Consider the following 72,089-nt stretch of genomic DNA (forward strand, 5'->3'; position numbering starts at 1 on the left):
AGCTGTTGACAGGCGATGTTCGAAGTAAAGCTCCTGGATGGTCTGTGCTGTCACAAACATGTGAACCAAGTTTGTCCCAAGAAACCATCTTTGGCAGCTAACAGATTCAGCCCGTTTGCTTGTTCCCGGTTCACATGTGCCACAGCACGAAGCCATTGCCCAGGCTCCACCTCTGGTAGACACTTCGTTTTCCCTGCAGAGGGTGGTCTTCTAGTGCCCATCCCTGGGCCAACACCAATGGACATCTACCAGAGCATTCGGGACTCACAACTGTCAGAGGGCCCTGCTGACGCCATGGAAATCGACTCTGATGGCGAAATCAAGTACCGTATCTCTCATTCTCTTGCAGAGGAGGGATTCCATGTACCCAACGTTCACCTAAAGGTATCGGTAACCCTCAGACTGAAGCACCACCGCGCACCGCGTTGCTTTGCAGCCAGCTAGTTTGCTTTCAGTATGTGCTTTGGCAACGTCACTGGTGTTGAGTCCTGTTTCCCCACGTTCTTCCCGTAATTTACGGTGGTATTCGAGTATTATTTGCAGAACTTCGCTTTATCATACCCACCCATCTGTGCCAAGATCACAGTTCACCATAAGAATCCTTTATCCAAGTATTTATTGTTAAATGTTTATTTCAGTGAGCAATCCATGTGCTTCGCTTTTCGATAATAAACCTGACTGTTACAGTGACCGTTTGTTTCTGTCACAGATTATATGATGCCTCCTCTCATTAATATGTCTATTTGCATCGTGTGGTACTCATATTGTTATGTTATTTGTAATAGCGGCCCCTTATTAGTTAAAGGGCCCGCACAACCGACCCGCAAAGTGGGCTGCCGACCTCCTTGCAGGAGTGCGTAGAGAAACATCGCCAGCGGATATAAATAATAACAGAATTTCCAAATAAACACGAAACTACTTTGCCAGACAACATGTGACAGTGTTCCACCAATGGGAACTCATATGGCTCAAGTAGCAATCTGCCCAACCGGCTTTATAAGCACGCCGGACAGTCAGACCGGCAGCGGTTACCTACTTCTAGGAACAGCTCCAGCCAACACTTACGCCAACCCTAGTATTGTAGTAGCACGTTGTATTTTGTAATTGGTGGAGTAGATTTTGGTCAGTATTTTTTCTCCATTGCCTTGTTTCCTTATCTGGTTGCCACCGCAAGAATTGTGGGGTTTTCTTGTTGTTCTTGCGTTTAAAACTTAGTGTATGCCAAGAAGAAGTTTTTCTTTAATCATAATAAAGTGTGTTAAAGTTGATTGTTAGTTCTTTCCTGCCGACAGCAGGACACTAGATATTAACTACCATTCAGTCATTATTTCCTAACTAACCTGCATGATCATGTGAGCTGCTCTGTAGGTCGCCAGAGATCGGAATTTAGCGTCTAAGGATATGCAAAACAGCGCAACCAACACACCACAACGTCACAACGTTTGAAATGAGATTATGCTATCCTCCAAAATACAGATATTAGCGATATGGATCTGTAATTCAGTGCATCCGTTCTTTTAAGCTTTTTTACAAACAGGAATGATCTACACTGTTTCCCGGTCACACAAAACTATTCGCCATGCAAGACATACTCCATTATTACATATCAGAAAGACGGGCCACTTTCGTAGCGTATTTAATATAAAATGTAAAAGAAAATCCATCAGGGCCTAGTGTCTTGTTCACTTTGAATTGATTTACCGTCTTTCACTATCAGGGGCGCTAATATCAATATCTTCTCATTTATGAGTCTGCATGGCGGCTAAACTTTTTAATATCCTCATGTGTAAATACGTTTCTGAAGCTAGAATTTTATGTTTCGGCTCTCTATCTGCTGTCTTCAGTTTCAAGACAAGGTTGTTCCTCGAAAGATCGAATGAAAGATTTGACTCCGTTCACTGACTTATATGTCCAGTATTTTCGAGGATTTTCTGATATACACTCCTGGAAATGGAAAAAAGAACACATTGACACCGGTGTGTCAGACCCACCATACTTGCTCCGGACACTGCGAGAGGGCTGTACAAGCAATGATCACACGCACGGCACAGCGGACACACCAGGAACCGCGGTGTTGGCCGTCGAATGGCGCTAGCTGCGCAGCATTTGTGCACCGCCGCCGTCAGTGTCAGCCAGTTTGCCGTGGCATACGGAGCTCCATCGCAGTCTTTAACACTGGTAGCATGCCGCGACAGCGTGGACGTGAACCGTATGTGCAGTTGACGGACTTTGAGCGAGGGCGTATAGTGGGCATGCGGGAGGCCGGGTGGACGTACCGCCGAATTGCTCAACACGTGGGGCGTGAGGTCTCCACAGTACATCGATGTTGTCGCCAGTGGTCGGCGGAACGTGCACGTGCCCGTCGACCTGGGACCGGACCGCAGCGACGCACGGGTGCACGCCAAGACCGTAGGATGCTACGCAGTGCCGTAGGGGACCGCACCGCCACTTCCCAGCAAATTAGGGACACTGTTGCTCCTGGGGTATCGGCGAGGACCATTCGCAACCGTCTCCATGAAGCTGGGCTACGGTCCCGCACACCGTTAGGCCGTCTTCCGCTCACGCCCCAACATCGTGCAGCCCGCCTCCAGTGGTGTCGCGACAGGCGTGAATGGAGGGACGAATGGAGACGTGTCGTCTTCAGCGATGAGAGTCGCTTCTGCCTTGGTGCCAATGATGGTCGTATGCGTGTTTGGCGCCGTGCAGGTGAGCGCCACAATCAGGACTGCATACGACCGAGGCACACAGGGCCAACACCCGGCATCATGGTGTGGGGAGCGATCTCCTACACTGGCCGTACACCACTGCTGATCGTCGAGGGGACACTGAATAGTGCACGGTACATCCGAACCGTCATCGAACCCATCGTTCTACAATTCCTAGACCGGCAAGGGAACTTGCTGTTCCAACAGGACAATGCACGTCCGCATGTATCCCGTGCCACCAAACGTGCTCTAGAAGGTGTAAGTCAACTACCCTGGCCAGCAAGATCTCCGGATCTGTCCCCCATTGAGCATGTTTGGGACTGGATGAAGCGTCGTCTCACGCGGTCTGCATGTCCAGCACGAACGCTGGTCCAACTGAGGCGCCAGGTGGAAATGGCATGGCAAGCCGTTCCACAGGTCTACATCCAGCATCTCTACGATCGTCTCCATGGGAGAATAGCAGCCTGCATTGCTGCGAAAGGTGGATATACACTGTACTAGTGCCGACATTGTGCATGCTCTGTTGCCTGTGTCTAGGTGCCTGTGGTTCTGTCAGTGTGATCATGTGATGTATCTGACCCCAGGAATGTGTCAATAAAGTTTCCCCTTCCTGGGACAATGAATTCACGGTGTTCTTATTTCAATTTCCAGGAGTGTACCTTTCACAACCTTGTGGATATTTTTCTGGGCTTCACGCGTAGTTCATCTAACAGATGCACGAGTTGGTGTCAAGTTTTCTTCCAAAGTCTTTTCTAGCGATAGTTTATTAGTCTCTGTTGTCGCAGTAATCTTCGAATGGTACCATTACCTCAAGGTTGGTCTTTGCTGTCTCTTATTACTTTACTACATACATGCATAGCCAGCCCGTATTTTATGAAGTTTGCGCTTTAACATCAATGGTTCTAAGTTTAAGAGATTTGAAACAGATGTTTTGAGATCGTATTTTAATGTGGTTGTTAGAGACTTCGTCTCAGTTCTACCAATCTCAGTCACCTATGTTTCCTTAATAGCCCTTTCGCCTAAGGTGATTAACCTTCATGATCGTTAACCCTTTCTCAAAGGTGACACTCTAAACGATCAGGCCTATTTGTAGATAGAGGGTCTGAAACATTTCTTTTGCGTATACGTGTAGCTCTTTTTGTTAGAAACAACGTCCGAATAGTTTATCCATTAGTATCTCGCAATACTGTTTGTCTTTCCCACCGATAACGTAACCATAGTTTGTCTATCCGATACTGGACACGTTAAATCCATCACCTATTACTGTGGTGCTTACTCTTGTCTCCTGCTTTCTTGATTTTCTGGCTCAAATCGGATTCCTGTCTATGCACGGCAAGTAACTACCTCAATTACATGTTCACAAAAGGCTTTATTACAAATGTCCTAGAAGATAAAATAGAACGAATACCGGTCCGGTACACATGTTCGCTCGTCGTCGCTGATTCCGCATAATGTCCCGCTGCAGCTGATAGCAGTCATCCCCCTTCAATTTACATACAGTGTTTCACAGCTGCGGGGTCTGCGTGGTGCCTGGTCTTTCGAAGGAACAGACACCATGCATTCAAATTCAACAAATGTCTCCTACAAACGTTTCTTTCCTTGTCACTTAAATCCTATTACAATGTGAGGACGACTGCTTGGTGATGACAACAGCTGACTTTAATTTAAGGAAAGCTATGTTTGCTGTGTCATTCATTAGTAAATCGTATCACCCCTCTTCTGAGTGCTACGGTTTAATGTTTTGTATATTGTGTTTGTGTTTAGAGGGCGCTGATGAAAAATGAACACAGTATTCGCCTAAACGGATGTCATACGGTAGTGGTGAATTAAATTCGTATTTGCTTCACAAATCATTTTCGGCATTGACTAATAATATCAGAAAATACTAGAACTTAAATGGTCAACTAACAGTTGACAGGAAATGACAAACCATGGCTTAAAAATTCCTGTTCTTCGTCGCGATTCATGATGGTGCACTCCAATAATATACAGCCACCGACAGTCACACTCACGAAACTTTATGGACGTTATACACGTTCCACAGTTTCCCACAACTTGAAACATCAACTCCTTTCATAAATCAATAGAATAAACTCCGTTGCGACTTCAGTTCCACATCTACTGTATTAATCCTCTGTGTATCTTGTCAACAAGTCTTCTTTTTGAATGACAATCGAGTACTTCTTTATGTACACTTTCACTCGCCATTCGCTCTACGTGTTTCCACTGTTAGTTCACATAATCTACGATCTTATCCCCTGTTGGCTTGATATCCCGGCTCAAATAGAAATCGAATCCCTGTCTCTCTACGGAAAGCAACTACATGCATTAGTAGATGACACTAGCCCTCGTTGCACATATGCTAGAAGATTAAAAAACAATATTTGTCTTATGTTTCTCCCTTGTTCATTTACTACAGCCCCGAGAACTGCTGTCAATAATCTCATTATATCACTGAATCATGTAAGCACTGAGTAATGCAGCTCAGTTTACAGCTTAGAGAGCGTCAGCTGATTGGTATTCCTTTCTATAATATTCCAAATAGAAACAATGTGATATAGGAAAAAGAACGTATCTTCTACTGTGTAGATTTATATACTGACTTTGGTAAAAGAAACCTATGGCAGAGACACCACATAAAAGGGGTTTACTGCGTATAGTGAAGCGAATCAATGAAATATTTGGAGTAGGCAAGACCTAACCTTCAACTCTATGATTGCAAAACAAGATCCCTGTCTTTCATTATTCCAAATGAAACTATATGGTTACAGATACAATTTTAAGTCTCAAATAGCTATGATGTATTTGTGCATATTGAAGAAACGAATGAATATTTGTACCAAGGCCAAGATTCGAACCTAGGTCTCTGGTAACTAGGCAAATGCTTTAACCACTACGCCAAGCTGGCACTGTGGCTTTGCACAATTACACAGACTACCTTAGCATGTCTCTTCCTCAATCAAAATTCCCATTGACTCGTCAACCCACGTGGTGTTCCCCCTAAACTCAAATAGCATTGCAGAGGATATCCAGCTGTAGTGGAATAGCACATCAGCATCAAACGAAACAGGGAATCCTACCTGAAATTCAAGCATAGGTGCTTTAATCAAATGGAACTTTATGGTTCCAGAGACAATTAGCACCAAGGCTTCATCCTGTTTACAAATACTTTATTATTCCATTACCACTGATTGTGGAGTCATTTTCATGTTAACTTTACGAAAGCACAGTATATGACTACTACCTTCTTTGGGAGCTCTACCGCTTTCACCACACTAAGAGTGTTGTGGTTTTGTCGTAACTGCCCAAATAATAGTATTAATTTATTTCAATAAGAGAATATCTGTTTGTTTTCCTGTCTATTTCACATGCAAAAGTCATCCACCACATGTGCAAGGATCGTACCTAATTTTAAATTAACTAAAATGTTTAAGCCCTAGAGTATAATCTTTACTCACTAAAAGAAAATGCAACAGAAATGCATTTGATTTAGCATTATCATACGGAGTTGAACAATGTTAATTGATCTCTTGTTACTCATCTTTCTCCAAATGGTTCCTCATGCATTTCTAGCATCTGCTTTGTCTTTTGTTGAAGAATTCAAATGGCTAACTAAATACCATAGAAACAATCATTTATTACGTCTTCACTATCACATAATACCTTGGCATTGGGAATAATATTCTAACTACGCGTCCACCGCCAATGAATCAAGATGAAATGAAAGACCCAGCAACAGTGCCTCTCAATAGGATAGGGGATAAAATAATCAGTCATACTGGAAAACAGAAAATCAAAAGTCGAGCATGACCGTTAAAATCAGTTATGTCGTCAACGGCTGTATAGTGAAAGAAAAGGCCGCCAGTGTACATGTAAATCTGTTCTCAGTGGCTGGGAACATGCAGTCCAACAAAGTAGTGCAACATGTTAATGGAGAGATAGTCTAGCAAGGGCAAAGTGCGCTGAATTTGACTAGATAAGTCACAAAATGCGGAGACTGCCGATGTTGGCATTCATTGTACTCGAGAAATCGACCTCTGTCCGCAGCTCGTGGTCGTGCGGTAGCGTTCTCGCTTCCCGCGCCCGGGTTCCCGGGTTCGATTCCCGGCGGGGTCAGGAATTTTCTCTGCCTCGTGATGACTGAGTGCTGTGTGATGTCCTTAGGTTAGTTAGGTTTAAGTAGTTCTCAGTTCTAGGGGACTGATTACCATAGATGTTAAGTCCCATAGTGCTCAGAGCCATTTGAACCATTTGATCGACCTCTATCTAGTGAGACAGTTCGTAAATCAATAAGCACAACTTGGTTGTCAGGTATGCTTCAATACAACACAAAGAAAGTGAAGTGATCGTAGTAAATGTTACGTTTGTGGGAAAAAGCAACTTGCCATCCACACCAGAATTACTGTGGTAAGGCTCGCTGAAAGGCTATAAAAATAAAGAATAATAAACAGAAACCAAGATTACCAAGGACACATAAGGGACTGGTAGCCGTGAAAGTTTCCACGTTTACTCTACTGTTAAGTTTACTCTCCAATCAAGAGATTCGTTCGGATTACAGTCGGCTAAATGAACTACTACTGAACGTCTAACACAAGGCACGATACGAGAAAGTTATCATTAGTACACGTGACATCACCACACAGACAGGTACCGTTAAAGAACAAAGCCAGAACACGAGATCTATAATTATTAATCTTCACATGCAAGTGTTATCAAAAGGACGTAGTTAATTAACAACAATACATGAAAGTGGTGATACCTTCATTTCTAACGGTGGCCTGGCTCACTGACCACATCCTAACATTATATTTCCAAGGAACAGTCATACTCAACTACCAAGGCCTGAGGCACCGAATCTAGTCAAAAAATTTGCATTTGCTCTACCATTAGGACCGGCGATTGAGTTTTTTACCAGGAGTGCTGGTGGCACCATCGACTACCGAATTTAGTGGAAAAATAAATCCGCGAAGGGGTACTATTTGCTGCATGCTTTCTTTCTGGACAACTAGAAGGAACCATGATGGCTCATGATTCGCTATATGTTACTCAAGTACATGGAGTTAAAACGAAGAGGATAGAAGCGTGTATCTGAAAGTCCGTACCACTGCTTCAGGGCGGCAGGAACTTCTCTGGCCTCTATGGGACGTTCAAAAAATATTCAGCCATGCTTTCCTCTCAAATGGTCAAAGAAGGAAAGGAGACTATCATTGAACACAGGAAAGAGGCTGCTGGTTTAAAGTAAAAATAAAATAAAGCAACATGTATGATTGTGACCTTTCCCCAAGCATCAGTATTTGTTCCACATGATGAAAAAAAATTAGGGTAACAAATGGCTCTGAGCACTATGGGACTTAACTTCTGTGGTCATCAGTCCCCTAGAACTTAGAACTACTTAAACCTAACTAACCTAAGGACATCACACACATCCATGCCCGAGGCAGGATTCGAACCTGCGACCGTAGCAGTCGCGCGGTTCCGGACTGGGCGCCTAGAACCGCTAGACCACCGCGGCCGGCTAGGGTAACAAGATTGTGCCGTAACAAGTTATGAAATACACAGAATTGTGAAACGAGGGTGAAGCTGAATGACTGACCTCTTTCAGGATAACTTTAGAGTTCGAATAAATGAACTTAAATTTCACCCCAACCGCTTGTTTGCACTATGTTCCGTGTAGTATGGTTCTGTATTGCCTCAATTACCTTGTTATCCCGGAATCACATTGTTGTACAATCAATAGTTGACGTGTGGTGTTACACCAACTTTTAGTTCTAATTTTCCACTAATATGATGGCCTGACCGCCATTTTTTTGACTGAGAATATTATTGGTAAGTGCACAGAGTTCGGTCTTGGAGTTTCAGCGTCAGAGACATTGCAGATCGTTGCTGTAGTTAAGATTGCAGTTTCTGCACAGTACCCTGAACGTGGAACTTCCAAGAATGCTTTTCATCTACCCTCAGCGCCAAGAATTTAAAGTAATGGATTTCACAGCCTAAGGACCATCTTTGCAGAAATAGCTCCGAGTCAGAAACTGTATGCTTTCCGTTTTGTTGCAATTAAACGTCAACCAGAGCTCCGAAAGCCACGTGCTCATGTTACCGACTACCCTGTCAGCTAGATCATTGCATCATCTGGTCATCTGCAAGGACAAAATGTTTTGAATCATTTGTCAGTTCTTAGTGGGAGACCATTGATGTATACCAAGTACCAGCATTTCGCCCTCGGCTTTGTCCGTGTACACAGATTCCACATATATTTTAACATATTTCAGACACATTTGTACAGATATTTCCTCTTTATCTGTAGCGAATTTCACACTGTAGTTTCATCTTAATCCTGAGTATGCAGTAAGTTATCGACAATGGTTCAACATTTTTAGGTGTTAAAAACGGAAAAAAGTTTTTACGTTTTATCTCATTCCTAGCCTCATAACTAGTGCTAGTAGGGTTATATTAACTTGGGATGGTGGATGTTTAAAAGAAAAATTACATAACAACACCGTGGGTACAATTTAAATCTTTATTCGAAAGTAATCGCCAGAGCCGTGAGCACAGCTTTCTCACTGTTTCACGATCCGAAGGATTCCCTGTTCCCAGAATACCTGTGGCTGTGACAGGAGCCAATCCTCCATTGTGTCCTTCAGTTCGCCTTACGAGTTGAAGCGATACCCTCTGAGACGTTCTTTTTTTCAGCCGACCAAATATATGGAAGCCGCAGGGCGCCATATCCGAGCTATAGAGCGGATGCTCACGTTGCTCCCACATGAACTTGGCCAGTACAGTTCGTGTAACGCTGGAGACGTGTTCACGCGTGTTATCGTGGAATAGAATCACTCCATCACCCCAAGCTGTTTGCTTGGACTTGCGTAGGCAACGGAGTGTCTCACAGCACACGTCACTGTTAATGGTTCCTCCGCGCTCGAGGTTTTCGAAGAGTATCGCACCTCAGACGTTAGAAATGACGGTGAGCGTCACCTCGCCTGCTGAGGCCACAGCATTGAATCTTTGAGGGGACGCATACTTCCGTTGCCTAGATGCCTCACCAGTGGGCCATATACAAATTTCAGCCAGTTTGGTTATTATGACGTTTCGTATCTTTTCGACTGAACACTCCTCATACCAATAATGGATCATGTACACACCAAATTGAAATTTCTTCAGGCGATTCTGAGTTATGCTTCAGTGCGACTTCTTTTCACTCTCACGCTTAATTACAGCTGTGCTAGATGCGTCATACTGTCAGAAGAAGTTTTTCCAAAAAGCAAGTAAGAGGTGTACCACGTTATTCTTTTAATTGCTGCAGATATTCCTGAGTTTTGCTTTTATGTCACACCCTCTTCACTCCAACTCATATGAGAGATAGTGGCTCTTACCACCACAGTGCTTCTTCCCAGATAGTAAGTGGCGTGTGTAATACGCGTACCAAAGTTGGGTGAAATCGAGCAAGTGGTCAGGAAGGAGATGCGGAATGTACATATGTACATACAAAGATTTTTTTAAATATACAGAAAAATCAACAGATCGAAAGAAGAACTCCGTTCCACCTCGCAATGGAAAAAATGCTAATAAAAAATCGTTATAGTCTTAAAACTACGTTGAAATGTTTCATACTTCGACTATTTGTCTAGGCAAAAGTCTGAACGATGCAATGAAATGCATATGCTGTTGCGGCAGATCCAGTGAAGTTTAAGCACTTTACAACATTATTCAGCTGTAAATTCCTAGGACTTTTTTTAATTAAAAAGAAAGATGTATTACCGCACAGTACATCTGCATTTGCCGGCGACGCGTAATTTTTATGCGAAAAATATCTGCCCTCGCCTGTCTCCCATATATACAACCACGATACAAATTTACGTCAATTCTGATAAAAAAGAGTCAGCATTAAAAGCACCACTTAACGTTGCGTACGGTATTACGTCGATAGCCAGCCGTTAAACACGTGACAGTCCGGCCACGTGCCATATATCCGCAGTTAAGCAAGTCGGACAGGCAGAAAATTACTGGGCCCCGAGATAGATCTGTCGTTCGTTAAGAGGGGCGCTTAGCGTCGGATGCGCACCGCCTAATTGCGGCGCCGCTACAAATCTAGCTTTTTCGCAATGCAGTGCCGTGACGGCGGCGTATTGACTCATTACGCTAATGGCTTATCTCGCCGCATTCGGCCACAGTCAGCAGCGATCGGCGGGTTCCTACTGAGCGAGCGACGCCGGAGCGCCGCCGACGCGACGGCAGCGGCCGCTCTTGAAGCCGCCGCCCAAGCCGCGCACACAGCCGCGCGGGAGTTGTGAGGAGCTGCACGCTTCAACTACTTCAGCCCAGCGTCTCTTTGTGCCAAGCGAGTGGAGGCCTCTGAATACAGAAGTGACATTCCTCATAAACCAATAATTTATTGCACTGAATGTGACAACGCAGGAGACGTAGATATTACGTATGACTGTACGAGAGAAAGCAACAGGAAGGCACGCTGATCAGGCTACCAGGTGAACCGCGGTGCAGCTGTTGCAATGAGATCGTCTTACTGAAGGTAGGTTCAGCTATTATTTTCGTGACTTGTTGAATGTTAGTTAATGAAAATAAATAAAGTGAAGCAACCTGTATTTTTCCTTTTGAGACTTTTCCATATTCTGGAACAATAACCTGAGTGCGTCACTACGATCGTCATTGTATGAGGAAAAATATGTTTATACTGCATACCGGTTTCGAATCATTTTAATTCTAATTTCAGTGCAAACAATTTATGTCATTGATTTGCTGTTTACAAGTAGTTTACTAGCACCATGTCGCAATATCTTCCCTCTGGCCTTCAAAGCAGTATATGCATCACTGAAAAATGTGAATTAGAGTTCGCAAGGAAAGATATAGGTTTTCGTTTCTTTCCTGCGGGAGTAGAGTAGTAGCGAATTAGTGTCAAGATGGTTCGATGAACCATCTACGAGGCACTTTGCGATTTGCAAAGTAGCCATACAGATACAGATGTAAATGAAACTGTGTCCTTGCTCGGTGCACAAGACTTTAACTTTTGGGCACCACGAAGGTTTGTCGCGGATTTTCACTGACCAAAATCCTTCTACTGTCTTCATTAATTGTACCACTTAAGTGAAAACTCAACTAGTCACTCCTTTCAAGCAAATTCCGGGATGGTATCTTTGAAAGGACACGGCCGACTTCCTTCCCCATCCTACCCTAATCCGATTCCACCGATGACCTCGTTGTTTAGTCCCCTCCCCGAAATTGACCAACCAGCAAACTAGATATTAATGTTTCCAATGAAACGTTTCTCATAATCCAATCGCTGTGACATTATACCACAAAAGTTCTTAAGTGCAATCTTATCAGTGTATTTTAGCTCTTGCGCCTTTGTAAATTTGTACTGTATGAGATGCAAATGAACACGCGGCTAACAATCACTAGTGCAACGCCCAACTAGCGAGAACCACGCCGTGTAAATTTTGTAGACTGCTAACCAAGTTTTGATTCTCTTGCTCTACGACGTCGACAGACACATGTGGACGGCTTAAGGTGTTTTTTTTTTTTTTTTTTTTTCCGCATAGCTTACCGAGCACTCACTTTCAGTACAATACTTACGCCACTAATAAATAATAAATAGTAGGCCTACTGGGTGGCCGTTCTACGCACTCCATATGAAAATCATTTTGCACAGTTGTCACAGACTTTGATTCTTCAAACCGAAACACACAGCGAGCACTCTAGGGGTCTGTGGTGGTAGCCACCTTTAGTACAAGTGTTGCTTGCGCTTGCTTGGTGTAGTTCGAATTACTGTTATGTTATGTTATGTTAGCCGAGGACCTAGAAACGACGGAGAGGCTCCGTCCCCGTCGCAGCCGCAGTAGTCCGCAACCCCACGACGACTACCGCAGTCCACTTCACCCCTCCGCTGCTCCACACCGAACCCAGGGTTATTATGCGCTTCGGTCCCCGGTGGACCCCCCAGGGAACGTCTCACACCAGACGAGTGTAACCCCTATGTTTGCGTGGTAGAGTAACGGTGGTGTACGCGTACGTGGAGAACTTGTTTGAGCAGCAATCGCCGACATAGTGTAGGTGAGGCCAACCTCGAATTACTGTACGACGTGAGTCAAAGCTTGATCTACACTGCCTGACAAAAAAAGGGAAACACCCAGAAGACAAGGTCAGATGTCAATGCAACTTCATACGTGTACACACTATCAGTGGATATGTAGACTATTAGAGGCGCAATTGTCTGCGACAGATAGAACGGCCACTAGAGTGCATCGGTACTGGTTGTGTTCAGTGTTGTTGCCACGTGTGATTGGGTCTATAACGGGCGCGAGAAGGGTTAGATGTTAAGTGACCACTTTGGAGGACACGGAGATGCCAGGTATTCGTGTACACAGCGTTATCAGCACCTGAGAGAGTTTGAAAGGAGCCTTAATTCGTGTCTCCATTTTGACAGCTGGTCGAATCGTGCAATATTCAGATTTTCGGAGCATTCGGATATGATAGTGGCATGATTTTGCACTGTATATGAACGCGAACGAGAGGTATGGCATGCTCATCAAGGTTCTGGGTGACAGCGTCTGACCACAATAAGGAAGGATCGCCGTATCGTGCACCAAGGATATCGTAACTTGTTTACATGTGCGTCTGCCATCCCAGAACTAGTAATGAACTCCCTGCTCCATGCAGCATTCTGTGTCATCCCACACCATGGGTTGGAGACTAACAGCAGCTGGCCTAGGGAATTACCGTGTCATAAGGAAGCTGCCGTTTACGTCAAAAGACAAACTGCTGCGTTTCGAGACGTGCCGAGACCAGAAGGCATAGACTGCTAATGAATGGCGTCACATTGTGTTTAGCGATGAATTGCAGATCTTCACTACCCCAGTAGGGGCCTATAGCGACAAACTGCGAAGAGAGACGGTTGTTTTTGTGGTAAGTGGTAAGTGACTATGGGACCAAACTGCTGAGGTCATCGGTCCCTAGGCTTACACACTGCTTAATGTAACTTAAACTAACTTACGCTAAGGACAACACACACACCCATGTCCGAGAGAGGACTCGAACCTCCGACGGGGGAGCCGAGCGAACCATAGCAAGGCGCCTGAGACCACGCTGCTACCCCCCGCGTCAGAGACGGTTGTTCCAATGTTTTGGAGGGGCACGGCGTTGTTCTCAGTGCCGTGGTGTCGGGAGCTATAGAGTATGATATCGCATTATAGCTCGTAGTATTGATGAAACTCTGACAGCACTACAGTATGCCGTGGACATCCTGCGTCTTCACATGTTACCTCTAATGTGGCAGTACTGTGTTGCCATTCTGCAACAGACAATGGTTTTGGAGACAAGTCACGAATCTCTGTGAAATGTCTAGCTGATACTGAGGTACTCCCCTGCGGTCAGTAATATCCCTAAATCTTATGTTCGTGTATAATGACTTTTCTGGAGACTAGAAATCTACTCTGTAGGAATCAGCATGGGTTTCTAAAAAGACGGTCGTGTGAAACCCAGCTCGCGCTATTCGTCCACGAGACTCAGAGGGCCATAGACACGGGTTCACAGGTAGATGCCGTGTTTCTTGACTTCCGCAAGGCGTTCGATACAGTTCCCCACAGTCGTTTAATGATCAAAGTAAGAGCATATGGACTATCAGACCAATTGTGTGATTGGATTGAAGAGTTCCTAGATAACATAACGCAGCATGTCATTCTCAATGGAGAGAAGTCTTCCGAAGTAAGAGTGATTTCAGGTGTGCCGCAGGGGAGTGTCATAGGACCGTTGCTATTCACAATATACATAAATGACCTTGTGGATAACATCAGAAGTTCACTGAGGCTTTTTGCAGATAATGCTGTGGTGTATCGAGAGGTTGTAACAATGGAAAATTGTACTGAAATGCAGGAGGATCTGCAGCGAATTGACGCATGGTGCAGGGAATGGCAATTGAATCTCAATGTAGACAAGTGTAATGTGCTGCGAATACATAGAAAGATAGATCCCTTATCATTTAGCTACAAAATAGCAGGTCAGCAACTGGAAGCAGTTAATTCCATAAATTATCTGGGAGTACGCATTAGGAGTGATTTAAAATGGAATGATCATATAAAGTTGATCGTCGGTAAAGCAGATGCCAGACTGAGATTCATTGGAAGAATCCTAAGGAAATGCAATCCGAAAACAAAGGAAGTAGGTTACAGTACGCTTGTTCGCCCACTGCTTGAATACTGCTCAGCAGTGTGGGATCCGTACCAGATAGGGTTGATAGAAGAGATAGAGAAGATCCAACGGAGAGCAGCGCGCTTTGTTACAGGATCATTTAGTAATCGCGAAACCGTTACGGAGATGATAGATAAACTCCAGTGGAAGACTCTGCAGGAGAGACGCTCAGTAGCTCGGTATGGGCTTTCGTTGAAGTTTCGAGAACATACCTTCACCGAGGAGTCAAGCAGTATATTGCTCCCTCCTACGTATATCTCGCGAAGAGACCATGAGGATAAAATCAGAGAGATTAGAGGCCACACACAGGCATACCGACAATCTTTCTTTCCACGAACAATACGAGACTGGAATAGAAGGGAGAACCCATAGAGGTACTCAAGGTACACTCCGCCACACACCGGAGTATGGATGTAGATCTAGATGTAGATCTGTATCTGATAGCAATTTCGGGATCAGTATGGAGGTCAACTGTCCCTGTAGTAGTATCTGTCATATCAAGGACTGCGTACAGCAGTTGTGGGCCAGCTTGCCAAAAGAGAGCATAAAATGGCTTTAGGGCCACCTTCCCAGCTGAACCAGTGCATGCATCTGGGCCAGAGGGGTGTCCAATGTCATACAGGTAACCGGGTCCACAACAAGTTCTTTATAAGTCTGACTCAATGTTGTAATCACTGAATTAGCTTCGCAGCCCTCTCAATGCATGAAGTTTCGTATCGTTTCCTTGTCCCCTTCGGGGTGCTTCACTTTCTTCCTCAGGCAGTGTAGTTTAGCAGCCAACAGCCTCGCCATAGTGGCAACGCCGGGTCCCATCAGATCACTGAAGTTAAGCGCTCTCGGGCTGGGCTAGCACTTGGGTGGTCTACAGAGCCCTGTTGGCAAGCGGGGTGCACTCAGCCTTTGTGAGGCAAACTGAGGAGCTACTTGATTGAGAAGTAGCGGCTCCAGTCTCGTAAACTGAGGACAGCCGGGAGACTGGTGTGCTGACCACATGCCCCTCTATATCCGCATCCAGTGACGCCTATTGTCTGAGGACGACACGGCGGCCGGTCGGTTCCGTTCGTCCTTCATGGCCTGCTCGAGCGGCGTTCAGTTTAGTTAGTGTAGTTTAGTAACCGATGTTGAGGACGCCAACCACGCATGCAGCTCGTTGACAACTCTCATCTCTTTTGCAGCAGAGGACTGGCGCCAGCAAGTTACCGGCTGGTGGTGGTGCTGGTTGCGGCAGGCGCGTCGCTGGTTGGCGCTGCCCTGGAGCCGCCCCCACGTACTCCCGCACCCAGTCTTCCCAGCGTGGCGTGCTTGCGCTGGCTGGTGGCGCGAGCGCTCGAGGCGGGGGACGAGCTGAGGCTGGCGCCACTGGACGGAGCCTCGTGGGACCGCCGCCTGCTGGCGCGCCTGCACCTCGCAGCTCCCGCCTCTGTGCTCGCTGACGTCTCCCGCCTAGACACACTCGAGCCGGCTGCCGACGGCATTTCGGTGAGTATTGCCGTGCGTGAGTTTTTCTCCCTCTTTAATCCCAGTGCTTTGACGTAAACGAGCATGACTGCAATGTCGATTTCGTTTCGTGATGGTGATCTTAATATGTGTTTATGATTCCCACTTATCTTCACAACTCAAATTAGTTTTTGTTATGAAGCAAAATAGAGAATGTACCATGCAAATATTGTTTAGCACCAGTAAGTCAATCACCAGCGTGACTGCATTTCTTGTAACTTTGTTCATTAAAAATATACACTGACGGAAAAAAATCGCAGCACCAAGAAGGAGGTCTGCGACATAAAAGGAAGTTGATAGGCATGTTTGAACATCTACATCTAGCCACATTTGCGAGAGTCGCATAAGGGTGGTTGAAAATGGCTCTGAGCACTATGGGACTTAACTTCTGAGGTCATCAGTCCCCTAGAACTTAGAACTACTTAAACCTAACTAATCCAAGGACAGCATACACATCCATGCCCAAGGCAGGATTCGAACCTACGACCGTAGCGGTCGCGCAGTTCCAGGCTGTAGCGCCTAGAACCGCTCGGCCACCACGGCCGGCCATGAGGGTGGCATTAGTGGCATCACTATAAGGTGCAAATCAGGTTTGCTTTAAATACAAGCTGTAACGGTCGTGAGCATTAGTTACGTTTGAGATTGGACTTGGTGATTTGATGTTATTTAATAATGCCTTTAAAACGACGAAGACGCTATGATCAGCACCTCGCTGAGTTTGAAAGAGGTCGTGTAATAGGAGTACGAGAAGCTGGAGGTTCCTTACAAGATATTACAAATGAGTGCTGCCAGCGGTGGTCACGAAAATGTGCGGTCGCAAGAGACGTGGCTCTGCGAGGCCATGTGACACTACCGAGAGAGAAAAACATCGTGTTTGGCATATGGCCCTAGTGCTTTATAATGCATCTGTAGCAACAATCTGAGCAGCAGTTGAAACCACAGTGATACAACGAACCGTTACAAATCGATTACTTTAAGGACAGATCCGAGCCAGAAGTCCTGTAGGGTACATTTCAATGTCCCAAAATCATCGTCCTGAGCGCGTTCAATGATTTCAAGCGAGGGCTCATTGGAGGGGAAGGTGGATGCCTGTTGTGTTTTCTGCTGAAAGCTGGATCTGCGTCGGTGCCACTGATGGTCGTGTGTTAGTTAGAAGGAGGCCACTTGATGGCCTGCAACCAACTTGTCTCCATGCTAGACGAACCGGACCTACACCTGGAGCTATGGTCCAGGGTGCGATTTCATATGACAGCAAGAACACGCTGATGGTTACCCAATCACTCTGATTGCAAATTTTTGCGTCAGTGGTGATCCAATCTGTTGAGCTACCATTCATGTACAGGATTCCACGGCGTTTTTTTCCGACAGGATAGTGCTCATTCACTTGCCACTGTTATAACCCAATATACTCTACAGAGTGTCGACATGTTTCCGTGGTAGCTCGATCACCAGATCTATCTCCAGTCGACAACATATGGGATATAGTTTGGACGACAACTCCAGCGTCATCCAAAAACAGCATTAAACGTCCCTATACTGACCAGCCAATTATAACAGGCATGGAACTCTGTTTCACAAACTGACATCCGACACATGCACAACACAATGCATGCACGTTTGCATTGCACTCAACATTATGGCAGTCATTAATGTACCAGCATTTCACATTTGCAATGGCTTATTTCGCGATTACATTAACTTTTGATCCTGCAGTGTTAATCATTTAAATATGTTACCTACACTCCTGGAAATTGAAATAAGAACACCGTGAATTCATTGTCCCAGGAAGGGGAAACTTTATTGACACATTCCTGGGGTCAGATACATCACATGATCACACTGACAGAACCGCAGGCACATAGACACAGGCAACAGAGCATGCACAATGTCGGCACTAGTACAGTGTATATCCACCTTTCGCAGCAATGCAGGCTGCTATTCTCCCATGGAGGCGATCGTAGAGATGCTGGATGTAGTCCTGTGGAACGGCTTGCCATGCCATTTCCACCTGGCGCCTCAGTTGGACCAGCGTTCGTGCTGGACGTGCAGACCGCGTGAGACGACGCTTCATCCAGTCCCAAACATGCTCAATGGGGGACAGATCCGGAGATCTTGCTGGCCAGTGTAGTTGACTTACACCTTCTAGAGCACGTTGGGTGGCACGGGATACATGCGGACGTGCATTGTCCTGTTGGAACAGCAAGTTCCCTTGCCGGTCTAGGAATGGTAGAACGATGGGTTCGATGACGGTTTGGATGTACCGTGCACTATTCAGTGTCCCCTCGACGATCACCAGTGGTGTACGGCCAGTGTAGGAGATCGCTCCCCACACCATGATGCCGGGTGTTGGCCCTGTGTGCCTCGGTCGTATGCAGTCCTGATTGTGGCGCTCACCTGCACGGCGCCAAACACGCATACGACCATCATTGGCACCAAGGCAGAAGCGACTCTCATCGCTGAAGACGACACGTCTCCATTCGTCCCTCCATTCACGCCTGTCGCGACACCACTGGAGGCGGGCTGCACGATGTTGGGGCGTGAGCGGAAGACGGCCTAACGGTGTGCGGGACCGTAGCCCAGCTTCATGGAGACGGTTGCGAATGGTTCTCGCCGATACCCCAGGAGCAACAGTGTCCCTAATTTGCTGGGAAGTGGCGGTGCGGTCCCCTATGGCACTGCGTAGGATCCTACGGTCTTGGCGTGCATCCGTGCGTCGCTGCGGTCCGGTCCCAGGTCGACGGGCACGTGCACCTTCCGCCGACCACTGGCGACAACATCGATGTACTGTGGAGACCTCACACCCCACGTGTTGAGCAATTCGGCTGTACGTCCACCCGGCCTCCCGCATGCCCACTATACGCCCTCGCTCAAAGTCCGTCAACTGCACATACGGTTCACGTCCACGCTGTCGCGGCATGTTACCAGTGTTAAAGACTGCGATGGAGCTCCGTATGCCACGGCAAACTGGCTGACACTGACGGCGGCGGTGCACAAATGCTGCGCAGCTAGCGCCATTCGACGGCCAACACCGCGGTTCCTGGTGTGTCCGCTGTGCCGTGCGTGTGATCATTGCTTGTACAGCCCTCTCGCAGTGTCCGGAGCAAGTATGGTGGGTCTGACACACCGGTGTCAATGTGTTCTTTTTTCCATTTCCAGGAGTGTATTTTCGAAATATCATTACTCAACCTTAATTATTTTTTGGTGCTGTAATTTTTTCCTCCAGCGTATAAAGAGCAGTACGTCTTTTTAAATAATATCCAAATTTATTTTATTCTGTACACCTGTAAAAATACCTGATGATAACCAAAGTAGAGAGAATATAAAATGTAGACTGACAACGTCAAGAAAAGCGTTTCTGAAGAAGAATATAAAGTCTGTTCTGAAGGTATTTGGCTGGAATTTATCGATTTATGGAAGTGAAACATGGACGGTAAACAGTTTAGACAAGAAGAGAATAATGGCTTTGGAAATGTAATGCTACAGAAGAATGCTGAATGTTAGATGGGCAGATCGTGTAACTAATAAGGAGGTACTGAAGAAAACTGGTGCCCGGACAGTTGTCACTAGGATTGGCAAACGTGTGTTAAAGAACTTAACATACTCCCGCTCTAAAATGCATCTTCTCGTTTAGCAACTAAGCGTAAATTTAACAAAACAACAAAAATCAAAGAAGGAAAGACAGTGGAAAATTAGAAACACTGAAAAAAATTAAAATAAACATTACAAAACATCAAGACATATGAAAGGTAATAACTTGAGGTAAAAAACAAACAATAACAAAATTTACTGCACTCACTATGAAGGCTTATGAAATGTGAAATACACTAACGTCTAAGACACAAACAAACAACAAAATAGTCAATAAATGCGCACTGAAGACAAACACTTCACTATAAAATATTTATAGGTTCTTAAGCTAAAATGAGGACGTAGATATTGATTACTATAAGTGTCAATGTGGCAAAGGTCTGTCCTTAACAACCAACACGAAAGATGTGAAGGAACGTAAATTTATTGCACTGTTTAGGAAGGGAAACAATTTTGTAATTCTTGTGGGATGAGTAGACCAGTTACTCTGTCCGTTTGCAGAAATCCAGTGTTATTAACGAATCTGACTGCACAGGTCAAAACCCAGTAAGTTTTCTTGAATGAAGAATATTTACACTACAATTCAGCATCAAGTTTAGTGAGTAACACCATGAAAACTTGCACACACCATCTTTCCGGCGTATCTGCTACATCCGGTGAAGGGCAAGTGCTACAGTGCAAGTCATAATTGGGTAGCCATAAAGGGCAGACCACTACTGGGCAAGTGAGCTCAAAGATGCTGGATCACTACCAAGTGATATGTGATCAGCAGCACTGTCTTGTGATCTGACATGTCTTCTTATGGAAACTAAACTTAGTTCCTGAATTTCAAAGACTCTGTTGGCAGCAAGGGTTGCAAGAAGCCGGCCGTGGAGCCTTGAATATACTTGCCACTCTGAAACCTGATCCTGACTGGACTTTACCGGAGATTGGTACGCTCCCCGTGAATTGGAGGCTTGAATTACACTTCCCACTCTTATACCTCATCCTGACTGGACTTTCCCGGAAACTGGTACGCTCCCCATGAATTCAGATGCGTAATGTAGATTAAAGTTACGCAATGAATAACGCAAAAGATATCTCTCGAAAATGATCACATGGATGCTGGTCTTACATAATCATTTAAGTAAGAAAAAAGGAGCAGTGAACGTCTAAGTTACGAAAAGGCAGAAGAAGTCCAGGTTGTAAAATTTCATTTAGTGTAATGAGCAGGCACTAGTGTATCAACCATAAAAGGAAAGGGAATTTACATATGAATCAAAACAAAAATTATATAGCTCTGATAAACAAGCAGAAATAACTGGATTACCTTACAGATGTTGTCGGGTGTGCTACATGGAACTGGATGGAGAGATAGATAAGAAAAAGCGGCATTCGAAACAATCTTGCTGAAAGCGGCTTTCGGTGCTGGGACAGAAACAATTGTACCAGTTATGCTATATGTTAGTATTGGTAACCATGCAAGGATCCACTGGGATAACTGCGATCAGAAGTTCAAATAAAAGAAACACATTATCGCGGTGCCACAAACAATCGGAAAATTTCTGTCACGAATTCCAATTCATGTCCTACTTCCTGAATCTATCAGTCACTTGCCAAAGCGGTGTTCACCATTGAAAAACGCCTTCAAGGACTTGAAACCGTGACCTGCTGCCACCTGAACCCCGCAGTGGATGCGAAGTCTGTTTCCGTTGGAGTCTGGCGCCTGTCAGAAAACGTGTTTGTCCACAGGAAGCTAACAGCCAGAGCGCACTTGTCGGTGACAAAACCAGACACTTCTTGTGGAAGACTCAAAATCTAATGGCTCTTAAAATTACCTCTCTGTACGCTCCTCAGTGTCTCAGGAAGGAAAATGCCCCTAAAACTGCTCTTTAGCCAATCAGAACTTCTAACTTGTGGTCAGCCAATTATGAGTGGAGAGAGGGAAAGAGAGAGAGAGAGTTGTTTTAACAGCCAAGCTGGTGTCGGGTAACAGTCCGGAACCGCGCGACTGCTACGGTCGCAGGTTCGAATCCTGCCTCGGGCATGGATGTGTGTGATGTCCTTAGGTTAGTTAGGTTTAAGTAGTTCTAAGTTCTAGGGGACTGATGACCACAGATGTTACGTCCCATAGTGCTCAGAGCCATTTGAACCATTTGGTGTCGGGTAATCACGGCATCCAGGTTTTCAGAAAGCCTTGAAATTTCTTCATCTATCTGCGTCGGCAAAAAAAAAAAAGGGACTCAGAGCTTAGACGTGAGCGTTCACTTTCACGGAGCTGGAGGGAGGGTTACACATGGATATGAAAAATCGGTATTGGCCCGGACGAGTTGCCCTTCCTTTATCGGCTTTCCTTTATCGGTTCTTCAAAGCCATCCCCTTTGTGAGTCTTTAGAATAGCGTGGAAACTATCCAAAATCTCCCGTCCCAGCATACCACTCCAAAAACAATTCCCGTATTTATCTCTGGAAAGCTCTTTTGTAGGCACGAGAGAAAAAACGCGTTCCCTGGTCTGGCTGGCGACGCCAGATAGTGAGCCTCCCCACTCCACCGTTCTCGAGAGCTTAACGAATGTACGTATGGTGACAAAGGGGACACCTAATGCGACTCTGCGGCCACAAGTGCTCGTGCAGCGCCCTTCCACAGGCCGGGTGTGTGGGCAGACTCACCATGAGGAGAGGCGATTTTCCTTTGCGCGGCACAAAGGAGGCCCTCACTAACCGCGGGGTGGCTGATGCCTGTCCGTAACAATAGCTCCTACCTAGATGCGAGTTGGAAGCTCATTTCCTTGTTGGATATACATAAAAATTTGGCCACGTGATGTCTTTACTGCGACAGTCAACCTCATTACTGTTATCAGAGTACATACACTATACTTGAACAATTGTCGCTGCTACTTTTAGAATGTTGTTCTCATTCCTGTTGCCAGAGTGGCGCAAATAGGTATTACACAAAGCGAATACACTACTGGCCATTAAAATTGCTACACCAAGAAGAAATGCAGATCATAAACGAGTATTCACTGGACAAATATATTATACTAGAACTGACATGTGATTACATTTTCACGCAATTTTGGTGCATAGATCCTGATAAATCAGTGCCCAGAACAACCACCTCTGGCCGTAATAACGGCCTTGATACGCCTGGGCATTGAGTCGAACAGAGCTTGGATGGCGTGTGCAGGTACACCTGCCCATGCAGCTTCAACACGATACCACAGTTCATCAAGAGTAGTGACTGGCGTATTGTGACGAGCCAGTTGCTCGGCCACCATTGACCACAGTTTCCAATTGATGAGAGGTCTGGAGAATGTGCAGCAGTCGAACATTTTCTGTTTCCAGATAAGCCCGTACAGGACCTGCAACATGCGGTCGTGCATTATCTTGCTGAAAGGTAGGGTATCGCAAGGATCGAATGAAGGGTAGAGCCACGGGTCGTAACACATCTGAAATGTAACGTCCACTGTTCAAAGTGCCGTCAATGCGAACAAGAGGTGACCGATACGTATAACCAATGGCACCCCATACCATCATGCCGGGTGATACGCCAGTATGGTGATGACGAATACACGCTTCCAATGTGCGTTCACCGCGATGTCGCCAAACACGAATGCGACCATCATGATGCTGTAAACAGAACCTGGATTCATCCGCAAAAATGACGTTTTGCCATTCGTGCACCAAGGTTCGTCGTTGAATACACCATCGCAGGGGCTCCTGTCTATGATGGAGCATCGAGGGTAACCGCAGCCATCGTGTCCGAGCTGATAATCCATGCTGCTGCAAACGTCAGCGAACTGTTCGTGCAGATGGTTGTTGTCTTGCAAACGTCCCCATCTGTTGACTCAGGGATCGAGACGTGGCTGCACGATCCGTTACAGCCATGAGGATAAGATGCCTGTCATTTCGACTGATAGTGATACGAGGCCGTTGGGATCCAGCACGGAGTTCCGTATTACCCTCCTGAACCCATCGATTCCATATTCTGAACAGTCATTGGAACCCGACCAACGCGACCAGCAATGTCGCGATACGATAAACAGCAATCGCGATAGGCTACAATCCGACCTTTATCAAAGTCGGAAACGTGGTGGTACGCATTTCTCCTCCTTACACGAGGTATCACAACAACGTTTCACCAGGCAACGCCAGTCAACTGCTGTTTGTGTATGAGAAATCGGTTGGAAACTTTCCTCATATCAGCACGTTGTAGGTGTCGCCACTGGCGCCAACCTTGTGTGAATGCTCTGAAAAGCTAATCATTTGCATATCACAGCATCTTCTTCCTGTCGGTTAAATTTCGCGTCTGTAGCACGTCGTCTTCGTGTTGTAGCAATTTTAATGGCCAGTAGTGTATTAAAGGGAGCAACTAGATAACTGCCTGACGTCTTTCGGTGTTTCTCATTATCGGGACTAAGTTGCAATCAGCGTAGAACTATTGTAGAGTCTGTCCACAGGTGGATACCACTACTGTTTATGGTATCTTAGGCTCTGGTCGCCTTACGAATGAATCGAGCAAGACTCACGGCACCATTTAATTCCAGTCGTTGAAGCGATTGTGGTTTGAAAGGCCTATGTTGTTGTTAAAAAGAACACGTATAACGAATACGAGGACACAGGCACCATGTGCCAACTGTGAAGTATCACAAAAATCATGAATTTCCAATTTAACCTATTTAGAACAACGAATAATCTCCTGCCAGTCAAAATACTGACAGAGTTATACGTCTATTTCCTATGGTGTCTCAGAACTACCTGCTCGCCCTTAAGAAAGTGATCAACTGAACCAGGTAGGTGCACAGCTCCAGAAGGGAAGAGGTCAATCGTGTTACATCGTTAATAACGTAATGTTTACGTGAATGATTCACTGTGGCGGTTTTTTAACAGGTTCAGAGAGAAGGAAGTGGACTACCAAATAAAACGTTTTGTGTTCTGTTTACAAAACACGTATTGCTCTTAATATTGAACTCACAAGAAAAGCAATCTTGCTATTTAATGTCCCCTTAGTAGCTAAACAACATTTTCTTCACACGTATTTTCTTCTTTACCATATTACGCCGGACAGTGTTGCCATTTGTACATAGGTATTAAATAAAAGGTACGTAAATACATGTGAAAGTCAAAATGTAAAAAAGCCCTTCGAAGAAACAATTAAAATCAAATGCTGAATACATTTAGCATGTCCAGAAGCAAAAAGATTGTATGACATCCAGCATGTCCAGACTTCATACACGAACTACCAAATGATGGGACAGGTGACACCGTACTCCGCTGCAGTCTTTTCTTACTTTTTCATAATTGATCAGTCTTTCAAATACTTTACATTCCAGTTTTTGTTTTTATAGCTGCCGTAACTACTACTTTTACTAAATATGCTCCTGTACACTGTGTGTGCAGTTATGACACCTTACGACTTTTTGCGAAGTACGCTGGTATTCGCCTCTCTTGGCTGCGCCGCGGTACGAAGTCAACAGTCCAATTGCTCAGTAGTTGGTGTATGAAGCTTCAAAATGTTGGATGTTAAGGTTCTTATTTATGAGCATGTTGTATGTATTCCACATTATATTTGCATTTGACGCACTGTGTTGGCACGATTGCTTCCCTTCCATGACCTTTTTACATATTGTTATTTCACAGCTCGCGGGAAGAGCGATTGCCTGCAACCCTCCGTATGGCCTCGAATCTCTTTAATTTTATCTTTATGATGTTTTCGAAACATATACGTAGAAGGAGGCAATATATTTGTTGACTGTTCTAAGAACGTATGCTCGCGGAACTTTCAGCTGTGTTATCTATCTTATGTTTAATAAACATGTGCAAATTGCAGCAGTCACTGGCATAATTTTAACTTAAGAAGTTTATATTGCACTTTTATTTTATACACATTTTTCAATAAAAAAGAGATCTGGAGGTGATGATCACAAACGAAACTTCAGAACTGTAACTACAACTACAGAGGAGAAAAAGAGCGGCAGTTAACCTGTCAGATTCGTGTTGTCGATAAAAGCTGAGGTTCTACCCTATGCAATTCGTATGGAAAACGTTTTCAAAATCATAAATTGATGCATGAGTTAAGGCATGACTTAGGTGACCAAAGGGAGAAATATTCGGTCAGACGACCGCGTATTCTCACCAGTTCCACTGCTGAAATACCAGCTGACGGTCGAGCTGGGAGCTCCTCTACATATCCCATCCCTCTTACTTTCCTTAGTGGATCTATAACTATTCCATTATCTGTTCACCCGTGGGGTTTGTTGAATACTCTGTTACTCTCTTTGCTCCCAAGGACGCACCCAGTTAGCAATGCATCCGTTAGCGCTCCACGTGCATCAGAATACCTGTCCAGTGCAGGACTGGGCACATATTTTCATATCTCAGTCAATCCAAATTCTAGTTCCCAGCCATGTTGAGACTGCAGCCTTCGTTGTGTATATTAGCATGCCACAGAGACTAACAACAATCACTTCGTTTATGAGCTCCCAAGGACGCACCCAGTTAGCAATGCATCCGTTAGCGCTCCACGTGCATCAGAATACCTGTCCAGTGCAGGACTGGGCACATATTTTCATATCTCAGTCAATCCAAATTCTAGTTCCCAGCCATGTTGAGACTGCAGCCTTCGTTGTGTATATTAGCATGCCACAGAGACTAACAACAATCACTTCGTTTATGAGCTAGTCCCAGTAACGTAAAGTCTGTGCGAGAACATTTGTTCGGTGGTTGTACATTCTTGCGAAAAACTGAGAGACAATGCTCTGCCACAGCACATTTGCTCCGCTGTAGAATTTGGTACATACAAGACTTGCCCTGTAGGAACCATCATTCATACAACTGTAACGTTATTTAACCCTAGGGATATTTAAATATAATGTACTAAGCGCTGATTGTCGCAAAAACTGTCTTTTCATTCAGATCTCAAAACTTTTTCGGCTATTAGATTTCGTTTTAGTTACAATATGTAGTCAGAATCAATATTATAAGATCTGTATGTTCAAAGAAATATTTATTGATGACAAAAAAGCGAGTTCTATCTAGCCAGCTGACACATTATTTTCCCATTGTGCTGAAGTTGTAGATTCGTACCTGACAACTGGCCAGGCCGCCACCTTATCCACATTTATTCTCTCCAGTCTCTGCCACTCTTCCTCACAATTGGTCGTAGTGTAATCATTGCAAACCAAATCTACATTCATACAGCTATTCCACATCAACCTTTGCACTGAACATTGTGAATTGGTCAAGAACGCTAAAAGGTGAATTTCGAGTTCATGGAAGAATCCAAGTCCACATATACATGAATGAGATGAAAAGTAAAAGTTCTTGTTAATTTTGCTACTGAAATAGTACTGAACAAAATTAATCATTACCATTCCAGTACTAAGCCACACCACTGACAAAATTGTTAAGGCCTTCGAGACCACTTGTCACCAGATTGCTTGTTGGTTTACGTCTTTTTCTTCGGCAGACATATGTTTTACGATTTTTCTGACGTTTCACCAGCACGACTGGGTGGCACTGTCAAAGCTTCACCCTCCATTGTTGGTGAAGGACTAGATTCGAGTTCGCGGTCACAGATCATATGCATCTGGCTTTTCCGTGGTCGACGTCTCCGATTGCTACCTGCAACGGTTGTTCGCTGCAGCACGGGAATGTAGGATGCGTTCACCTTCAGGTTTTCTTCTTTCTTGTTGAAGTTTTTGTCATATTTGCGCATTTCTATAGCTTCCTTGAACAAGCAGGTGTAGTAGCTCTTGCCACACAGGGTAGTTTCTCCACCTGTCCCAACCTGCAGTGCCGCTTATGTTCGATGATCCTGCTGTTCATTGATCGTCCACCCTTTCAAATACAGACTTTTCCACATGTACATGGTCCATGTGAGAGAATGAGCACATAATAAAATACGCCGACAGGGAAGTACTTCCTGTAGAGAAGGCTATCACACCCACTTGTTCAAGGAAGCTATAGAAATACACAAACATGACAATAGCTTCAACAAGAGAGAAGGTGAACGGAACCTGAATTCCCGTGCTGTAGCGAATGACAGTCGCAGGTAACAAGGGTAGAACAGCAGCGGAAATGACCGCGGAAAAGCCCCTGAACATTGGCGCGTTAGGTACATAATATGCGGCCACGAGCTCTATTCCAGGCCACCGCCAGCAATTCCAGCAGTGAGGGATGAAGCTTTTACAATGCCACCACCCGAGACAGAAGTCAACAGGAAATTTGTCAGTGGCAGATTTAATCAAATGAAAGGTACTTGTTTGTACACACATGAACGAAAGTTTTACATCACTCACTCTCCCATACGGCATGCAGGTTGTTGTGTGCGACTTGGACACAATGGAAACGAGATGTGGGCTGCAGAGCGGTGTGGCAGCTGTCGTCGTAGGAAATTTGAGCAGGAACAGAATGATTAGCGAACAAGATACAACAATCAGAAGATTTACTGAACCTTTATTTCTCCAAGGGAACGAAATCTCATTACAAATAATGCAACAAGAAACAGAGCCTAGCTATAACGACAGCAGGAACGATGACGCTCTCTGAAATAAGCACAAACGATGGTTTCGTAGCGAAGAAGCTCCAAGAGAGAGTGGGATGACTGGCTGCCGCCAGCCGTCCTATACAGCAGTGGCAGGGGGCGCTCATAGTCCAAAGAAGCTGGTGGGCGTGGCTCGCGGGTGCTCACCTTTGAGTCCACCAGATCCCACGCGACCGCTGTTGGCATCTGACAGAAAGTTATAATTCCATTGCTAACCGAAAGACGCCTGTAGGGTGGCATCGATAAGTGACACTGCACAGGTGGGTTGCTATTTCCTGCACCTGTCGGAAGGTCACCCCTGACGTTGTTCAGAAACAGACACATGGCTACCATGCGCACTACCTATGAGTAGAACATCACACTCGAATGGACTGCAGAATTTCAGTTGGAAGTAAAGCACCAGTAGGCACATATTAGAGCCACCTGTGGTACACTAGCGTGAACACCCATCATGCCACGAAGGACAATCATGACAAATGGTCAGCATCATTACGATACGCCCAGGAGGCTTGTCAACCTGGCAAGTTGTTTGATGTACCGACCAGAGTGAAAGTTATGTGATGCAGTCATGGAGTTGGTTCCAACTGGCAGGTTTGATACCGCATAGGCCGTCCACGTTCGAAAGATGCACAGGATGACCGATATCTACGATTTTGAGTCAAAGAAACCATGGGCTGGGTACACCAGAACTGAATTCAGAGTTCGAAGATGCTACAGGAGTCATGTATCACATCAAACTCTTAGGAGAAGATTCCGTTGTGCGAATCATCATTCCCGATGTCATGGTGAGCAACACTTCGTTCACCACAGCATCATGGATTCCGCTACAGATGCGCAAGAAATTATGCACAATAGATGCCAAAGGATTGGCGTCGGGCACTGTTTACGGATGAAACTCGGGTCTGTTTGTACTCGGATGTGTTTGTACCCTGATAATCTCAGACAACTTGTATGGAGACAATTCGGTAGTATCGGATTTCTCCAACACTGTGTCACATATGTGCAATAAGGCGGTGATAGAGTGCTGTTCTGGAGTGCCATTCATTGGGCTACCGTATATCTCTTGTACTTGATGAGCGCAATCTCACTTCTCTGCGGTATAGAGACGAGATTCTGCAAGGAATAGTGGGACTGTATCACAAACATTTTGGTGACAATTTCAGCTTGACGTATGATAACACGTGTGCACATTACGCTGTTCTCGTGAACACGTTCCTTCAGCACGCTACGATCACCGAAACAGAGTGACCTGCTTGTTCTCCGGATATGAACCCAATCGAACATATGTAGGATGGATTGAAACAAGCCGTTTTTGCACGTCGACAGTGACCACACACTCTCCGAAACTCAAGCATTATCACCGTTGGTCTCTAGCTGGCTTCATAATTTCACTGACAATATGCCACAATGAGTTCAAGGCTGCATCCGAGCGAGGGGACGTTCCACCACATTTTGGTATTTCTCAGAAGTGCTGTAAAAAAACATGGTAAATAGACAATTTTGTCGTTACACAATGTTTGTTTTTTGTTTTTATTTGGTGACCTGGACACACTGCAAAATAATATTCACGCACACCTCACAGCCAATTTTTTTTCTGAGCCATTTATCTAGAATTAAAGGGGTGATGTGTATTTATACGGGTCACAGTTCCCAGCTTCTCTGATATTCTCCGCTAAATTTTCTGGAAGGAAGTGTATAATCGGCGGAGCCAGTAATTTACAGTGACTCAGGGAGATAAAAAAATCACTGTTTCAAATGTCTTTATGGATGATGTAGTCAAAGCAAACACTATAATTTATGTAAAAAAATTGTGAACTAGTGCTAGAACTTAAAGATCAGTCAGTAAAATGTTCATCTAGCAAGTCTTTGAAGCTAAAGTTGTCGTTTCTCAAGATGACGGCAGTCCTTCCTTTTTTTTATCGCAGCAAATGGCAGCCATCTTTACTTTTGTGACTACTAGGCTACCCATCCAACCCACGCAGACTAGTCTAAATTGGTCCGTAATTCTGGGTGGAGTCTCCAGAATGGTAGCGGAAGCGTCATCTACGGTGGCTGCGTCATGTGGAGCCACGTGCTATGTCCTCCTTCGACGGACTGCGCCGACGAAATCCTGCTGCATACAGCGGTTTTCCCATGTTTCACGCGACACACAGTGACGAGCCTCCGCGTCTGGCCACGTTTTTCCTGCTTTTGTTTCACAAAGAAGCAAATTTCGGGTCTCTTTCAGCATTCGCTGTCCCCACCAAGAAAGCTGCTTAAGTTAATATTTTAGATCCTTGCGTGGTTCAGATTAGTACATAAATTTTGCGTTTAAGTTCTGTGTCTAAAAAAAATATTACAATGTTGTCCATAAACAAGTATAACAGTACAGTAGCTTATATGTTAAGACCAAAGGTTCCTGCTTGAATCTGCTCCTCGGGTTTTCCGCCAATCGAAGGCTTCTTCATTCTAATCTCAGTGACGCTCGCCCCCCCCCCCCCCCCCCCCTATGTCTTTGTTACTTGCGTTAAAGATTGGAATGCATCCGTCTTTATACCCTTCAACAATAATGCATCACGTCTGATAACTTTAAGGAAAAAATATTATGTCACAAAAATTGCTCAACCGTTACATTATCGTCTGGCGAGTGTTTTCTCAGATGATTTAGAAACAATAATTTTTCACATTTGAACGTCATTGAATATCTGAACGTGAAAGCTTCTCAAATACAAGCGGATTCAGTCTGAGTAGCCATTCCAGACTCAATCTCATACTGAGAGAGGTGGGAACTCGTAATGCACCCAACATAGCTGTTGAACATAATCGTTTTGGTGGTCCACAAGTTATTGTCTCACGAGGCATGATGTTGCGTTGGTATACTGATCTCCAAATCTTTAAAGACGGTACACTTACCGGTAAACGTTATTATCATACTGTACTTCTTCCTCATGTGCATCTCTGCAGGGATGCATTCATCCTTGACTTCATTTTTATGGATGACGATCGCGACCGCATCGGACTGCGCAGGTAGTGGATCCCTTGGAACGAGAGGATGTTCGGCCAATGGATTGGCCTGGCCCTCTTATCGAGCACATGTGGGAGCCGTCGGAGAGATGTATTGCAGCACGTCCACGCTCACCAACGACCATCCAGCTGCTGTCAGACCCGCTGGTGGAGGAGTAGAACACCCTTCTGCCGGAAGTGCTTACCATCTCTGTGGCCAGCATGGAAGCACGTTGCAGAGCATGAACTGCTGCCCATGGTATCACGCACCCTATTAAAAACCATTTCCCATGCCTTGTAATATCAAAGTGACCATCATGAACCACGGTCACATCAGTGTAGTTACTGCCGTTGAATAAAACTATCATTTCTGTTCTTCTCATTGCGTGTTTCTTTCAGTTACCTCCTATACAATACTGTAGTGTGCTTTCTATGTACTGTGTGTTCCAAGTTTCATCGAACTGCATTGCTTTGTTGTGACAGGATCATGCAAAAGTTACTTTCGTTCTTAAGTTTTGCACACCAGTGTGCTTCCATCATGGGTGGGCTTCCAAACAATCTGTTCTAGGTCATTCTCAGAGAAAGCATTTGGCATTTCAAAGGATGTCTTGCCATGCCCAGCACTTACAACACTGTAATCATCCCACCTGATTGTTGGATGATTTAAGTCTCATCCGACGACGACAGTATGACTAGAGAACTTACATACTAGTGAACTCAGGTTTTCCGCTAAAGTTTTCGGTTGCGTTTGGAAATAAGTTTGGCGATCGATAGAAGGTTTTGTAAGTTTATACCCTTCCTTCATACAGAGTCTTGCCCAGTCCTGCGTGCACCTTCAACTTCTATCTCCTGTGGATTTAAGTTTCTTATCTGCTGTGACAAATGCACTACCTACATTTACCGTTAGTCTGTCCCTTAGACATATGCTCAAATTTTCCCTAAATACCTAACTGCTATCAGTTTCGGATTGGAATCATTTTTCTGTACGTAGTATAATACGAGCTCCTTGTCGTGTTAGAAGCGCTTCAAACTCTACCACTTCGTTGCAAATGCTTCGTCTCTTGAACACTAGAATTTTAAGACTCTCGCCTGTAGAGGGCATGTATTTGGATCTTAGGCAACTTCGAGGTCCCCTACAGTTGTCGTTATCTGGACTGGTTGGAATGTCGCCTAATATAAAACATCCATGTGCTCAGCCCACATGAAGTCAGCTACCTGGCTAGCAGCCTCTGATATGTAGTGCACAGCTGACCAAGTTAGCGATACCCTACAGTTGATAACCTTATGGCGCACACGTTCTGGCGACAATGTTGCAAATTGTTAGCTTCACTGAAACTGTGAGCAAGGCTGGCCAACCTTCTCTGTCAGTAGCTGAAAAAACCCAAATATAGCCACACAGCCCAAACAAAGACATCGTTTAATGAGCGTGACACACTGCAGCTGGTTGCCTTCTCTTCCCTAAACGGCTGCTGAAACATCTTCAGAATTATTAATGAGGCCCCCAGGCATGCTCACTGACAAGGAAACATGTCCAAGTGTCATTAATCGATCGTGATGAAATTTGGCCGGTGTGTAGAGGGGCAGAACAATGCAATACGATTTTTTTTGTTTGTGTCAAACTTCACTTTTAAGTGGTAAAACACATCCCAAAAAGTAATTTGGCATATTATGTTTGGAGGGAATATCTTCGAAACGATAATACATAAAAATGTTCTGGTATTAAATTTGATAGGTAACTAACGTTCTTGAAAACCATACATCGGATTTTGTAATAATCTGAAATTTTGTGAGTGTGAATTCCCAAGGGATCAAACTGCTGAGGTCATTGGTCCCTAGACTTACACACTACTTATACTAACTTAAAGTAACTTATGCTAAGAACAACACACACACCCATGCCCGAGGGAGGACTCGAACCTCCTGCAGGATGGGCCGCGTCATCCGTGACGTGGTGCCTTAAACCAGGCGCCACTGCGCTCGGCTGGCTGAAATTTTGCAAAATATCCCGCCACCATTACCTAATTTTGAAAAATGAAAACTTTTGTTACAACGTAAATTAATGAAGCTTCCAAGGTACGCACATCCATGTGTATTAAAGCTGGTTTCTGAAATAGGAGTATGTAAACATTCATTATTAATCCATTTTTTTACTTATATTTGTTTTATGTTTCAAATTGTTTTTTTACGTTTTACATTCAAATGGTTCAAAAGGCTCTGAGCACTATGGGACTTTACATCTGAGGTCATCAGTCCCCTAGAACTTAGAACTACTTAAACATAACTAACCTAAGGAAATCACAAACATCCATGCCCGAGGCAGGATTCGAACCTGCGACCGTAGCGGTCGCGCAGTTCCAGACTGAAGCGCCTAGAACCGCTCGGCGACTGCAGCCGGCGTTTTACATTGTTTTTTTACCACTTCACATATGTGTGCTTTGTTAATTGAAAATAATAAACGACTCAGTATTATGATACAGATCATTACAATAACGAGAATCTATAAATAAAGGGTTAAAACATAACTGACTAGTGCTCCGAGCGCAGCGGCGAACGCGGCTGAGGAACCAGGAGGGGTTGGAGGAGGACAGCCAGTGCTGCAGCCAGTCGGCGCTAGAGTTGGGACGGACGCCGTGTCAGACCCCAAGCAGTTTGCCGACAGTACTAAAGTAGGTTTACGCTCTGCATTAGGAGTACTGTGGCGTCAACGCACCTGTCCAGGAAGGAAAAGTGGAGAAGCCACTCGTTCAATGCCGAATGGGAACTGCCTTAGTTTTCGTATCGTTTAAAGACCAAGAAAAGGCTTAATGTGCCATCGAACTACTATGAGCTGGAAAAACTTTTACGGAACGTCATTATAACTTCAGCCACAAATATGACACAATACTCTTTCTTCTGATGAGCGACGGTGAATGTCGGCTGAACTGAAAGTGGCCAGTAGGAAATAAAATCAAGTTTAAGAAGAGTAGTGACAAAATCTTTTATTGTTGACGTCACAAATTATATGAATTCAACAATCGTCTTGATGCAGGGGGAGAATCATCTGGCAATAGAAGTACTGGACAAGACTGATGCTATCAAACAAAAAATAATTCTGTGGGAAAATCAGCTTCAAGGTCATACATGAAACATTTCCCACAATTAGGGCAGTCATTTGTGGACCAGACATGACTGAATACGTTTAGGTAACTGAAGCATTTCATCATGAGTTCTCAAAGAAATTGCATAACTGAAAATGTATTTCGATTTATTTGTCAGACCAATTTCGCTTTTCGCTGTTCATGTACCTCATTACCTCCAACTTGCGTTGATATATATACAGTGGTTCACCCAGCTAAACTACCTGTTTGTCCATTACAGGAATTTACAAGATTTTTAGAGAATATTATCTCAAGAGCAATATCTTCGACTACACAGAGACGCTGCCAAAGTTATCTCACTGTTTGGTTCAACAATGTGTACAAATGTTTTTTCTTCTCTTATTAAATTCAGGTTTAACAGATTGTAATCTCTGTAACTCCATATATTTGTATCACAAACCATATGTATATATTCTACAATCGAAATGTGTATAAGTTTATAAACCTCTCAGTGTAATATTAAATTCCTGTATGTAATGCTTTTTGTACCTATCCTCACCATAGTAGCACTATACAACGTATTTATTCAATCGAGTAAGAAAAGTAATTGTTTTGCATAAAAAAGTGCGAAATAGATACACGTGATAAGTGCCTGCTTATAAAAGGATGCTGTACTAATCTTCTCTTAGAAGTAGTTGCTCTGTTTCCCATGAGTAAGGCTAGCCGTCTCACTCGCACCTACCGGGAATAGTGGAGTGGTGGGGGAAGCTAGAGTCCTGAGTAGACTCGACTGCACTCGTAGAGAGCGAGCACGCTCCAGGAGTGCGAATGTTGGCCAGGCCCGCTCTATTCGGTTCTTTCATATTGACACCCTAAGAATCTAACAGTAATATAAATTTTTCGCCCTCACTGGGAAGGAAAACATCTTTCAAATACCTTTTGAACTGATCAGACGTTTGGCTAACAGATTTCGGTGCTGCCACAAGGACATTTATGGATTCAAAACGAGATTCTCGAATTCTCGATTCAAACTCACCATTAGTTTGTTTTAAAAATATGAAAAGGCAGGTGGTTAGCGTGAAAAAACCGGTCTGACCATCATACCCAAGAACAAAAAACTTGTTCATCTGGTGATCCCAAACGACACGCCGGTAAAGGTACAGACGTGGTATGTATACCACTTTCGATGTTGGAAGAACCTTGTGAGAATATTTCCAGATCTAGTACCGTTCAATGATGTCAATCTCCACTTGAGAAACAATATAATTAAGCTGCAGACACTCGTACATAATGAGTTCTCTTCGTCGTGACTTACCAATGTACTGAACTATGCCAGATACAAATCAGGATATTTAGAGAATCGCTTACGACAAATTGAAACCATGCTGAATTTTGTTTTATATTGTGTTCTCTGTGGTGTATATTATGTGAAGAAATTTCGTTCATTTTATGTGCATGGTGCAGGAAACATTCGTTTACAAGTTATCAGTATTGTGATGCTTTTGTACCATAATAATGAGTTACTTATTATTTTCGATTAACAAAATGATTGTGTATGAAATGGTAATCTAAAAGAAACAAAAAAGAATGTAAAATGTAAAATAACAATTTAAAACATAAAACAAATACGAGAAAAAAAAATAAGTAGGTTAATGATGAATAAAAGTATGTCGAAAATACTCTGACAGAGCATTGTATACAGCTTATTTTCCAAAAACGGTGCTTCAAAACCCACCTTGGTTCACATGGATGCTTCTTTAATTTAAGTTCTAACGAAGTTCTCATTTTTCAGAATTAACTAATGGTGGTGCAGCAGTTAGCAAAATTTGAAACAATTACAAAATCCTACTATACAATTTTCAATAACGTTGATTACATATCATATTTTATATGAGAAACATTTTTTATGTATCATAGTTTCGAGGGTATTCCCTCCAAACCTAATATGCCAAATTATTTTACGGGTTGCGTTTTACCTCTTAAAAGTGAAACTGGGCACAGTGAAAAAAATACTTATTGCGTTATTTTACCCGCTCTACACATCCGCCAAGTTTAATCAAGATCGATTATTGACAGTAGGGGATGTTCCCTTTGCGAGTGCGCCTGGCTTTCCTTCCTGTCCGTTGCTGCCATTTCCTTAAGAGGTACCATTATTCGCCGTACATTTGAACTGCTGACGATAAATGGACCCCCTACCCATCGCGTCTGCCTTCTCTCGAGACATCAGATAGCTGGTTTCCCAGCAGGTGAAGTAAGTCTCACTCGCTCAGTTTCAACTTCAGTGAAAGACAGCACGCTGAACTTGTTGGATAGGGGGATCGGTATAATGGTCTGAGCTCTCCCTGGTGACTCCCTCACCTGTACAAGGCGTCTGACCCAACCACTTACATGCCACAGTCAAGTGGACGATTAGCGACAGAGCCCATACTTTCTGTAGAAGAGAAAGGACCCACAGGAGAGTATAGTACTTGAGATGTCATTGGTATTTCTGGTACACGACGGACTGTAGCTCTCCCAGCCGCCTATTCGCAGCAGCTTCCAATCGCTTAACGGTGGTCAGTGTGATTTGCAGGTAACTCATATAGTGTCCGAGAACAGCATTCGCAGCAGGCCTGCTATGTGGCTAGTGCACTGTTTCACAGGATATTTAACAAATAACTTTAAATTAAGCCTGCTGAACCATTTTAATCCGTTAAGCTAAAGAGGTTACTAACTTCCTTTAAGAATTGAAGCAATTATTAGGCAAAATAAAGTTTGCGTTAAAGCAACAGATAAATCTTGGATGAAAGTTACTAGGTTCCTGAGACTTTTTTTGAAGTTATGTTTGCTAACGAAGTAGACAATAGTGTTAATTACGATAAATACAGGTAATATACACTCCTCTTTAAAGGTGAGCTAAATGTAACAGTATATGTTAGTTATGGTATTTGATACAGTAACTAAATCACAAATGGCGATTTACTGCAAAATAGCTTACCCACACAACAATCGTAAGTTCTGGATATTCTCAAAATTGTGCGTTTATTCACGTCGCTGTACACTGAAATCCAAGTGAACTATTCTATAACAGCAACGCTGATTTGCTACAAAATACATTATCGATAACATTCGTAACTTACGAAAATATACATTTGCAAGAGTCTGGGAATTCTCAAAAATGTAGCTATTTTTCCCATGATTAACTACGAAATTAGGAAACGATTATTTTTTAACGAGGATACTGTTCTAAAAAGATCTAGAACAGCACAATTTAAGATCAGGCCTGCCATTGACAATAATAGTATGATTTTTCGCGACACTCGCAAATCTTCGAGATACCCCTACATATGTACACAAGTTTTAACATAATCAGTGTAAGATGATGTGAAAACAAAGTGAACTGTAAAATACTCTCTAACACAAAAAACCGACATATCACGAAGTTGTTATGCAAATTGGTCACAAACTGATATTCATACAGATATTGGGGGAAAATCCAAAACTGTAAACTTCGGCGGCTGATGGATGAATGTGTTACGCTACAGTGCCAGTTCATAGCGCAGCTGGCAAGGATTGTAAACAGGAGACATGTCGATGCCCAGATATAAAATCTTCGCAAATTTCATTCCATGTACTCAGTTGGACAGTAACTATGCCTGGCAGATAGGCGTGTGAACAATATACGCAGATGTCACCATTTGAGAGAGAAAGTGTAGCTGGGCTCAAAGAAGCCGGTTGGAGTAATCGGCGAATCGCTCGATATTTGAATAGGATTGATGCCACTGTCCAACGATGTTGGCAGAAATGGGTGAGTCATGGCCGAACGCAGCCTCAAGAACGAGGCGGTCGACCTAGACGTGAAACCGAGTAATCGTCAGAGAGGCTGTCAGAGCCCCGAATTCAATATCATCGATCCGACGGGCAACTAGAGCTTCAGCAACCACAGGGACCTTTAATAGGCGGCTCACATAAAGGGGGATGAGCTCACGGAGCCCCTTGCGTCTACTACCATTGACCTCTGCACACCAGTAAGTCCGGCTGCAGTGGTGTCGGACACATTCAGCCCGGAATCTCATTGACTGGAGTAGAAACGATCTTCATTGTTGAGTACCGCTTCGAACTGAGCCCCGACGACCAGCGAAGGCGTATCTGGAGACGCCCCAAAGAGCAGTGGGATACCAACCTGACTGTCGCCAGCCACACAGACGGTAACCAGGAGTGATGGTCTAGAGTGTCATTTCTTTTCATAGCAGGACCCTTTTGGTTGTGATTCGCGGCAGCGTTATAACACATCGGTAAGTTGACGACAGTCTACGCCCCATTTTGTTGCACTTATGGCAAGTCACCATGGGCTTATATTTCAGCAGTATGATGCCCACCCACACAACTCGAGAGTTTCTAAGGCTTGTATTCGTACTTGCCAAACCGTACCTTGGCCAAATCTCTCCCCAGTTGAGAATGTTTGGAGGAATATGGGCAGAGCCCTTTAACGAGCTCTGGATTTCGACGATCTAACGCGCCAACTGGACCGAGTTTGGCATGATATTCCTCAGGAGGATGTCCAGCAACTCAATCAATCAATGCAAAGCCGAATAACTGCTTGAATATGAGCCAGAAGTTGACCAACGCGCTATTGACTTCCTCAATTTGAGAAGTTCGTCTTTGAACAAATACAATTTTCCTGAAGCGGTAACAATTTGTTTGTATGTACATGAGCATCACACATTCCACTCCATTGGGATAATTCCTTAATAGTCGTCGTTGTTTTTGTCGTAGAGTGTATTACACTGTATAATTTCGAAATATTGCACGAATGTGGCACGCGGGGTCTCACACAAAAGAAAATTCGGAAACTGACTTATGCATACAAATAAACTTGAGACCTGTACAGAGTTTTTTCACTTAGCTAAATTTGTTGCACCTTTTACACTGACGTGCCAAAGTGTCAGATTATCACAGTCAAAACTGCGAAAATTCCGGAGCATCATCAAAGTGATTTCTTCTTTTTCCTGGTGCACGCTATTCTGGATGTGGCAGTCTGAGTGGTACACGGTGGCCAGATGCCCTTCCTGTCGCCACGCTTTTCGCCTACACCGTCCCAAGTAATGTGTGTACCACGTCTGTCTGCGTTTCTGTTATCCCATGTGGAAGTGTGAGAACGTTTTCGAAGTGTTTGCGAGTCGTGTAATTGAGGTTGTACGCGGGTGCCGGCCAGGTAATCACCCAGCTGGATGTGAGAAACCACCTAAAAACCGAATCCATCCTGGCCGGCAAACAGGCCCTCGTCGTTAACCCGGCGGACGGATTCGATCAGGAGCGGCTCACCGAATCTCGGAACGTGCGCGGTTGTACTGCAGGGTTGACTTTCGGTAGTGACAAATAAACCCAAATGAAAGATTGAGGAAAGCATTCAACAGTATATTCGTTTCACTATTGATGTGCTGTGTTTGTACTTTCTTGAAATTTCATGATCAGTTCTCTATGATATTGTTAGTGCTGCCTTGTACTACGTTCTTGTACTGTGTGCCAGATGAGTTCTTCGGCTTTAGATGAACTCAAAAAACAACTAATGAAAGCAGCACTCGTGAGGATTTTGTGAACCATATTTTTTTCACTTGTGACGAGACCTGCGTCTCGCATAAAAGGCCGAAAACGAAGCTCGACTCAATAGAATGGCATCAGTCACGATCCCCCCCCCCCCCAAAAAAAAAACAACTTTGAATACCAAAATTATTGTGGACACAGTTTTTTGGGATCGAAATGGCTGCCTACTCATCTACTTTAAGCTTAGAGGACAGATAATAAATGCATGGCTTACAGTCAAACACTTCACCATCTACCCCGGCACCGTTGAAAATAAAAGGCGTCGATTGTTGTCTAGTGGTATTGTGTGTAAGTGTTATGAAAACCGTCTCCAGTCGCACAGGAAAAGCATTTATTTACTGATGACATTATCTATGATTTCATAGCCAATTTTCCATCTGTGTGACTGGTGACTTACATTTGTGGCTGATTCGGTAATGGACAAACTCCGAAAGCGCTCTTCAATAAATAAATGTTCTTTCTATGCAACTTAATACGGTTTTCATAACAGCAATTGGTACCACAAAAGAAGTTGAGGATCCATTCCAGCACTAGCTCGCTACAAAGACAGAATATTGGCATTGTGTTTCTTCACAATATCTCTCGCCATCATTCTGCTGCATTAAGGATTTGCCTCGGCTGTTGAAGTGGGAAGCTTTCGAACATCCGCCTTGTAGCCCGGATGTGGCCCCGATTTATAACCATCTCTTTCCAAAATTGATTTTTTTCTGAAAGCACTACGGAAATGACATCGAACTGAAAGAGAACGTTAGTGACTGGTTCAACAACGTGGAGGCAATTGGTTATGCAGAAGGCATGGGAAAGCTTGTGGAGCGCTACAACACGCTTAAATCTGAACGACGACTAGATAGAAACATAGTTAAGAAACCAAAATATGTTGTAAAAGTTTCTTTTTATTATCTTTAGTAAAAATTCTGGAGAAATGAATAAACGTTTATCCTTGAAAGACCCTTGTGGATACGGCTAGTTAAGGTGCACACTCTGATCAAAAGTAATGGAGAATTGACCATTAGATATCACGAGAGGACCCGCCAGTATAAAATGAGGCCGTGAGAATTGTGTTGTCAGTAGGGAAGCAGTAACAGGGGAACTCAGTGACTTTGAATGTGAACTGGTCATCGGATGCCACCTCAGTAACGAATCCAATAGCGATGTTTCAACCCATCTAAAGTTGCTCTACATCTACATCTACATACATACTCCTCAATCCACCATACGGTGCGTGGTGGAGGACACCTCGTACGACAACTAGCGTCTTCTCTCCCTGTTCCACTCCCAAACAGAACGAGGGAAAAATGATTGCCTATATGCCTCTGTACGAGCCCCAATCTCTCTTATCTTATCTTTGTGGTCTTTCCGCGAAAGTAAGTTGGCGGCAGTAAAATTGTACTGCAGTCAACCTCAAATGCTGCTTCTCTAAATTTCGACAGTATCGATTCACGAAAAGAACGCCTCCTTTCCTCTAGAGACTCCCACCCGAGTTCCTGAAGCATTTCCGTAACACTCGCGTGATGATCAAACCTACCAGTAACAAATCTAGCAGCCCACCTCTGAATTGCTCCTATGCCCTCCCTCAATCCGACCTGATAGGGATCCCAAACGCTCGAGCAGTACTGAAGAATAGGTCGTATTAGTGTTTTATAAGCGGTCTCCTTTACAGATGAACCACATCTTCCCAAAATTCTACCAATGAACCGAAGACGACTATCCGCCTTCCCCACAACTGCCATTACATGCTTGTTTCATTTCATATCGCTCTCCAATGTTACTCCCAAATATTTAATCGACGTGACTGTGTCAAGCGCTAGACTACTATTGGAGTATTCAAACATTACAGGATTCTTTTTCCTATTCATCTGCATTAATTTACATTTATCTATATTTAGAGTTCGATTGTTAGCTATGGAATTCGGAATTTTAAATGTGATGCAAGAGGCACAGCTAATCCAAGACCACACAAGCGCTCATTTACTGACAGATAGGGACCGCCGAGCAGTACGAACGGTGATTGTAAAAAATCGCATGGCACCAGCGGAAGGAGTCAAACGTGAGTTCCAAAGTGCTACTAGCAGTCCAGCTGGTACAGCGACTGTGGGTGGACAGTTCAAACAAAGGGCATACAACAGTCGAGGAACTCCTCATAAGCTACGATTTCCTGCTATCAGTGCTGACACTTAAGGCGGTGTAAAGAGGAATGACATCGGAGAATGATGTGGAGCCATGAATCAGTAATCACTCAATGTCCTGTGGCAGTCCGATGGAAGGATTTTGGTTTGGTGAATGTCTGGTGAACCTTACCTACGATCACGTGTAGTGACAACAGTGAAGTACGGAGGAGGTGCTGTTACGATATGGGAATAGTTTCGTCGTTAGGATGATGTCACCTTATAACGCTAAAAAAATTCTAACTGTCGAATGATGTGAATACATTTTACAACATTGTATACTGCGTGCAACCGAGGAACTGTTCGGAGACAATGACTGTTTCAGCAGAACAATGCACCCTGTCATAAAGCAGCATCTATGAGGCAGTGGTTTGTGGACAACAACATTCCTGATATGTCCTTGCCTGCCCAAAGTAAACCTGGAGCCAGTGGAACACGTTTGGGATGAGTTAAATAGTGGAGTTTGCTCCAGGCCCTAGAGCCACACTACCGTCTCTGCACTTGATGAAGAATGGGCCCCCATTCCTCCAAAGACTTTCAAACATCTCACTAAAATTGTCCATAGCAGAGTTCAATTCATCATAAACGCGAAAGGAGGATACACCCCATGTTAATGACCATTATTAGGCGTCCGCAAAATTTTGATCATACAGTGCATGTAGACATTTTTTCAGGCCCTTGCGGGATGTAACACCGAGAAAGTGTCAAGATTTTAGCCACCGTTGATTGTTATTCTGCACATGCGTCTGTATTTCCTTAAAGAATCCATACGACATCGGTCAAGCAATCTGAAACGAAGAGCCACGGACAGTATGCCAACTATTGAGATATTTATTAAGCGGTCATTGCCGGTTTTTTTCGAAGCTCAGGTACACAGGCAATTAAGTCACAGTTAGTGAAACGTGTGGGATAACATTCCAAATGCTAGCTGCTTAATTGAGCGTAACGTTTTTAACTTCTTCACCGTTCGTTCTATTAGCAGTCAATTTCTTTATGTCCTCCACCCATCAGCAAGATGTCAGTTTCAAATCCTTTATCAACTTAAGCACACCTTGAGAAGGTGATATGATCCTGTTCCGCCAAAAATAAGTTCAGCAGCAAAACCATTGTCTTCCTGTTTCTTCTTAAATATTATACTCGTTACTAAATGCTTTTTAGGTAAACAGTATCATACCTTCCAGTACGAAACTTGTAAGTCTGCTACTGCTATTTTCGTACTGCATCAATGGGATATGATTGTGAACACTTGAAAAATTGTTTTCCACCTTCTCAATTTCATCATTACATCTCTCAGACACGTACCAAGTTCTCATTTCTCACGTTATTCCACTTCTAATTACGTTTCAACTATTTATAACTTTGGATTTTGTCCTTATAGCTCACTCGTTTATCTGATCAGTACGTTAACAACAAAGCTATCAGTAGAGCCCAAAAACATGAGTCTATCTGCACATTTATCTGCCACGGTGCACCATCTTCGTTGTATTATCAGACCACAAATGGAAACTAGTTACAAACACCCTGAAATTACGTTAACGCTGTTGGCATTTCAGAATGTCTCTTTGAAGCAAAAGTGAACTGCTAAGCGGCAAAAAGATACTAATTACATGAAAGTTGACTATCGTTACAAACCGTGTGCGTAGGTGTAGCATTAAGATAGACATCGGTAAATGACCCTTTCCCGTGCTTATCTGTATACACGCTGCTGCATTAGTTAATGCCGCAGCAGTAGACCTTCATAATTATCGAAACGTTGTACGTTCTAGAACACGATTTCATATGATAACAAAGCAATGTTCGTTGATACATCGTAACGTTTAAAAATCTTTTAAAATAAATCCCATGACGGGAGTAAATTCCGCGTGAGGAATATACGACTTTTCCAAATGTCCAATATCGATTAATAATATTAACGAAGTAGGTGAATAAGAGGCGTAATAGCCAAGCCAACGAAGACAAACAGAAGTAGAATATGGGAAATAATTCGTGTAGTCGCACATTTTTGTACAGTGGTAGGAGGGAGTGCCATGGAAAACATAATAAAAATCCTGACTAGTAGGGTTGAACGTGGGGATGGAGGTTCATTTGAATGTCACTTTTGCATGTTTTTCTTGAAAAACGCGAAGACCACGGTCTTTACAGAAAAAGTGTCCCAGTACAAAATTAAGCTGCAATAAATTTTCTACAAGAAAGGTCCCATTCATTACTTCTCTAGGAGTATTAGTTTTCGCGAAGAGAGCGAGAGGATATTGAAAACCTCGCGCGATGCGCATGCATTGTAGCTTAAGCTATTTTTGTTGGCCAGTCGCTGGTCGTATCCTGACATGATAGACCACAAGTGTCCTGTATCAAAACGTTCGTCTCGACTTCGTGTCCACTATTGCGATATGTTGTAAACAGTTTCGTTTACATGCTGTGTAGCACAATGGATTATTGGTAAATCGTGAACGACACCACAGAATGGGCCAATGAATATGAGTTACCACTTTTTCATAGATCCTGAAAAGTTTTTCACTCAGTTTCAGCAAAATCTATACTAAAAGGCCTTAGAAGACGTAGGACTGATTGAACCTATGTTAATATCATCATCATCATCATCGTCACAACCTATTTCTATCATTGAAAGATGTTACCTTTCCAAGTACTGAGCTCAGGTTGCGAGAAGTCGAGTGTATTCAGAAATAAAACCGGCAACTTGCTACGAACCTCGGTGGATAGGCAAATAAATTCAGTTGCAGTACTACTGTTGCGGGTCAGAAAGAGGTAGTATAGCCCCATGAAACACTAAGAATGATTATCAGTATAACTGTGGTGCTTTCAGGAAACGTTAATTTAAGTCCTGATTTCCTCAGGGGGCCTAACTTAAGTGTTTATGGTTGGAGGGTGTTGGCAGTTTCATTATAAAAAAATGGTTCAAATGGCTCTGAGCACTATGGGACTTAACTTCTGAGGTCATCAGTCCCCTAGAACTTAGAGCTACTTAAACCTAATTAACCTAAGGACAGCACACACATCCATGCCCGAGGCAGGATACGAACCTGCGACCGTAGCGGTCGCGCGGGTCCAGACTGTAGCTCCTAGAACCGCTCGGCCACCCCGGCCGGCCAGTTTCATTATAATGGTGAGATAATATTTGAATCAGAGAGTTAGATATGCTAATAATATAATTTATTAACTCATGAATAACACGCGAAAGTTTGTTTTAGACATTTATTTCATAACACAACCCACAGAGCAAATTATTCAGCAATACAGACTAGGTGGCCGCATGCGTATTGCTAGGCAATACTGCCTGAATTAATGTTCAGTTACTCTCACAACTAGCAGTTTAATTCAACTGTGGGTTCTTCAAAATATTAAAAAAATATTTTTGAAAATATCAAAAAAATATTAACCCACTACATAACGCCTGTATGAAAATAAGAAGAAGGAAATAGTCATATCAGAATAATCTCAAAGAAATTATTCTTCATTCCAAAGGCGATACATGAGTTGTGCTTAGTGAAACTTATCCCTCGAATTTATCAAGACAGGATAAGAAAGAAGTAGGCAAACAGCTGCGCTAAGCGTATGTCACACTAAATGATTAATGGAATGGAGATAAAATCCGCTCTTGTCAAACAACTGACTTTCCTGTCGTCGATCAACCGCATTGCAGTGCAGGCTTACCGTGTCTTGCAGTAAATCTGTGTGATGTCACCTTGCCCTGTACTGCTGTGAGCGCTGACGAAGGCTAGGACGTTGTTGCTGCGGCAGCAGTATGCACTCATCTTTGCAGGAACTATTGCGAGAAAAATGGAGCGGTGAAATGCTAAATCAAACTCCGGTGACTTGACGTAAGGCTGAAGTCCACATCTGCTTGTCAAAGTCGAGGCGGTCCTGAGAACAGCACTTCTCCATGAGTCTGCCTGTTCCGAATCATTCGTCGTTTCCAATCATGCCTCAGTATTTTCACTCGGCGCACTTTGTTCGGCCAGATACTGAAAGGGCCTACCAATCCCTCCAATCAGGTGACTGAAATCGAGCCCACTGCCTCCTACCAACAATTTAGATATCAGAAATCCAATCAGAAAAGTGCTTTCGCATCTGGAAAAGGCCTGAAACCATTTTCACGCGACGAGGCAAGTGCACTGGAATTTCTATTAATTTAGGTGTTTTCGGACTGTTCTTATTACGTAAAACTGAAGTGTAAATTTTCTCAGGCTCAGCTGTAAAAATATATTAGCATTTTGGAGTGCCGTGCCGTGCAGCAAATGGTCTCCCAGTCCCCCTTGGCAAGTCAGGAACTCAGGAGGTTCCCGCTTCTCCATATTCTGAAGCTTTCCGTTCGGAATTGTGTGAGTAGGATGCTGAGACCACTCGTCAGCGAAACCTTTTTGTCCTACCGGAGCCGCGGATTATGCTGGCCTGGACGCACTCGTGTTTACTACCGCTGGAACAGCAAACTCTCAATTGCCGTTAGCGCGCCTGTCCGGAGCCGGCCGCGGTGGTCTCGCGGTTCTAGGCGCGCAGTCCGGAACCGTGCGACTGCTACGGTCGCAGGTTCGAATCCTGCCTCGGGCATGGATGTGTGTGATGTCCTTAGGTTAGTTAGGCTTAAGTAGTTCTAAGTTCTAGGGGACTTATGACCACAGCAGTTGAGTCCCATAGTGCTCAGAGCCATTTGAACCATTTGTCCGGAGGGAAAGCTGTTTCTTCTCCCAAAGTTTGAGGTAACAAGATACAGAAGGTCTTATAAACTGCGGTAATGACATGCTTCTTCAGTATTAGAATCGAGTCAAAATAAAGTGTATTGCTGTCCCTGCCCCCTCACGTGGTTAGCGTGAAAACAATTTGATCATGAAAAGGAAACATTGTTTGAATCTAAAGAGAGGAGATTGTGAGAGGCAAGACGTGTGCGAAGCACTGTTTAACAGGAACACAAATATGAGAGGATGGCTTGGTACAGGCTGAGGTCTCACAAGGTATGTCTTTTTTCCTAGTCTTGGGCGTTTTGTAGCCAGTTGATACCAGCGATCTCCCACAGTTCTCTGTCCCATCGGTCTAGCAGTCTTCCCTGTCATCAGTTCTTGTCTCTTAGACTCGATTCCAGTACCATCTTTGTACATCAGTAACCATTTCTTCTGGCAACATGCTCAGCCCACTCTCATTTCATAGTGGCATTGTGGCCAATAGTACAATCCCATCTGCAATCTCAGATTGTTAAGTCTCTTCTCGTTCATTCTATTACCCTTCTCTTCCCATTTCAGTTCTGACATTGGCATTTCCATTAGGGTAGAGAACTGTTTGTGAAAGTAGGATCACTTTGTTTCACCCCTCCGTGAACTGTAAACTGTTGATTTGGTTTCCTGACATTAACAAAAGTTTGGTGCATGCGATACAGGCTCGTAAGCCGCATACACCTCTTGCTCAGGTAAGGCTCGCATGACAGCAACGAGGCTAACTGAATTAGACGCTTTTTCAAAACCTACAAAAGCTATACATAGAGGCACCCAGTATTCGTTTACTCTACTTTTCACTTCCCGGAGAACAAAAATATGGTATAATGCGCTGAAGCTGCGGCGGAATCCAGCCCGCTGAATGGGTCGAGCTGCGTCAAGGATGGAATTGAGCCTATTTAACAATATTCTTGCCAAAACATTGAACAAAACACAGATTAGGCTTATGGCACGACAACTTTTTTTACCATGATTGCTTCCGTTCTTGAAAAGCAATATTATTTCTTTGTTCTTTGAGGCTGGATCGATCCATGTTCAATAGACTACGTAAAGATTTCTGACAAGTGCTTGTAAATATCATTACCAGCGATCCTTAGAAAACCAACATAAAACCCCTCATAAACAGTGCCGCTTTTCAAGCTACCTGTAGCATATTCGATTTCCGAAGGAAGTACTTCCGGGACTTAGTGTTGCGTCAGAGACGTCAGGTAACATTGTAATTAGTTTTTGTTTTGCATACGGGTTGAAAGCCATCCACTCTTTCTGTTTAGTGTTCTGAGTACATGAAAGTATGTCTTCAGTAAAATTCCCTTAGTAAGTTTTAAAGTTAAAGCTGGTGGGGACTGATTGTGTTGGCATTATTTTTGTTCTCTAGCAACATTTATTTTTCAAAAGAAAAAACTGACATAAATTATGCTAAACAAGTTATTGATTGAATACCGTAAAGAAATAACAGGTGGTTTAAGACTACACTGGACAAGGACCCTGGGTGGCAGAAGGGAGTCAAGTACTCTGGCCCTAAAAATGTGGATAACGCAATCTGAACTGATCTGACGCTGAGCAGACTTCTATTGATCAAATCTGCCGTAGTTTATCTACATAGGTGCAGCTGAGAGCAAGTGGCGATTGAGATATGTATGCCCTGAAAATGCCGGAGCGGCAGTACGGTACCCTGTTTGCTTCGTGCGTCCAAATAACTTGCAGCTGGCAAGATGTTGCGGCGAAGGTGAGACTTGGAGGCGGTAGCTGTAAATCGATCGCGGCCACGAAAGAAATGCAAAAATCTCACGGCCTAGCGATCAGGCAGACGGATCGAAATTTACAGTCTACCACAGCCCTGAAAACACAGTAGATTTCAGTATGTGACACACCCGTTCGCTGGACATACCAAGGACCAATTTGGCTAACTTACACAACAGAGCGCATAAGGATACCAAACGTCAAGACTGGAAAACCAAAAACGAATAAGGGTGCCCTCGGCAAAAGAGTAGTCTGAGCCATTTGAAGTCACGCTGTCAGTACAGTAAGAACTTCTCCACAGGCTCCCCAGACCAAACTACTCACAAGTGAAGTCAGTCAGTGCTAATTACTAACCACACACGTCAGAGCTTCGACCAGAAGTGCTTACCAGACTAAAGTCCTGCACCGGAGTGCGTCGCACCTCTCCAGAAAGAAAATTTCGTTTTCCCGCAAAATGCACGAACGACACCACCTCCACCCCATCTTGAGCCAATCACAGGGCTCTAGAGGCGCTAAATCTCCCCTCACACATGACGGCACAAACTCATGTCGAACCAGCGCAAGAGTTAGGAAACCTGCGTGTCTGAAAGAAAAGAAACCGCCAATTACTGGCTTTTTCAAGTTTTCGCCGAGGGGGAAGGGACGATTTTCTCCGAAGTCGTGTCGCTTCCCATGGCAATAAGCAGATACAATCTTAAAGATCTTTACCTAAATCACCTGTGCCTTGGAACTTGTTAGTCCTAGCTATGAGGTGTAATAAAGATTATAGCTCTAAACGTTTCTCAGGTGCCGGATTTTTCTTTTACAACCAAGGCGGCTGGGAAGTGGTTCACTGGCCTATTTGCACTAACGGCGAACACGAAAACAGGTGAATTTTTATTACGTGTGGCTCTGCACACAACGTCCGGTTTATGACTCCACTGTGTAGACTCGTTCCTTCAGACTGTTGCCTCCAGTCGGACTTCCGCTGGCGCCACAGCAAGTATCACAGCATTGTTCTGCTGGAGACCTGTCTCGACGAGGGGCTGCCCTGTCGGCCATGTACTGCTGTGAGCCTGTCCGACAAGATTTACTAAGGGATGGGCTCCCGCCAATTTCTTTCAACTCCCAACATGTCGTTTCTACGAGCTAATAACCATAAAAATACCTCATGCTTTTAGCACTCTGCCAGGATCCATCAACGTGTTCTCAGGCCGTTAACTTTCTAGAGTCTCGCTCAAGGTGGGTCAGGTTGTAATAAAATCTGTAACTAGTGTCTGTATAGGAAAAATAGTTGAGAGAGTAAGTTTTCCTCTCTCAAGTTCTCCTTTCTATGTAAAGTTTTGACGTACAAAAATTATTCAGGAGTAGTTAATGCTTAATTTGCGCAACAAAAAAAGGTTGTGGGCATAAATAAATACTTGAATGAATTTTGACATCACAATTACTTCTAGCAATTTCATAAGCTGATTTGCAGAACGTGTAAACGATCCACCTTATAAATAAATCGTGTTCAGTGAACTTGCATGACTCTATCTGATAACTTAACACTTTTCACACAAAATCTAAAATATTTGGTAAAGACGCAAACTGGTCTCGAAGATCGTAAAACGATAAAGATCAAGCAGTCTCGGAGCCTCCATACTGTCACGTACCTTCCAAGCTGTAAAGCGTGCAAAGAACAGAAAAAGGTTTCTGCTCATTACTGTTGTGGTAGAAGCTTGTTTTCATTACTTCTTTCCCTCGCACTAACATTTCTGCTAAAGGCACAGTATGGGCTAAAAGATTGTACTTGAAATTAAGTGCAGGCGGCAACGCGTACCAAGAGACGAAGCAGTCGTATCTTTTACTATAAATTCATCATTTAAATCGGAATGAAAAATCACAGAAGGTTCAGTTAAATGTGTGATTAATGCAATTTAATTCACAATCACTGATACCACATTACCGCCACATAAGAAAAAAAATCAACAAAGAGAACTTCTAGATACATTAGAAAATCCTGGAAACATTTAATTAAACGAGAGAATGATGTATTTAATACGTCTACTGTGTGGATGGATTAATGACATCTCCATACTTACCTCGTGTATCAAAAGCTAATTGTCTTACTATACATCGGACGTTAAATTGGAAGAAAAAGCACATTAAAGTTCTGAACATGCTGCAAGCAAATATTACGCAAAGTGCAAACTGCAAGTTTTTTTGTAATTCATCGCATGAGAATAACAGTGAGAAAGCAACGTCAAACCGAGTTACTACACCAGTCGTCGGTGGCAAAAACGTGGGAGGTGGAAGCCCAGCCAAGAACAACGCCAGAACAGCTCGCGGGAAGCCGGTCACAAACACGGGAACAGACAACACGTGTGGAATGGGCTGTGTGGAGTGGAGTGAGCTGCTTTTTAAGTTAGAGGGTCTCGGAATATTACAGAAAGGGCTTCAGTCTCAATGGAAGTAGGACAAACACAGGACGAGGGTAGATTTAGCAACAATCGGTATTGTAAGGGTAAATTGTCTTAGCTATGCTGGGAAACAACTAGAGCTACAAGTGCTAATAGAAAGCACTGAAGCTCTACTCGTTTTAGGTGCTGAAAGTTGGCTAAAGCCGGAGGTAAGTTACCGAAATTTTTCACAAAGGATCTAACGGTGTTCAGAAAGGACTGATTAAATACAATTGAGGTGGAGTGTTTATTGTTGTTATAAGTAGTTTATCTTGTGGTGAAATTGATGCACGTAGTTGCTGTGGCTTAGTATGCGCAGAGGTTATAGTTCACAACCAGAATAAATTAATAATTTGTGCCTTTTACTACCCCGTCCCCGCCCCCTCACACACACACACACACACATACACACACACACACACACACACACACACACACACACACACACACACACACACACACTGACTCGGAAGATACAGTTGCTGAACAGGTGAAAGAAATCTAGAATCTTATTTTAAATTACTATTCCACTCATACAATAATAGTTAGTGGTGTCTTCGACCTACCCTCGACATGTCGGTATAAATACGTATTTAAAGTCGGTAATGCGCATAACACAACATTAGAAATCGTACTGAATGCTTTCTCCGAAAATTGTTTTGAACACCTAGTTCAGGAGCCCACTCGAAGTGAAAATAGTTGCGAAAACATACTTGATCTCTTAGCAACAAATAATGCTGAGCAGGCAGGAAGCATCTTGATGGATTCAGGTGCTACTGACCACAAGGTCGGTGTAGCAAGATGGAATAGCGTAACACCCAAAGCCACCAAGAAAAGCAAAATATTTTTATTTAAAAAAGAAAATACAAATTCGCTTAACGACTTCCCAAGAGGCAGTCTCCACTCTGTCCAAGCTGCCTGTGTAAGTGTAGGTCGGATGTAACTTGCTTTCAAAGAAACAGTATCTGCGGAAATTGAGAAACATATAGTAGATAAATTAATATGAAATGGTACTGATCCCCCACAGTACACAAAACATGTCAGAAAACTGTTTGCAAAAGCGTCGAAAAAACATACCCAGTTTAAAAGAACGCAGACTCTCCAAGGTTGGCGATATTTTACTGAAGCTCGTAATTTAATATCTTAATAGTTTTTACAGTGAAACTATCTCGAAACATGGCAGAAAATTCAAAGAGGTTCTGGCCGTATAGTAAGTATACCAGCGGCAAGATAAAGTCAACACAATCACTGCACGACAGCAATGGTAATGTTACTTACGACAGCGCCACTAAAGCGCAGTTACTAAATACGGTTTTCCAAAAGTACTTCACCAAAGAAGTCGAAGTAAATGTTCCAAAATTCGTCAGCTGCTAACATGAGAAACTTAGAAGGCGATATCCTCGATGTGGCGAAGCAGTTTAAATCACCAAATAAAGGAAAATTATCCACACCAGAACGTATACCAATTACGTTCCTTTAACAGTATGCTGATACAATAGGTCCAGATTTAGCAATCGCGTGTGGTACAACCACCAGCTCGACGAAAGATCGGTGTCTAAGGACTGGGAAGTTGCTCAGATCACAATAATGCTCAAGAAAGGAGGTATGAGTAATCCGCTGAATTACAGACCCATAGCACTGATTTCGAATATCTCAAAGAAAACGATCTATTGACACAAACTCGCCTTAGATTCAGAAAATATCGTTCATGTGAAACAACTGGCTCTGTATTCACACGAAGTAATGAGTGCTGTCAACAGGGGATTTCAAACTGATTCCATATTTGTAGATTTCCAGATGAAACCCTTCCTCATAAGCGACTTCTAATCTGGCTGCGTGTCTACGAAGTATCGTCTCAGTTGTACGACTGGATTCATAATTTTCTGTCAGAAACATCACACTTCATAGTAAATGACGTAAAGTCATCGATTAAAACAGAGGTGTTATCTGGCGTTCTGCAAGGAAGTGTCATGGGCATTCTGCTGTTCCGATCTATATACACAATTTAGGAGAGTGAGCAGCGCTATTACATTATTTGCACAGGATTCTGTCACTTACCCTCTTGTCACGTCAACAGAAGATCAAAACCAATAGCAAAATGGTTTAGACAAGATATCTGATTCGTGCGAAAAGCGGCTATTGATTCTAAATAATGAAAAGTGTGAAGCCATCCACAAAAGTACTAAAAGAAATCCGCTACATTTCGGATATATGATAAATCACAAAAATATAAACGCTATCAATGAAGCTAAATATTTAAGAATTATAGCCACGAATAACTTACAATTGGAACTACCACATGGATAATGTTGCAGAGAAGCGAATCATGGACAGTGTTTCATTGGCAGAACACTTAGATAGGATATTGCTGCGCGGTATGGGCTCCGCATCAGACAGGATTGACGGCAGACATCGAGAAAGTTCAGATACTGGTAACTCCTCCTATATTATCGCGAAATAGGGGAGAGAGCGTCACGGACATGATACGCGAATAGGGGATGCAGAATGATGGGTCTCCCCTTCGCCAGCTGCTTACAGCCCGCGCCATAAGTTCGAGAAAGACTTCACTGCGCGGACGGCGTGGGCAGAGTTCCGTTGTGCACTTCCGTTCCACCAGTGAAGTAGTTACGTATACATGCTTGGCATTTTCCTGTTCCCGAACAAACCGAGTATAGTTATGTGATGTTGAAAACAGAGGTTTCTTTAAACCGCACGAAGTGCTGCGCTGTCACAGAATTCCCAGAATAATGCAGTTTACATAGTTCCTGTACTCGGTTAACCATTTGTCACCGTTTCTCATGTTGTTACACACCTGTTGTTATACACCTGACCACAACAGCACAGAGATCTGTGGACGGATCTGCTGTCCTATGGAGTTTGCTCACCTTTCCCAAAGCCTTCTAAAGATAGGCACTGCGTACCCGGAACAGGATAAGAAAATAACATTTATTTTATGCAACTGATTGCTGATTATTTCAACAAAGAAGTCAAAAATATATTCCACTAGCGACAGACTTTTGCTCCTTAGCCTCGATGCACTGCGCCCCGTTTTGGTTAGTAAGAAGGTGATTCATCAGTATACGGAGGATGTCGCAGAAACAGTGTGATCCTCATTACGTATTGATTGCAAGACCTGTAGCCTCTAAAATTGCAGTATTCCATCTGACGAGTTCGGGATACTTTTCTGACAGGGACACGGTGCTTACTCAGAAAGAAACTGGTACCCTCACTAGTGATCGACAAATGACTGTTACATTCCCCTAGCAACGTGTCCGGAGTATATTTTCTCGGAAAAATGTCCACACTATGAACTTTAAATGATGGACCGTTTCTTGTTTTCTGAGCGATAGCAGTATCTCCTTTCAGACTCCCATTACTCGTTAATGACTTGTACACTATCAAAGAATAACTGTCAAATGACAATTTTATATTTGGAACATAGGCTTATATCTCTTATTTTGATTGTAATGTTTCTTGATACGCTAAGTTAGGAAATGTTATGGTTTTCCCTACACCACGTGACGTTTTTTTCACAAATTAATGATGACGATCCAGAAAACTCAAACAAAACACATGTTGTCGTTGTGGTTTTCAGTCCAGAGACAAGTCTGATGAAGCTCTTCATGCTACTCTATCCTATGCAAGCCTCTTCATCTCCGAATAACTACTGCAACGTACATTCTTCTGAATCTGTTTAGTATATTCATCTCTTGGTCTCCCTCTACGATGTTTACACTCCACGCTTCCCTCCAATACTAAATTGGCGATCCCTTGGTGTCTCAGAACGTGTCTTACCAACCCATCCCTTCTTCTAGTCAAGTTGTGCCCCAAATTCCTCTTCTCCCCAGTTCTATTCAGTATCTCCTCATCAGTTACGTGATCTACCCATCTAATCTTCAGCATTCTTCTGTAGCACCTCCGTCCATGTTTAACTTCCATACATGGCTACACTCCATACAAACACTTTCAGAAAAGGCTTCCCGACACTTATATCTGTACCCTATGTTAACAAATTTCTCTTCTTCAGAAACGCTTTCCTTTCCATTGCCAGTCTACGTTTTATATCCTCTCCACTTCGACCACCATCGGTTATTTTGCTTCCCAAATAGCAAAACTCATTTACTGCTTAAATTGTCTCATTTCCTAATCTAATTCCGTCAGCATCACCTGATTTAATTCGACTACATTCCATTATCCTCGTTTTCCTTTTGTCGATGTTCATCTTATATCCTCCTTTCAAGACACTGTCCATTTTTTTTCAGCTGATCTTCCACGTTCTTTGCTTTTCTGACAGAATTACAATGTCCTAGGCAACCCCAAAGTTTTCATTTCTTCTCCATGGATTTTAATTCCTACTCCAAATTTTTCTTTTGTTTCCTTTACTGCTTGCTCAGTGTACATATTGAATAACATCGGGAACAGGCCACAACCCTGTCTCACTCCCTTCTCAACCACTGCTTCCCTTTCATGCTCCCCGACTCTTATAGCTGTCATCTGGTTTCTGTACAAATTGTAAATAGACTTTCCCTCCCTGTATTTCACACCTGCCACCTTCTGAATTTGAAAGAGACTATTCCATTCTACATTGTCAAAAGCTTTCTCTAAGTCTACAAATGCTAGAAGTATAGGTTTGCCTTTCCTTAACCTTTCTTCTAAGATAAGCCGTAGGGTGAGTATTGCCTCGCATGTACCAACATTTCTGCAGAATCCAAACTGAACTTCCCCGAGGTCGGCTTCTACGAGTTTCTCCATTCGTTTGTAAGGAATTCGTGTTAGTAATTTGCGACCATGAGTTATTAAACTAATAGTTCGGTAATTTTCACACCTGCCAACACCTGCTTTCTTTGGGGTTACAATTATTACATTCTTCTTGATGTCTAAAGGTATTTCGCCTGTCTCATACGTCTTGCTCACCAGAGGGAAGAGTTTTGTCATGGCTAGCTCTACCAAGCCTATCTGTAGTTCTAACGGAATGTTGTCTACTCCCGGGGCCTTGTTTCGACTTAGGTCTTTCAGTGCTCTGTCAAATTCTTCACGCAGTATAGCCTAATATCTCCCATTTCAATCTTCATCCACGTCCTCATCCATTTTGATAATACTGCCCTCAAGTACATCGCCTTTGTATAAACCCTCTATAAATTCCTTCCACCTTTCTGCTTTCCCTTCTTTGCTTACGACTAGTTTCCCATCTGCGTTCTTGGTATTCATACTGGTGGTTCACTTTTCTCCAAAGGTCTCTTTAATTTTCCTGTGGGCAGTATCTATCTTACCCCTAGTGATATATGCTCTACATCCTTACATTTGTCCTCTAGCCATCCTTGCTTAGCCATTTTGCACTTCCTGTCCATCTCGTTTTTGAGACATTTGTATTCCTTTTCGCCTGTTTCATGTACTGCATTTATATATTTTCTCCTTTAGTCAAATTCAATTTTTCTGCCTTCACTATTTCATCTCCCAAAGCTACACATTCTTCTTCTACTGTATTTCTTTCCCCTGTTCTTGTGAACCACCCCCTAATGCTCTCTCTGAAACTCTCGTACCTCTAGTTCCTTCAGTTTATCCAGTCCCACCTCCTTAAATTCCTGCCGTTTTGGAGTTTCTTCAGATTTAATCTTCAGATTTAATCTACCAATAAATTGTTGTTAGAGTCCACATCTGCCCCTGCAAATGTCTTATAATTTAAAACCTAGTTCCTAAATCTCTGTCGTACCATTATGTAATCTATCTGAAACCATCCAGTATCTCCAGACCTCTTCCACGTATACAACCTTCTTTCATGATTCTTAAACCAAGTGTTAACTATGACTAAGTTGTCTTCTTCGGCACTACAGCACTTGCTGGGCCTTGCCCTCCACAACAATCTTCCTCCATAGCTCTCTGTTCTCAGCTTTTTTCTTCCATCCACGGATTCCCATCTTGGGAAGGTCAGCCAGTACATTGTCCATCCATGTAGCTCTTGGCCTGCCCATCCTTCTGTTGGAATACAGTCTGGCATACATTATTCGTTTGGGCATTCTGTCTTCCGTCATCTTCTCCATATGTCCTAACCAATGTATTCTTTAAGACTTGATAAATTTCACTATATCTTTCCCTTGAATAAGCTCTTTATTTTATGGTTGTATCTCACTCTCCAATCTTCTGGCTCTCTCACAGGTCCATAGAGTTTTCGTAATATTTTCCTTTCAAATGCCTTTAGGCTGTTACTGTCTCTTCTGTCACTGCCCACATTTCTGATCCGTATGTGGCAACAGGTCACACAAAGGAATAGTATACTCTCAATTTAGTTGTTCTTGTAAATGGAGAGTTCTTGAGTAGGTTTGCATAACAGGCTTTGTTTCCTGCTTTTATCGTTTCTCTAATACATTGTCTCGTACTGTTATCATTGGTTAGGAGGACGCCTAAATAATGGAAGCATCTAACAGCTTTGAAGTATTTATCAGAGATCTTCAGATTTGTGGTGTTCTTCTAGCTCCAGAATTGGACATAACCATATATTTTGTCTTGCTCTCATTCACAGTAAGTCCAATTCTTGTTCCTTCTGTTTCCATTTCTCCATATATTTCTTTAAGTGATGTTACATCCCTTGTCCTGATGGCAATATCGTCTGCATGTGCGCTCATCTGGCTGGACTTCATCATTATTGCTCCTCTTTTATCTACTTTTCGTGTGATACTATGTAGTGCTACGTTAAACAGGACTGAAGAGAGGCCATCACCTTGTTTCACTCCATCCTCAAAGTCAAACTGTTATTCACTTTTACTATTGTTCTTGTAGCCTCATTGTTACCTCGATTAACCTTCTCAGTTTATCACAGATGTCCAATTCTTCCCGCCCTTTATGCAATGCTGGTCTATCAATACTATCGAAAGATTGATTAAAGTCAACGAACAGGAAGTGGAGATCTATATCCTATTCATAATTTTTTTCCATTATTTGTCTAACAAACAAACAACTGGTCGATGTACCTCTATTTGGTCGGAATCCACATAGGTATTCTCAGAGCATCTTTTTGGCGCATAAAGTTACGCTCTGTTCAAATTTCTACCAGGCGGCTTCCTCTTTCATTCCTTACCCCCAGTTACTATTCACCTACTACTTTTCCTTCTCTTCCTTTTCCTGCAGTCGAATTCCAGTTCCCCGTGACTATTAATTTTCGTCTTCCTTAACTATCTGAATAATTTCTTTTACCGCATCATACATTTCCTCAATCTCTTCATCACCTACGGAGCTAGTTGGCATATAAAATTGTACTAAGGTGGTAGGCGTGGGCTTCGTGTCTATCTTGGCTACAATAATGTCTTCACTATGCTGTTCTTAGTATCTTATCCACGTTCCTATCTTTTTATTCATTATTAAACCTACTCCTGCATTACCCCTATTTGATTTTGTACTTATAACCCTATATTCACCTGACCAAAAGTCTTGTTCCTCCTGCCAACGAACTCCACTAATTCCCACTATAGCCAACTTTAACCTATCCATTTCTTTTTTTAAATTTTCTAACCTACCTGCCCGATTAAGGGATCTGACATTCCGCGCTCCGATCCGTAGAACGCCAGTTTCTTTCTCCTGATAACGACGGCCTCTTGAGTAGTCCCCGCCCGGAGATCCGAATGGGGGACTATTTTACTTCCGGAATATTTTACCCAATAGGACACCATCATCATTTAACCATACAGTGAAGTTGCATTCCCTAGGGAAAAATTACGGCTGTGGTTTCCCCTTGCTTTCAGCCGTTCGCAGTACCAGCACAGCAAGGCCGTTTTGGTTAATGTGACAAGACCAGATCAGTCAATCGTCCAGACTGTTGCCCCTGCAACTACAGGAAAGGCTGATGCCCCTCTTCATGAACCACACGTTTGTCTGGCCTCTTAACAGATACCCCTCCATTGTGGTTGCCCCTACGGTACTGCTATCTGTATCGCTGGGGCACGCAAGCCTCCCCACCAACGGCAAGGTCCGGAACAAAACATATACATTCAAAAAAACTTTATTAAAAAGAAACATGATAAAATAGGGCACTCCTAACATTACAATGAAGTACTATATTTTTCAGGTCTAATCTTAATGTCTCTTCTCTTTTTCCTCAAAGCTCCGTCGCGTTTCATTCTGTGCACTCACTAAGCACGCTCCCTATGGAGCATCCAGCAGTAGTCAGCTATCACGGTGACATCCCATCAATTCTGGTACCCCTTTCAATTGTTTAATGCTTTGATGGAATCTTCCTCCCTGTTTCTCAGTCAAAATACCTAGACTTTCTGTAAAATAGTTGTTGCAAGATTGCAAAATGTACAGCTTCAAGCTCATTGAGGCATTCAATACTTCGACGTTAGCCTGCATGTTTCTTGTTAACTCTCGTAGTTAAAGTGTTTGAAGTTGCAAAGAAACTTGTTGACAACTTGTTTAAAGGGCATCCAAGATGATCTTTAAATTTCATTCATTTGGTCTTCAAATATTTCGTGTTTCATTAGTTTACCAACGTTAGAGCTGACGATAGCCACCTTCTTTCATCGTAGCTTCTGATAGCCACTGTAACTTAATTGCCACATATTTGCCAGTGTCACCATCATCGATATGACTGTAATTAATTCTTGCATAATGCCAAGATTTGTGTGAAGTGGACACTTTTTTTGTGCCCACTTTTGAATCGAATAGTCCGTTTTCTCTCCCAACTTTTGACATTCTAATCGGCAAGATTGTTTAAGACAAGTGCTTGGCTTTTGCATAGGAAATTGGGGTACTTCCTCACAACTTGAACATACTCGAGGTGGGACCCTTGATTTGTCCTGATCCCAAATACAGTATTTACTTCAAAAGACGCAAAATACATTTCTTTGACAAAGTCTGATATTGTCCGTTGCTGCTTTTTCACTGTTAAGTTTACCAAATATAAAGCAGAAGTGCTCAGGAGAATTATTATAACGTTTTAGGCAAGAAAAACGCGAAAGCAGGCACTACTCGATTTATGCCAGGTTACAGAAGTTGGCATGAAAAGAATATGTAAGAAAAAACATATAGGCCTCGTGATTAGACTATCATCGAAATATATAAGCAGCTGTAGTGTAGACTATAAAATTAAGCATCTTTTGATTGCAGGTTATGATGCAAACCTTCACAAAAAGTACTGACGTTGTTATAACGATTAAATAGCTACATTTTCCATACCTTATAGAAATTCTATATTTGTGTCAAAATTGCATGTGATTGAACATTATAAGTACTTTACCAGAATCCAGCACCCAGAAATACGCTAGAAAAAATCCTGTTCCTGACAGCTACAGAGAATTGTGGTCATTGTAACCGGACACTGAATTCGTTCTGCGAAATGTATTTTCCTCGTAACAGAAAAATTCTCATGCTAGATGGCGTTTCTATTCACCATCAGGAAAGGAAATTGCAGGAAACGATACTCGTCCACGGCGGAGCACGCAGCGGTATACGTTCCAAACATGCGACACTAAAGTGTTTCTCATCGAGCTGCTGCCGCCGCAGCTAGTACAGCGTAGCCCATAAACTGCTCAGCGAATGCGTTCCCCTCCGTGTCATTCCCAGCGCTGCTGGTAGACAGCGTAAAAATTTCAACTTACGATGAAGTTAGGTCTGGCAAACCCGTCGCAGCGGAAATACGAAGTCACTTTTCACCACGTTTCACAGGAGTCCAGCACCATTTCGTCGATAGAGTGTCTATCTTGAGCGTGTAGGGCTTTTTCCTCCCTCTTTAAAATGAGCTTCACCCACACACAACTAAGCAAGCTCAGCATGTTTGAAGGCGACTAGTTGCGTAGGTTACACCATTTGTTCATTAATTCACAATAGCACAAGTTTTACTCATATACTTCAGTATTGACTCAATCTCGATATGGACACACAAACACACAAAGTACAATGAAACAACAGTTCGTTTCCTTACTGCTATTACTATCAGCCATGTCACATCGACTACTGAATAAATGCTACCTCTATGCTTTACCACGTCTTCAGTTATACAGACCCATGACGGATTGATACAGTTCTGTCGTCACAGACTTACCTGCCATTAGGTATTCGTTTTGGTTCTTTCCTATCTCTTGGAATCCGGAAAAATACTTCCTTGGACCATCTACTACCCACTAGCCGAGGTACATATGCTGCCCACCTCAATTTAACTTTCACTGTGTTTGTACTTCCATTTCCCTTCTCGATTCTGTTCCTGATTTATTTGTTTGTTTCTTCTGTTGCTTCTATTAATTCCAAACACTGGTCTCGTGGTAATTTGCGCAGCGACCCTCAGTTTTTAAACGGTCTTCACAACGGTGAAGGGTGCTGGGGAAAGGGAACTGGCAGTCGGTAAGGAGGCAGCTAGAAGGAGGAGATATTCAAATAGTTGCACTTTACGTATAACCAATATATTTGACTAACTGTCAGAGTTTAGTGGAGAGGAGCCTCTTTTAGCTGTAGGTGCAGGAAACATGCAGCAGTTCTCAGCAGTTAGGGAGTCTAAGTCAGTTGCATATCCTAACAGACAGAAAAAGGTTCTGCTGCCAAGTAGTTCGCACGACAGAGGTGTGGGCTAATAGTGGCAGGAAATGTTGGGGAGTGAGTTCCATGTCACCAGCATTGTGAAGCCTAGTACAGGTTTCGCTCAGGTGTTTGTTAACGTAGGGGACTTGTATAGGAATTTTACGAAAGGGGATCAGGTAGCGATAGTGGTTGAAGCTGCTAATGGTCTAGATAGGGACGGGGAGTATGATGTAGGTGAAGACCTGGTAAAGATAGTTACTCAAACTGGCGGCACAAATGTGCACTTCGTGCAACTGTTTCAGCGTCATGATCGACCTCATCTTAATGCTGCTGTTGGGCGTGTTAACATGGGGCTGGAGAAGGCACTGATGGAGGAGGGCATAACACACATTGCAGTGCTGCCAGCTGAGTTCATCAATAGATCGGATTTCAGTAGACACGGCCTGCACTTCAATAGGTATGGGAAGCGGAAGCTGACAAAGTTTATAGGTAACAGTGTAATGAGCGGTGGTGGGATCACTCATGGAAAAATTCGTGTAGTAGTTGGTGTTAGAGCTGCACCATTTCTTACTTTGGAGTCAACTGATAGGTATCCCTGCTTAAAGGAAGTCTCCCTAACAAAGGAATCATCTTCAAAGGAGGCCACGTATCCGAGTAGTAGAGGACTTGTATCCAAGTAGTGGAGTAGTGGAGGCTTCCTTTACCAGGATACAGATTAGCTGGATGTTTTTCAATGAGCGGTGGTGGGATCACTCATGGAAAAATTCGTGTAGTAATTGGTGTTAGAGCTGCACCACTTTTTTACTTTATAGTCAACTGATAGAGCTCCCTGCTTAAAGGAAGTCTCCCTAACAAAGGAATCATCTTCAAAGGAGGCCACGTATCCGAGTAGTAGAGGACTTGTATCCAAGTAGTGGAGTAGTGGAGGCTTCCTTTACCAGGATACAGATTAGCTGGATGTTTTTCAATGAGCGGTGGTGGGATCACTCATGGAAAAATTCGTGTAGTAATTGGTGTTAGAGCTGCACCACTTTTTTACTTTATAGTCAACTGATAGAGCTCCCTGCTTAAAGGAAGTCTCCCTAACAAAGGAATCATCTTCAAAGGAGGCCACGTATCCGAGTAGTAGAGGACTTGTATCCAAGTAGTGGAGTAGTGGAGGCTTCCTTTACCAGGATACAGATTAGCTGGATGTTTTTCAATGAGCGGTGGTGGGATCACTCATGGAAAAATTCGTGTAGTAATTGGTGTTAGAGCTGCACCACTTTTTTACTTTATAGTCAACTGATAGAGCTCCCTGCTTAAAGGAAGTCTCCCTAACAAAGGAATCATCTTCAAAGGAGGCCACGTATCCGAGTAGTAGAGGACTTGTATCCAAGTAGTGGAGTAGTGGAGGCTTCCTTTACCAGGATACAGATTAGCTGGATGTTTTTCAATGAGCGGTGGTGGGATCACTCATGGAAAAATTCGTGTAGTAATTGGTGTTAGAGCTGCACCACTTTTTTACTTTATAGTCAACTGATAGAGCTCCCTGCTTAAAGGAAGTCTCCCTAACAAAGGAATCATCTTCAAAGGAGGCCACGTATCCGAGTAGTAGAGGACTTGTATCCAAGTAGTGGAGTAGTGGAGGCTTCCTTTACCAGGATACAGATTAGCTGGATGTTTTTCAATGAGCGGTGGTGGGATCACTCATGGAAAAATTCGTGTAGTAATTGGTGTTAGAGCTGCACCACTTTTTTACTTTATAGTCAACTGATAGAGCTCCCTGCTTAAAGGAAGTCTCCCTAACAAAGGAATCATCTTCAAAGGAGGCCACGTATCCGAGTAGTAGAGGACTTGTATCCAAGTAGTGGAGTAGTGGAGGCTTCCTTTACCAGGATACAGATTAGCTGGATGTTTTTCAATGAGCGGTGGTGGGATCACTCATGGAAAAATTCGTGTAGTAATTGGTGTTAGAGCTGCACCACTTTTTTACTTTATAGTCAACTGATAGAGCTCCCTGCTTAAAGGAAGTCTCCCTAACAAAGGAATCATCTTCAAAGGAGGCCACGTATCCGAGTAGTAGAGGACTTGTATCCAAGTAGTGGAGTAGTGGAGGCTTCCTTTACCAGGATACAGATTAGCTGGATGTTTTTCAATGAGCGGTGGTGGGATCACTCATGGAAAAATTCGTGTAGTAATTGGTGTTAGAGCTGCACCACTTTTTTACTTTATAGTCAACTGATAGAGCTCCCTGCTTAAAGGAAGTCTCCCTAACAAAGGAATCATCTTCAAAGGAGGCCACGTATCCGAGTAGTAGAGGACTTGTATCCAAGTAGTGGAGTAGTGGAGGCTTCCTTTACCAGGATACAGATTAGCTGGATGTTTTTCAATGAGCGGTGGTGGGATCACTCATGGAAAAATTCGTGTAGTAATTGGTGTTAGAGCTGCACCACTTTTTTACTTTATAGTCAACTGATAGAGCTCCCTGCTTAAAGGAAGTCTCCCTAACAAAGGAATCATCTTCAAAGGAGGCCACGTATCCGAGTAGTAGAGGACTTGTATCCAAGTAGTGGAGTAGTGGAGGCTTCCTTTACCAGGATACAGATTAGCTGGATGTTTTTCAATGAGCGGTGGTGGGATCACTCATGGAAAAATTCGTGTAGTAATTGGTGTTAGAGCTGCACCACTTTTTTACTTTATAGTCAACTGATAGAGCTCCCTGCTTAAAGGAAGTCTCCCTAACAAAGGAATCATCTTCAAAGGAGGCCACGTATCCGAGTAGTAGAGGACTTGTATCCAAGTAGTGGAGTAGTGGAGGCTTCCTTTACCAGGATACAGATTAGCTGGATGTTTTTCAATGAGCGGTGGTGGGATCACTCATGGAAAAATTCGTGTAGTAATTGGTGTTAGAGCTGCACCACTTTTTTACTTTATAGTCAACTGATAGAGCTCCCTGCTTAAAGGAAGTCTCCCTAACAAAGGAATCATCTTCAAAGGAGGCCACGTATCCGAGTAGTAGAGGACTTGTATCCAAGTAGTGGAGTAGTGGAGGCTTCCTTTACCAGGATACAGATTAGCTGGATGTTTTTCAATGAGCGGTGGTGGGATCACTCATGGAAAAATTCGTGTAGTAATTGGTGTTAGAGCTGCACCACTTTTTTACTTTATAGTCAACTGATAGAGCTCCCTGCTTAAAGGAAGTCTCCCTAACAAAGGAATCATCTTCAAAGGAGGCCACGTATCCGAGTAGTAGAGGACTTGTATCCAAGTAGTGGAGTAGTGGAGGCTTCCTTTACCAGGATACAGATTAGCTGGATGTTTTTCAATGAGCGGTGGTGGGATCACTCATGGAAAAATTCGTGTAGTAATTGGTGTTAGAGCTGCACCACTTTTTTACTTTATAGTCAACTGATAGAGCTCCCTGCTTAAAGGAAGTCTCCCTAACAAAGGAATCATCTTCAAAGGAGGCCACGTATCCGAGTAGTAGAGGACTTGTATCCAAGTAGTGGAGTAGTGGAGGCTTCCTTTACCAGGATACAGATTAGCTGGATGTTTTTCAATGAGCGGTGGTGGGATCACTCATGGAAAAATTCGTGTAGTAATTGGTGTTAGAGCTGCACCACTTTTTTACTTTATAGTCAACTGATAGAGCTCCCTGCTTAAAGGAAGTCTCCCTAACAAAGGAATCATCTTCAAAGGAGGCCACGTATCCGAGTAGTAGAGGACTTGTATCCAAGTAGTGGAGTAGTGGAGGCTTCCTTTACCAGGATACAGATTAGCTGGATGTTTTTCAATGAGCGGTGGTGGGATCACTCATGGAAAAATTCGTGTAGTAATTGGTGTTAGAGCTGCACCACTTTTTTACTTTATAGTCAACTGATAGAGCTCCCTGCTTAAAGGAAGTCTCCCTAACAAAGGAATCATCTTCAAAGGAGGCCACGTATCCGAGTAGTAGAGGACTTGTATCCAAGTAGTGGAGTAGTGGAGGCTTCCTTTACCAGGATACAGATTAGCTGGATGTTTTTCAATGAGCGGTGGTGGGATCACTCATGGAAAAATTCGTGTAGTAATTGGTGTTAGAGCTGCACCACTTTTTTACTTTATAGTCAACTGATAGAGCTCCCTGCTTAAAGGAAGTCTCCCTAACAAAGGAATCATCTTCAAAGGAGGCCACGTATCCGAGTAGTAGAGGACTTGTATCCAAGTAGTGGAGTAGTGGAGGCTTCCTTTACCAGGATACAGATTAGCTGGATGTTTTTCAATGAGCGGTGGTGGGATCACTCATGGAAAAATTCGTGTAGTAATTGGTGTTAGAGCTGCACCACTTTTTTACTTTATAGTCAACTGATAGAGCTCCCTGCTTAAAGGAAGTCTCCCTAACAAAGGAATCATCTTCAAAGGAGGCCACGTATCCGAGTAGTAGAGGACTTGTATCCAAGTAGTGGAGTAGTGGAGGCTTCCTTTACCAGGATACAGATTAGCTGGATGTTTTTCAATGAGCGGTGGTGGGATCACTCATGGAAAAATTCGTGTAGTAATTGGTGTTAGAGCTGCACCACTTTTTTACTTTATAGTCAACTGATAGAGCTCCCTGCTTAAAGGAAGTCTCCCTAACAAAGGAATCATCTTCAAAGGAGGCCACGTATCCGAGTAGTAGAGGACTTGTATCCAAGTAGTGGAGTAGTGGAGGCTTCCTTTACCAGGATACAGATTAGCTGGATGTTTTTCAATGAGCGGTGGTGGGATCACTCATGGAAAAATTCGTGTAGTAATTGGTGTTAGAGCTGCACCACTTTTTTACTTTATAGTCAACTGATAGAGCTCCCTGCTTAAAGGAAGTCTCCCTAACAAAGGAATCATCTTCAAAGGAGGCCACGTATCCGAGTAGTAGAGGACTTGTATCCAAGTAGTGGAGTAGTGGAGGCTTCCTTTACCAGGATACAGATTAGCCGGATGTTTTTCAATGAGCGGTGGTGGGATCACTCATGGAAAAATTCGTGTAGTAATTGGTGTTAGAGCTGCACCACTTTTTTACTTTATAGTCAACTGATAGAGCTCCCTGCTTAAAGGAAGTCTCCCTAACAAAGGAATCATCTTCAAAGGAGGCCACGTATCCGAGTAGTAGAGGACTTGTATCCAAGTAGTGGAGTAGTGGAGGCTTCCTTTACCAGGATACAGATTAGCTGGATGTTTTTCAATGAGCGGTGGTGGGATCACTCATGGAAAAATTCGTGTAGTAATTGGTGTTAGAGCTGCACCACTTTTTTACTTTATAGTCAACTGATAGAGCTCCCTGCTTAAAGGAAGTCTCCCTAACAAAGGAATCATCTTCAAAGGAGGCCACGTATCCGAGTAGTAGAGGACTTGTATCCAAGTAGTGGAGTAGTGGAGGCTTCCTTTACCAGGATACAGATTAGCTGGATGTTTTTCAATGAGCGGTGGTGGGATCACTCATGGAAAAATTCGTGTAGTAATTGGTGTTAGAGCTGCACCACTTTTTTACTTTATAGTCAACTGATAGAGCTCCCTGCTTAAAGGAAGTCTCCCTAACAAAGGAATCATCTTCAAAGGAGGTCATGTATCCAAGTATGGAGGACATGTATCCAAGAAGTGGAGTAGTGGAAGCTTCCTTTGCCAGGATACGGATTAACTGGCTGTTTTTCAAGGACTTCCTTGCGGAGTGAGACAGTGACCATGAATGTTAAAAAACAGTATTCAATTTGAGTCCGTAGACATATCATGGCACTGCGCAGAACAAGTACTTGAATGTTGTGCAGGTGCCGTTGAATTTACTGAAACTAACCTTCTAATTGTTGTTATTTATAGGTCCCCTAACTCTGACTTCAGAGCATTTCTCCTCGAGCTTGAGAGGGTTCTTGATCTACTTTACAGGAAGTACTAAAAATTAGTTGTGTTTGAGGACTTCAATATTAATTTTGTATGTGATTATGCTAGAAAAAGGATGTTGGAAGATCCCTAAATTCATATGATCTGATGCAGCTGTGTTTTTTCCAGTCAGGGTGCAGGGGAATAGTAGGACAGCCATGGACAATATTTTTATTCATTCTTCATTACTAGATGGGCATTCTGCTAGTAAAAGGGTGAATCGCCTTTCAGACCATGATGCAAAAATTTTAACACTTATAGGCTTTTTACTCAAATAAATATTATATATAACTTCCATGTGTGTAGAAAAGCTAATTCAACAGCAATAGAGAGTTTTTTTAAAACTTGTTAAGGAACAACAGTGGCAGGATGTTAATAGTGCCGATAACACAGATGACAAATATAAAGCTTTCCTTAATACACTTCTCATGCTCTTTGAAAGTTACTTTCTATTAGAACGTTCTAAACAGGGTACTAGCAGCAAAAGGCAGCCTGCGTGGCTGACTAGTGGGATAAGGATCATGTAGAATGAAGTGGCAATGATGTCAAAATGCTGGAAGTAGTCACAATCAAGCAACAGTAGCCCATCACAAACAGTACAGTAAGGTGTAACTCCAGTCTTTCCCGGCGAGATCTTGACATATGGAATAATCGGGACTACTGCCGGATGTTTGTGTCGCTCTGGCACAATATTTCGGCCACGTAACTCGTTGCCTTCTTCAGGTGCTACCTGAGACTGCCGTATTAGAGGATCTTGTCCAGTATTTATGCCCAGAGGGCTCTGGGTGCTCTCTTTGCCGTCCGCGCCCGCCTGGCGCTGCTTATAATGTGTTGTCTCTTCCCCAGTGCTCCCTCGGACCTCCGCGCCCGACTTGGTCGGGGAAGAGACAACAGATTACAAGCAGCGCCAGGCGGGCGCGGACGGCAAACAGAGCACCCAGCGCCCTCTTGGCATAAATACTGGACAAGATCCTCCAATGCGGCAGTCTCAGGTAGCACCTGAAGAAGGCAACGAGTTACGTGGCCGAAATATTGTGCCAGAGCGACACAAACATCCGGCAGTAGTCCAGATTATTTCATATGTCAGTACAGTAAGGTGCTTAAAATGTTATTAGGAAAGCAAAGAGTATGTGGCACGCAAATAGAATAGATAATTCACAGGATAAAATTAAAACCGTGTGATTAGTTGTGAAGGAAGTGTCTGATCTGCAGCATAAGGTCGACGATATCAAGTCAGTACGTAGCAAAAATGTTTCTGATACTGATAAGTCAGATATCTGTACAGCATTTAACTACCACTTTCTGAGTGTTATTGGTGAATTAAATAAAAACTCAGTTTCTACAAGGACTCATATAACTCTCTTGAAAATACCTGTCTGAGACTGATGTCTGAAGTACTCACTCATCTGTGATACTGACAAGGGGGAGATTGAGTCAATAATTAAATCACTGAAGACTAAGGACTCATGGATATGATGGAGTATCTAGCACAATATGTAACTACTGTCCTGGACATATTAGCCCTGTACTTACCGTTAATTGTAATTTTTCCTTTAAGAATGGTCAGTTTCCCGAACGATTAAAGTACTCAGTAGTAAAGCCGCTTTATAAAATAGGAGAAAGGGATAATGTAGACAATTTCATACGTATTTTAGACGTATTTCTATGCCATCAGTATTTCCGAAACTTATAGAAAATTCCGTGTTTGTAATGATAATTTGTCATTTTATTTAAAGTAATTTGCTATAAAATGTACTGTTCGATTTTAGAAGTGGTTTAACAACTGAAAATGTTATATTCTCTTTTCTCTGTGAGGTACTGGATGAATTAAACAAAAGGTTACGAACGCTAGGCATTGATTTAACTAAGGCGTTTGATAGTGTTGATACAAAATATTGCTCCAGCAGTTGGACCATTATGGAATACAGGGAGTAGCTCGCAGTTGTTTCACCTCTTACTTTAATATCAGACAGCAAAAGGTAAATCTGCAAATTGTTGAGAATGGCTATGATGGGGGGGGGGGGGGAGGTCTGAGTGGGGCATGGTTAAATGGGGGGTATCCCAAGGATCAGTGCAGGGGCCACTCTTCTTCTTTATTTATATAAATCATTTGTCCTCTGGTATTACTGGTGATTGTAAAATATTTCTGTTTGCTGAAGACACTGGCTTGGTAGTAAAGGATGTTGTGTGCAACGTTACCACTGTTTCAAATAGTGTAGTTCAAGATATAAGTTCATGGCTTGTAGAAACTTAACTAACGCTAAATCACAGTAAGACTCAGTTTCTATAGTTTCTAACAAACGAGGGTAAGTCAATTATTATCCGCAAAGTAGCTATAAAATTTTATTGTAATCAAATAGGAAACTTACAAGAACATCATTTTTCGACATAGTCTCCTTGCGTTCCAATGCACTTGGTCCATCATTGTACAAGCTTCCTGATGCCCTCATAAGAGAAGGTTCTCTGTTGAGCTGGGAGCCAGGAATGCACCGCTTCTTTCACTGCTCGTCCGAGGCAAATCGAGGGCCCCTTAATGCCTGTTTGAGTGGACTGAACAAGTGATAGTCAGAAGGGGCAAGATCGGGACTATATAGAGGATGATCCAGTACTTCAAATTTGATTTTCTGGAGCGTTTCAGCAGTGTGGGCAGCAGTATGCGGACGGGCATTGTCGTGCAACAACACAACACCTTTTGACAGCAATCCTCGGTGTTTGCTGCGAATTGAAGGCTTTAGCCTGGCAGTAAGCATCTCACTGTAATGTGCACTCCAGAAGAGGGCGGACAAGTGTGGTGTAAGTGGTCTCTTGAGAAGACCTGTTGCACTTTCTAAGTTGTCTGCCAATAAACGGCAGTCTTGGTTGGCTTTATCCACACCTTGTGTGTGTGGTCGATCTAATTTAAGTTATTCGTAATTCTAATCCCGAAATATTTAATTGAATTTACGACCTTTAGATTTGTACGATTTATCGTGTAACCGTAGCTTAGCGGCTTCCTTTCAGTACTCATGTGGATGACTCCATAATTTTCATTATTTAGAGTCAATTGCCATTTTTCGCACCATACAGATATTTTGACTGAATAATTTTACAATTGCTTTTGACCATCTGATGACTTTACAAGACGGTAAATGATTGCATCATCCGTAAACAATCTAATACGGCTACGCATATTATCTTCTAAACCATCGATGTAGGTCAGCAACAACAGAGGGCCTATAACACTTACTTGGGGAACGCCAGATATTACTTGTGTTTTACTAGATGAATTTCGTCAATTACTACGAATTTTGGTCTTTCTGAAAGAAAATCCGGGTAAATATGTAAGTTATGTCTGATATAGGTGAAGGTTACTGCACAATCCTGGCGTTACATTTTCTGATTACTCATCGTACTAAATTTGATCTTCGGCAACGCACGGTGGATTTTAGAGGAACATTGTTACAGCTAAGGGAAACTGTCACCACTTGTCTATCTGTCATAAAAAAACAATGCAATTAAATTGCAAGCGAAATCACGAAAACTCAATTTGCATTGTAATGTGCCGCAAGGCACCAGGAAATTGCTTTGAGTGATCCTAGATTGAAACAGGCAATGAGGCATTTCCAGTGCTTAAGACAAGCATGGAATTCCAGTCGTTTTTGGGATTAGCCAATTATAATAGGAAATTTGTGAAGGGATCTGCAGATATTGACTGGTTGTTCACACATCTGTTAAGAAAAAATATGAAATTCCAACGGGCAGCAGAATGTCAGGTCACATTAAATATTAAAAGAGGCGTTAACAACAGGTCCGGTATTGATCTTTCCAGATTACAAAAAGGAGTTTATCCTGTCATGTCATGTTTTCAACCTACTGGTATGGTGTGTCTCGAGCCACAAGTACAGGATAAGGAGCATCCAGTGGCGTTTGCTTCACGGCAGTTTTACAAATTTGAAATAAATTACTCTACGACAGAGAAGGGGATATTTGGAGTGATATAGGGGTCACTTACTTCAGACGTTATCTGTGCAGAAGAAAGTTCAAAGTGTTAACGGGTCACACAGTACTGAACTGCCTGTTGGGGTTAAAAGATCTTTCTGACAGGCTATGTGATAGGCATTGAAGCTAAGTTCGTTAGCCTTTGAAGTGGTTCATAAACCCAGTAAAAATCATGGTGACGCATACATGCATAGAAGGGAGGTTGAGATAGTGCAGGCATTAGGTCACAGTCTTGCAGAGTGACAGAAGGCACAGGCCGGTGACACAGATTGCCAGCTATTCACAACACAGCCACAGTTCATTGAACATAGCAGGTTGTTATGTAGATCAACTAAGCTGGCATCACTTTTTTTTAGTCATCGGTCTCCTGACTGGTTTGATGCGGTCTGCCACGAATTGGTCTCCTGTGCTAACCTCTTCATCTCAGAGTAGCACTTGTTGCAATCCACGTCCTCAGTTATCTGTAAAATGTATTTCAGTCACTGTCCTCCCCTACAATTTTTACTCTCTATAGCTCCCTCTAGTAACACGGAAGTTATTCCATGATGTC

Source organism: Schistocerca nitens, chromosome 6 (assembly GCF_023898315.1).
Source record: "Schistocerca nitens isolate TAMUIC-IGC-003100 chromosome 6, iqSchNite1.1, whole genome shotgun sequence".
NCBI lineage: Eukaryota > Metazoa > Arthropoda > Insecta > Orthoptera > Acrididae > Schistocerca > Schistocerca nitens.